The sequence below is a fragment of the Equus caballus genome, chromosome 23 (genome assembly GCF_041296265.1).
Source record: "Equus caballus isolate H_3958 breed thoroughbred chromosome 23, TB-T2T, whole genome shotgun sequence".
NCBI classification, from domain to species: domain Eukaryota; kingdom Metazoa; phylum Chordata; class Mammalia; order Perissodactyla; family Equidae; genus Equus; species Equus caballus.
Window position 1 is genome coordinate 17,984,160 of NC_091706.1, and position 72,089 is coordinate 18,056,248.

A 72,089-nucleotide genomic window follows, 5' to 3' on the forward strand; every position below is an offset into this window, starting at 1 on the left:
CACTGGCCATGAATTTGTCTCCTTCATAAGTCCTGTTTTATTTTTAAGTCTCCAGCGTATTAAAAATCAGGACTTCTTGGGTACCCATTTTGAGAGGGAGTATGGACAAGTAACTTGGCTTGATGGGAAAGGACTTTGGATGCTCAAGTTGTGGAAAAGAGCACTATCATCACAGCTTGAAAATTGGATACATTCTCTAGGGTTTGACTTGTGACCCAGGGTGTTAACACTGACAGATTCGGGGAAAATGTCATATTCCTTCAGCAGAAATCAGAATTTGGTGTTTTACTAAAGTGATGGCTGATGATTGACTCCATCTACACCTGAAGCCCTCAGTTGGGAAAGCATAAGATACCTGATAAGGACAGCTTGCAGTCTGGAAGTCACTTAGCCAACTGGGATGACATAATTTTAGTGGTGGGAGGAGCAAACACATGACCTGGTTATCGTGTTTGTCAAAAGGCAGACACAAGAATGAGTGAGATGGGAAAATGCCATTTTATCCCCATTTGAGTTAAGAAAAAACAAGCTATACAGGGTAGGGTGGGCTTTCTTCTTGTGGTGAGAACCTTCTGGGCTTGGTTCAAAAGAGGACAGGACTTAATCAGGGAGATAAGCTTTAAGTACCATCATTAGAGAGAGAAGCACTCACTGGAGGCTTCCAACAGGCAAGAACATCAGAGCTGACTGGAGACCAGCAGGTTTGGAAGATTCAAAATAGCTTTAAAGAAAGTTTTTAAGTCAAGGTGGGAGGAAAACTAGAATGTAACTATGATGTATAACTTGGCGAAATAGAAACAGTACAGGTTAGGAAAGGACAGTCTGAAGCAGACTTTTATTTCTTTTTCATGAATGCTCCAGCAGGTGTCTTGCATAGGTTTAACTATATGTTATATCCACGGAGAGTAACAGTGAGGGATGTCTCAGTCAGCTTGGGCTGCTATAAGAAAACACCCTAGACTGGGTGGCTTAAACAGGACATTTGTTTCTCACAGTTCTAGAGACTGGAAAGTCCAGGATCAAGGTGCCCACAGATTTGGTTCCTGGTGAGAATTCTCTTCCTGGCTTGCAGACAGCTGCCTTCTCTGTGTCCTCACATGGTGAAGGGAGAGACAGAGAAAGAGAGTAAGACAGAGAGAGAGAGCAAGAGAGAGAGAGAGCACACTTTGGTCTCTTTTCCTCTTCTTATGAGGACACTAATCCCATCATGGGGGCCTCACCCTCATGACATCTTTGAAATCTTATTGCCATCTAATTCCCCACCTCCAAATACCATCACATCAGGGGTTAGGGCTTCAACAGATGAATGGGGGTGGGGCACAAAAGTCAGTCCATAACAAGGAGTGAGAGTTCTAGTTATCTATTGCTGTGTAACAAGTCTCCCCAAAACTCAATTGCTTAAGACAGTACAATTTTATTATCTCTCTTGATTTTGTGATTCAGAAATTTGAGCAGGGCTGAGCTGGGTGATTCTTCTGCTCCACATGGTGTTGACTGGGTTCACCCAGTGGTATTCAGCTGGTGGCTGGACTGGTCTAGTCTAGGGAATTCAAGATGTCCTCATTCACATGCCTGCTGCCTTGATGGGGATGGCTGGAAGGTAGGACTTGGGGGTCCCTCTCCCTCTGCATGTGGTTTCAGGGCCTCTCCACATATCTGTTTAGTAGGGAGTTTGGACTTCTTACATGGCCACTTTTGGCTCCAAGTGCAGGTAGAATTACTTCCCAAATAAACTGTACAAAGAGAGTGGGTTTGCGGAGAGGTGGTAAGTTTTGGACATGTTGAGTTTGGGATGCCTGTGAGATGCTGAGGTGGAGATGTTCAGTGTATAGTTGCAAATATGGATCTGAAGCTTAATGAATAAGTTTAGGTCACAGATGGAGATTTTGGAGCCCATGAGGTCTCCACTACTTCAAAGCCTGAGAATGGATTGCAGAACTGAGGGAGAGAGTACAGAACAAGAGGAGAATCTGAAAGCTAAAGAACACTCATATTTTAAAGGATCATCCAGAAAGAGATACCAGTGAAGGAGACTGAGGAGGAACATATGGAGCAGAAAGAATGGAACGAGGAGAGGAGAGAGAGACGTTCTGGAAGCAATGGGGGTTATAGACAATAAAAGGGAATGGACCACAGTCTCAAACATCAAGGAGGAAGAAGGATTGGAGGACATTACTGCTCAAGTGCTAAGAGCATTGGCACCAGGAAGACCAGATCAAATCCTGTCCCTGCCACTTCCTGGTTGCATGACTTTGATCAGACTCCTTAACCTATGCCTCAATTTCCTTATCTGTAAAATGGGGATAGTAGTAGTACCTATACCATAGGGCTGTTGTTTAAATGAATTAGTCCACATTCTCAACAGATGCAACTGATCTTTTTACTATTCCATGATTTAAAGAGTTTGGAAAGGTCCTTAAGTCTGGTAACCAAGAGGCCTTTGACCTTACAATAGTTTGGTGATAATGTGAAATTTTTATGGCTTGACAGCAGCTGTTACCAGTGGTATATTCCATTGTAACAAGATTGAAGGAATCTCATAATTTCCCTTACAATTGCAGTTTGGTATCCTGGTGTACTTTAAAATAAACAATAAATGTTTTTATAGCCACTATTGCATTTTCAGACGACTGCTGTTTTTTCTTAGGTGAACAGTAAGGATTGTGTGGATGTAGAGCAGGGGCTGGAACACAAGGGTCAGGATTGCCCCATCTACTTCCGTAAATAAAGTTTTAGTGGAACACAGCTACGTCTATTCAGTTATGTATTGTCTGTGGCTGCTCTCATGTTCCACCAACAGAGTCAAGCAGTTCTGACAGAGACCATGTGGACCACAAAGCCTAAAATATTTACTATCTAGTCCTTTACAAAAAAGGACTACTGCTTCTGCTTTCTTAGGCTTCCTGTTGCCACTTCTTTTTCCTACAGAGTTTCTTCTCCTGGCTCTTGCTTCTATTTCGCTCATTCCTGAGAACCTAGAATGCAAAGGCAGTTACAGCTGAAGGAGGAAAAAACACTACATGGAAGCAATGAAGATTTTCTTACATAGATTGACTTCCAAAAGGACACTCACCTTTGAGTGTACCTGAACTACAGGCATTTTCATTGTTGTTGCTGTTGTGTGGTCGATTTTATTGAACCTGGAGTGGAAACCATTGTTGCTGTAGCTAAATCACTAGGCCCGGCTCTCACTTCACTGTCCAGGTCACTGTTAGGCTGCATTCATTCAGATGGCTTTCTTCCCCCTAAAAGAGGCCAAAGGGCCTAGAAATGGCATAAATTGACTACATAAAGCAGGGACTGAGTTACTCTGGGGCTTTGTCCAGGGGGGACGTGAGAATCAGGCATCTTTTCAGGGCTGTGATGGGAACTGGTCAGATTTTGGATCTCGTTACTCAGAGGGAAAAACAAGCTCCTGTTTGGGGAGGTACATTCATTCTGTTTAAAGCCCCATTGGGTATTTGACACATTTCTCTGGGCTACAGATTATTCTGCTTTAGGGCATCAAGGGTTTTGAGAGAGATAACGGAGAGGTGTGTAATTTATTCTGTAATCACAGGCTGAATCCATTTCAACAGAATCCCAACATTCAGAGATAACTAAGTGTTGTATTGCTTACATTTGGGAGACATTTTTTTGGTGTCACCAGCTACCAAATTAAAAATCAATCTACTTTGTCACAAATCACCACCTCACACCCACCCTCTTTTTCCCCAAACAAACCAAAATTAAAAAGTACCCAAAACATACACCATTTCTAGGATATGGTAGAGAAAATGATCTTCTTAGGGCTTACTGCAGCTGGGCCTAGCAAAATTACAAAGAAACAAACATCTGTTGGCAACGTTCTCGTCCTTCAGGTTCAGAGAATGTGGACCGTGAGTGCTGACTGAAGGACTCTTAGGGTCCTGGACTCTGCTGCCCCCACCCCAAGGTCCCAGGTGAGGGAATCAGGGCCTGGAGGGTTCAGGCCTCTCTCTGCTTTTCATCCTTTTGTGTAGCTCCTTCTGCTCCTCCTGTTTTTCTTCAAGCTGCTGTCAATCAAAATGCATTTGTTCTAAGAAATGACTTGAAAAGTGTTCAGGCCAGATGTCACTACTGAAAACCCTGTTCAGTTGGGCCCTCTCACAGGGGCCTTGCAGGTTCCCAGGGCTCAGGCCTAAGGCAAAAGCAACCCCAAGGGAAGGATTTGAAACACCACGGAGGGCAGTTTCTGGGGGAGACTTAAGGAGGCTGTCTCAGGTCCGGTTCTCAGGAAGCAGATCCTGAGATGAAAACTCCAGTCTTAGTAGGAAGTGTTCCCAGGAAGAGACTCACAGGAGAGGGGGTATTGGGACAGGGAGGAGAAGGAGGCCCTGCAAGTGTGTATGGCGGCACAGTCGTGCAGATGGGAACATGGGCTCAGGCCACAGAGGAGCCCTGGAGCAGTGGAGGTCATGCCTGAGAGTTGTCCCAGCCCAGGGGCAAGGGAGCAGAGACGTCGGTCCTCCCACCCTGTCAGTTGTTAGTTAAGAGCTGCCCTGCTGTGTATGGGGGAGTGGGGAGGCTCACCTGACCCTGCAGTGGACTCAGTGACCTGAGGGCAGCCTTCCTGAAAAGAGTGGGACTGCTGTGTACCTAAAGGGAAGGGCACCCAAGGGTCCTAGGCAGAGCCCTGACAGTGCCTCTGCAGACGCCTTCCTGATCCTTCACATCAGGCTGAGGGAGGCAGCCTCGGGGTCATCTTACTCCCCAAGGTCAGTCGGAGAATCAGTGGTTGAATCTTAGCTTCCTTAGCCTTTGCAATTTTTATTCTCAATGAGAGTTGAGGAAATGAAGGTTTCAGCTACAGTAAACAGCCACAGATTCAGATATTCGGTTGACAGGCTTTCCTTTCTGCCTCTCTTTGGGAGTATCAGTCTCCAGTACGGAAACAGACTTTAAAAATAGCATATATTCCAAGTAGCAATTGAAAGGAAAGTAGCAGTGCAATAAATGTTCTGAGCTTCATATCTAAGCAGCAAGTCACTACATCGTGGTTATTTTCTCACAGGCGTGTTATCCGTCTGTACCTACAGTAACAGCAGGAGCTGTTGGTGTAGAGCAGACTCAACTTCATTGCCCAACCCTAACTCTAAAAGGAAAAAGGAAAACGGGGAGGAGAACTATCTGACCATGCAGAGCAGAGGGCAGGTGGGGCGGGGAGTGAGAGAGGAAGACACCACTAGTAAGCGGCAGAGCTGGGGTTCAAACCCAGGCCTGCTGGCTCCTCACCTGGACGGCAGTGTCAGCCCTGGGTGCTCAGCTGGATTTGGCATCTGCCTGTTATGTATGAAATTCTTCCTCTTGAGTCTAAATTATGTGAAATCCACCCTTATCCTCTTAGTAGAACTTACCTTTCTTTCTTTTTTTTTAATTGAATTTTAATTATTCATGTAATGCACCAATAGATGTAAAAAGTTTGAGTTAAAACATCACAGATGAAACAACAGGAAAGTTATGGTTTCCTCTGACCAGCACCCCTGAATTCCTGTTCTCTCCCTGTTACCCACCCTCACTGGTGTCAGTTTAGTGTGTATCATTTCACATCTTTAGAAATACATTTAGATGCTTATCCTGTATTCTTTGAAAATGGAGGGTAGTGTTTTGTACTTTTTATTTAAAAAAGAAAACGTATCAATTTTATGATACCATAGTTCAGAAGCTCCCAAACTTTCTCAGTATATGGCTCCCCTAGTATCTTAGTAATTATTTCCTGGTGCCCTGGGTCAAAAGGATAATTTATAAGAGTTAGATCCAAGCAACTTAGTAAGTATTTATGTCCTAACATGGCCATTATGGCCTTAGTGGCCAGTTGAAACATTAAACACAGGAAAATAGTATTTTCAGTTCATTCTTAAACATAATTGCTTACTAACAGGAGGTGTGTGCCTGTCGGGCACCCCATGGCTTCTCAAACCCTGGGATCAGATTAGATACTGACACAGTCCTTGCCTGTTCCACATCTATTTCTGCATGCTACTTAATCACAGCAGCCACTAGAAACCCATCTTTGCGAAAAGTATGGTATCAAAGGAATATCGCATGATCTAATGTTGCAACTATGGACTTCCTCCAGCTCATGGTTCTCACGGTGTCTGACAGACGTCTAGTATCACTGTTTCCCTGGGGCACTTCAGTGCATGATTTGGGAACTAAGTGCAGCCATAATTACAAATTTTGCAGCTCACCTTTTCTACCCCACAGTGTGCCTCAGAGATCTAACCATGTCCCACATAAAGATCTACCTCATATAAAACACTGCTACAGAATCATCCAGAATAAGAACAGACCACAGTTGTTGTTTTTTTTTTTTTTACCATTTGCTTGATAATGCCATTAATGTTATTTCTAATATTTTGTAATTTTATGTAATATCACAGTGAAAATCCTTGTTATGTTCCTCTTTGTTCACATAGGCAAATTAGAGAATAAAGGAACTACTGGGCCATAGGCCAGTCAGGTTTTTAAACGTTAATACATACAACAGGTTGAGCTTCACCCTCTTTGATGAAATGATTTCCTGTAACCCCTTGAAACATGGTTACCGCTGGCTTATTTTCCTTAGGGCTCTGTACCCCATAACTGTCCCACTGGGAAGAAGAGCTGTCCTGGAGAAGTATGTCGTGATCACTCTGTGGACACAGGTAACTGAGACACACGAGGCCTGGGAGGCAAGGACAGGATGTGAACAGGCTGAGAGGAGGAAGGTCGAACGGATCACAAAGTGCGGGTGTTTCCTAGGACAACGAGGAGGCCAGTTCATTTAGGGAAAATAGTTGATTTAGGACACAGATGGTGAATACCTTGCAGGCATGCCTCAAATGTTCCCTACCCCTCCAGGCAGACACAGCCAATCCATCATGGCTCTCATTCCCACCGAGCCTTCACCCAGTCTTGGGATCCTCCTCACAGCCCTGGGAGATGGCCGCTGACTAACTAGTGTGGGCACACAAATGAATCTCACCTGTCATCCCTGGAGGCAGCGAGAAGGTGGAGAGGTAGGTTGAAGCTAGGCAGAGAAGGGCCAAGGTGTTCAAAGGGTGCCAAGCAAAGGGAATTTGGAAAATATATTTATATTTCAGACTTTATTGGCAAGATGACTGGTGATCCTCCTCTGTGAGACAATAGCAATAGGTATTGATCTCTGGCTGCTGTTATTTGTTTTCTCCCTGTAGTTCTAAATTAAGCTATTTATTTATTTCTGGAAAAGTGATTTCATCACCAGAGGCCCCTTTTATTATTCTCTTCCGTGAGTCCCATATATCGGATGATGTCTCTCCCAATTAAACTGTACTTATTAGGTAACAACAGCATCAAGAAACAAGGATTGATTATTTTTCATATGCCTGTATATAATGTTTATTAACTTTTAACATCCTCACAACAACCCTACAAGGTAGGCACTATTACTATTCCCATTCTATACTTGTGGAAATTGAGACACAGAGAGGTTAAACACGTTTCACAAGGTGATATGGCTGGTAAGTTGTGTAATCAATACGTTTTCTCCTGTTCAGTGTAAAGACCAAGCATAATTTCTGATTACAAGGAATAACAAAAAGTAGAGTAGTGGTTTCCAGGGGCCAGGAGGAAGGGGAGACTGGGGAGTTATTGTTTAATAGGTGTAGAGTTTACATTTTGCAAGATGAAAAGAGTTCTGGAGATGGATGGTGGTGATGGTGGCACACCGTTATGAATGTATTTAATACCACGCAACTTTACGCTTAAAAAGAGTTAGGATGGTGAATTTCATGTTATACGTATTTTACCACATTAAAAAAAATCGGCAAAAAAGGAGATAACCAGGGTTCCCAAAATGAGTTCATATAATTTTGGCCAGAAGCAAAAATACTTGCAATTTTAGTTTGTTTGTGCAGCATGTCAGGGGTAAATGTATGGTTTTCTGTTAGATTCTTCATGATTTTGAAATAGTTAAAAGACCTCCCTATTCTTGTTTTTGTAGACTGGATTGATCTGACACCCTGGACTGGAAACTACTGATTTGACCCCTCAACTTTTCAGTTCCTGTGGAAAGAGGCAGTGTTCATTGAGCAGAATACTGTACATTATTCTCAACCCATCCACAGGGCACATGACCAAGGTCATGAGTCTGTGTTCTGGAATCCCACTTCATGCTGGCTTCAACATTTATTTACTGGGGACCTTAGGCAAGTTGTATAACATCCTGATCCCCAGATTTCTCATCTGTAAATGGGACAGGGAAGATAGCCCATGGAAATTCCTGGAATAGCACCAGGCACTTAGTAAGCACTCAGAAAATGCTGGTTCTTATTAAACTTTATGGTTTTGTATTTACATCAAACAATGGGGATAATATAGAAACTCGAGCTTGCTGCATGACACAAATGAGACAGAGTGAAGTATTAGCACTCAACTGATGGTAAGTTCACTCCTCTTCTTTCCTCCCCAGTATCAAGAGGGCAGGGCACCCCCTAAGTGAGGGCTCTCTGACCTCTTGATGCATATCCAACAGTACCCCTCTTATGTCTTTATAAATTGAAGGTGTATAAAGTGACACTTCCTAACGTTCCCTAAGTAGCTTCAGGGACAACTTGGTTAGCAATGTCAAAAGCGGCCTGGTTCTCAGCATGTCGGAGTGACCTTCACACGTGGTGCAGAGAGAGCCAGCCACTGGGACCAGCATGGTATCTGCTTCAAACACCTGTCACTAACACAATTCTGTGCTTCCCAGGTCTTGGTGCTTCTTTGTTTTGTGACAGAGCTAATTTTTCTTCTTGATTACCTCAACCCTCTGAAATAAGATATTTAAAATCATTTCTTCCTCCTGACCATAGAGGAAGAATTTCCTGTGTGTGACAGGGCTAATGCTGGCTTGGCCCACTATTAACCTGAAGGGAGGCTGCCCAGAAGGGGAGCAGGGTGCTGATGCTGTCTTGGACTGTGACTCTTTGAGGTCATGGATGTCAAAGTCTTTAGCCATCTGTGGCTTGCCCAGAGCAATGGAGCTCAAAGAATCACCTAGGAGATTTCTGGGAAGATGGTGGTGTAGAAGGGCTCTGAACTCACCTCCTCCCATGGACACAAGACGTTTACAACTACCCTTGGAACAATTAGCCTGGAGAGAGAACTGGACATTGGATTTAAAAAAGCCCCCATAAGGACAGCACTGACTGAGCTGGAAGAGACAGAAATTCCTTTCTGGAGAGGAAAAAGCCACATTCTAAATGTGGCACTTCATGACCAGGAGCAATTTTAAGGCATGAAGCATTCCCTGGATGAGCAGGGGATCTAAGCAGCAGAGCTTTGTCACAACAAGCAGCTTTTGAACTCAGCACAGCTAAGGCAAGTGTCATAATATGTGGCTTTGCTGACTGTTAACAACAAGGGCAAATACCACCAGAAGCATCGAACATAAGGGAAAGAAAAAGCCTGCTTTTAAAGGGCCCATGTAGAAATTCACCCTTTTGCCATTCTTATTTAATGTAGTGTTGGAAGTTCCTAGCCAGAGCAATCAGGCAAGAAAAATAAATAAAAGGGATCCAAATTGGAAAGGAAGAAGTGAAACTGTCACTGTTTGCAGATGACATGATTTTATATATAGAAAACCCTAAAGAATCCACCAAAAAACTTTTAGAAATAATAGATGAATATGGTAAAGTTGCAGGATACAGAATCAACATACAAAAATCAGTTGCATTTCTGTACACTAACAGTGAAGTAGCAGAAAGAGAAATTAAGAATAAAATCCCACTTACAATTGAAACAAAAAGAATAAAATGCCTAGGAATAAATTTAACCAAAGAGGTGAAAGTCCTGTACACTGAAAACTATAAAACATTCTTGAAAGAAATCGAAGACACAAAGAAATGGAATAATATTCCGTGCTCTTGGACTGGAAGAATTAACAGTTATAATGTCCATAGTTCCTAAAGCAATCTACACATTCAATGCAACCTCTATCAAAGTTCCAACATTTTCCACAGAAGTAGAATAAAAAGTCCTAAAATTTATATGGAATAACAAAAGACCCCAAATAGCCAAAGGAATCCTCAGAAAAAAGAACAAAGCTGGAGGTATCTCACTCCCTGGTTTCAAAATATACCACAAAGCTATCGTAACAAAAGCAACATGGTACTGGCACAAGAACAGACACACAGATCGGGGCCGGCCCAGTGGCGCAGTGGTTAAGTTCTCATGTTCCACTTTGGCGGCCCAGTGTTCACCAGTTTGGATCCTGGGTGCAGACCTATGCACCACACGTCAAGGCATGCTGTGGCTGGCATCCCATATATGAAGTAGAGGAAGATAGACGTGAATGTTAACTCAGGACCAGTCTTCCTGAGCAAAAAGAGGAGGATTGGTGGCAGATGTTAGCTCAGGGCTAATCTTCCTCACAAAAAAATAAAAATAATTAAAAATTTTAAAAAAAAAACAGACACACAGATCAATGGAACACAATCAAGAGCCCAGAAATAAACTCACCTATATATGGAAAGCTAATTTTTGACAAGGGAACCAAGAACATACATCGGAGAAAGGAAAATCTCTTCAATAAATGATATTGGGAAAAGTGACAGCCACATGCAAAAGAATGAAAACAGACTACTATCTTACACGGTACACAAAAACTAACTCAAAATGGGTTAAAGACATGACTGTAAGACCTGGAACTGTAAAACTTCTGGAGAAAAACATAGGCAGTATGCTCTTTGACATCAGTCTTAGCAGCATATTTTCAAATACTATGTCTGACCAGGCAAGGGAAACAATGGAAAAAATAAACAAATGCGACTACATGAAACTAAAAAGCTTCCACACAGCAAAGGAAACCATTGACAAAATGAAAAAACAACCTAACAATTGGGAGAAGATATTTGCAAACGATTTAACTGACAGAGGGTTAATACCCAAAATATGTAAACAACTCATACATCTCAACAACAACAAAAAAAACAACCCAACTTAAAAATCAGTAAAAAATCTGAACCTTTTTTTTTTTTTTTTGAGGAAGATTATCCTTGAGCTAACATCTGCCGCCTATGCTCCTCTTTTTGCTCAGGAAGATTGGCCCTGAGCTAACATCCATGCCCATCTTCCTCTACTTTATATTTGGGATTTTTGCCACAGCATGGCTTGCTAAGCAGTGTGTAGGCCCACACTTGGGATCTGAACCAGTGAACCCCAGACCACCAAAGCGGAACATGCAAACTTAACCGCTGTGCCACCAGGCAGACCCAAAAAAATCTGAACATTTCTCAAAGAAGATATGCAAATGGTCAACAGCCACATGAAAAGATGTTCAACATCACTAATTATTAGGGAAATGAAAATCAAAACTACAATATCACCTTATGCCTATCAAAATGGCTATAATCAACATGACAAGAAATAACAAGTGTTGGAGATGATATGGAGAAAGGGAACAGTCATAGACAGCTGGTGGGAGTGCAAACCAAGACACCCACTATGGGAAACAGTATGGAGATTCCTCAAAAAATTAAAAATAGAACTACCATATGATCCAGCTATTCTACTGCTGGGTGTTTATCCAAAGAACACAAAAACACAAACGTGTAAAGATACCTGAAGCCCTTTGTTCATTGCAGCATTATTCACAATAGCCAAGACTTGGAAACAAACTGTATGCCCATCAAGAGATGTATGGATAAAGAAGATGTGGTATATATACACAATGGAATACTACTCACCAACAAAAAGATGAAATCTTGTCATTTGCGACAACATGGTGGACCTTGAGGGTATTATGTCAAACGACATAAGTCAGAGGGAGAAAGTCAAATACTGTATGATTTTGCTCATAAACAGAAGATAAAAACAACAATAACAACAACAAACAAACACATAAATAGAGAGATTAGGTTGGTGGTTACCAGAAGGGAAGCTTGGAGGGAGGAGGCTGCAAGGGGTGACTGGCGCATGTGTATGGTGATGGATGGTAATTAGTCTTCGGATGGTTAACATAATGTAATCTACACAGAAATCGAAATATAATGATGTACACCTGAAATTTATATAATGTTGTAAACCAATGTTACCTCAATTAGAAATAAAAAGAATCACCCAGGAGTCAACTGAAGCCACTAGAACCTCCCATTTCATTGTGTCATCTCCCCCCGTCCTTCTCTCCCAGCAACTGTATGACTCAAATACTCCTCTGACAGTGTTGGTTTGCTGTAATTTACACCCTCGCCTGTGGTGTTGTTATTGCCAAACTGTTCCTGTTGATCTTCAGAGGGTGGAACCCTGAGGAATATCTATGGTAATCAAGGATGTACTTTGAAAAAGGAATATCTTTCTTAAATTCCTTTTAGTAACTAGGTGTGCATCACACGGTCCAGCCATTTGATCCACAATCTTTGCTTTTTTTTTTCTCCCTAGAGCTGGCTTGACCCTAACAAGTCCATCTTCAAGCTAATGAAATACAAATGTTGATCTGTGGGTTTACTTTTGCCATGAAATGTCCAAGGATAGATACTGTTTCTTCAGTTTCCCCTGCCGGGGAAGAAATGGATGGAGTTGAAGATCTGTGGGTGGCTGGGGGTTCTCTCTCCCGTGAGAGCTATGTAACATCTCCTCTCTTATTTGCTGGCCTGGGTCCTCCTTAAAGTCATTATTCTTATAGATTCCTGTGTCTTCCCCTCCCCGTCACCTTACCCTTATATTTCAGATTCGAAGAGGGGCATTAGAATTAGATGGTTAAGTATCTGGTAACATAATCGCCAGGTTCCTGGTTTCTTTTGATGGTGAGGTTGTTATAGTAATGGTTCAGGATGGGAGGTTCAGTCTTGGGGGGATGAGTGAAGCAGATATGTTTCAAAACTGAAATCTTGCTAGTCACTTTACTGAAGAGTGCATGATTCTTTTCCACCCATCAAGTTCTCTAAAATAAATACGTTTTCTGGGTAATTGTTTTCAAGTTTTGGTGTTCTGAACTGTGTTGGGTTTTTTTGTTTTGTTTTTTTTCCTGATGAGCTCTTGGAGAAGTTAGCCTGGGAAACATCTCCCTAAAATATCTGGTCATCCCCTGGGGGCGTTGGGAGGAGGGTGTTGACTGGTGGTCCTGGGTGGCATGATGTTTTGTCTTGGTCACTGTGCCAGGCAGTAGCCACCCTGCTTTTATGTCTGTTTGGAGGAGAGCTCCTGAAACGCACCTCAAAATTCATGGCCTGCCCTGAAATCCTTCTATCCTTCATGTCAGCTTTCCCAGGGCTCTGAAATGTAGGCAACAAATGAGTTTCTCATCAGAGATCAGATTAGCACATATTAGGTCACTTTCCTTCATTCAAGGGATCTTTCTTTTCCAAATACGAGGAAATTATTTCCAGGCAGAGTTTTTAAGTGGAGAAGGAAGAAACTGAACATGTATGGCAAACTAGCGACCAACATATCTATCCTTTAACTATCTTCTTTTCCCTTCTTCCCCCCTCCATTCTCCTCTTTCCCTCCTCCCTCCTCCTCTGTCTCCCCTATTCCTCCCCCTTCCCTCACCCACCCCTCAAGAGCAGACTCTGTCTGGCCAGTGCAGGGAAGTCAGCGGCTTGTTCTGGTATAGCATACCCACGGCTGCTGTGGGCGATGGATGCTGCAGAGAAAGGGTAGGAAAGGTGTGAGATTGAAAACAGGGGCAGCATTGCACGTGGGAGGTCCAGCGAGGTCAAACTGTTGGGGAGAGGCTGGAATAGGGTTGGGACAAGCATCCGAGAAGAAGTAACAGTACAGAGGTAATCAGGAGGCTCTGTGTACAACAATGTGCTGGATAATGAGAATGAATGCGCATGCCTGAGAAAAACAGCTGTGCCCAGCTTTTACCCCTTAACTACTAAGTTTTGATATTTGTGTTTATACATTTTAAAATATTTGGACAATTTTACGGTAAACATTTATAATAAACGGTCCTTTGATGTTAGTGATTAAATATCATGAACCATTTTTTTAGGCCACACACAACTTTGAAATATAAATTTATCTCTAAAGTAAGATGTATTTCAACAATTAATAGAGTAAAAAAATTAAATTTGTGAAGAATTTGTTGCTTAAGAGCTTTGCTGCTACAATTAGTAAATCTGAACAACCAATGCAAAACTTACAATGTTTTGTAAAAGTGGTTTAAAGACTGACCTGTGACTCCTGGCCAATTTCAACCTAATGACAACTGGAATGTGAATTGGGGAAAAATGAATTGTGTTAGATTCAATCTCTAAACCAGACATGGTGACTCACCAATTGTGTGAACTGGCAAGGGTCTTACCTGTCACCTAGACCCCTGCTGTTAAGGACATGAACATGCATGAACAAAAATTATGTGATCTTCTCAAGATCACAGACCTAGTTTTGTTATTGGTGGTGATGATGTTTTTCAGTATCAAGAATTTCTGCGTTCTTTTATGCATGTCCTGGAAATGTTAACTTTAATGTAAACCACAAAAAAATTTTAAACTAGGGCTTATATATTGCTGACACAGAGAAACTCGATCCAACCCCTGGGACTCATCCGTGAATTTACCAAAAGATCTGGTTGCAGAATCCAGAAAGCTTCCTCCGTGGTACGGGGATGTCTTTTAAAGTCTGACTGCCTTTGAGTAGGCAGGGAGGGTGTCATTCTTTGGAGGAACATTTTCTTGTATTCACATCTCACTCACTGGTGATGACCAACTTTCAGGTACTTTGCCTTGAGTTTATTAAGATCTCTCTGACTATGAGTGTTTCAGGAATGGTGTTTTCCAGGGTTGGCTGAAGGTCAGCTGTCCTGATTAACAAACTCCAAACAAGGGCATTATTATGTCTTACTAGTATTTTTTAAATAGTTTTTTAGTACAGTCATGTGCTGCATAACAACGTTTTGGTAAACGATGGACCGCATATAAAACAGTGGTCCCATGAGATTAGTACCATATAGCCTAGCTGTGTGGTAGGCTATACCACCTAGGTTTGTGTAAGTACGCTCTATGATGTTCGCACAAGGACGAAATCGCCTAACGACACATTTCTCAGAATGTGTCCCTGCCATTAAGCAATGCACGAGTGTGATATCATGTTTGTAGAGTTCCCAAAAGTTTAGAAAAGTGATGAATGAAAACTAAAACTATTTGCTTTCTCCTCTACCTTGTATCTCCAAGCCCACCCCAAAGAAATAACTATTGTCAGCAATATTTTATATATCCTTCTGGGAATTTTTAGATATATTCAAACTCCCCCACCATAAATAAGGCCTTTTATAAACAAAAATGAGACCAACCTCTATATATTATTCTTTACCTGGTTATTTTTTCTTAACAATTTGAGAGATTTTTCAATATCAATGACTGATGATTGGTCTCATTTTGAAAATGGTTTCTGATAGTTAATTGTATGCATGCATATAATTTACTTATTAATGGACATCGCTTTTGTTTCTAGTATTTTGCTATTATAAATTATGCTGCATTAAGCATGCTTATATGTACATTATTGCATCTTGTGCAAGTATATCTGTACTAGAAATTCCTAGGTGTGCAGTTGTTGGATCAAAAGGTATACACATGTTACATTTCCTTAGTAATAGATATCCATGCAAACAGCTTATAGTAATTACCCCACTAATGTTACATGAGAGTGATTGTTTCCCCAAAACCTTGTTGAAAGGAGGTATAATCGACCATATTTTTATGTTGACCTAAAATTTATTAAAGAAGAGAAATATTTCATTGAGAAACTAATTACTTGGACAGTTCTGTAATTGTATATACATTTTCAAGTTGGGAAACTTCTTAAACCAAAGTCTTATTGCTCCTCTAAAGTTAGGAGTCACTTTAAATTTAATTTTTTTCATGGATATATGGTAAAATTGACTTTATTTTGGTGTATAGTTCTATGAATTTTAACACATAGACAGATTTGTATAACTACCACCACAGTAAGGATACAGACCAGATCCATCACCCCAAAAATCTCCCTCATGCTGCCCTTTTGTAGTCACAGCTTCTTCCCCTAACTACTAGGGACCACTGATCTGTTTCCATAATCAATATAGTTTTGTGTTTTGAGAATGTCATATAAATGGAATCAAATAGTATGTCATCTTTTGAGACTGGCTTCTGGAACTCAGCATTGATAACTCTTAGATTCATCAAAGTTGCTACTTTTATCAATACATGGTACAGAAACTCAACAAAAATACAAGTTGGTCTTTGAACAGATCAAGAAAATTGACGAAACTCTAGCAAGGCTGATGGAGGAAAACAACAGAAGACACAGATTACCAATATCAGGAAGGAAAGAGGGGATATCACTACAGACCCCACAGAACAACTCTAGGCACATAAGTTTGCCAGCTTAGATGAAATGGACCAATTCCTCAAAAAACCATGAATTACCAAAACTCACCCAATATGATATACATAATGAGTAGTTTTTACCTGTTAAAGAAATTAGGTTACAAACCTTCCAGAAAAGAAATCTCTGGCCCCCTGGATGTTGCTGATATTACTGCCAGAACTCCCCTTTCTGCTCCTCAAGCCTTAACTAGGAGAGTCACCAGGAGCCTTCTCTGTCCAGCTTGATGTCCTTTCAGGTGGCTCCAAGTTCTGTCCAGAGGGAAAAGCATGGTGAACTCAACACTGGTTCAGTGGTCCTTTGAATTCTTGTCTTCTTTTTCAATCTGCCTGCTACTGTTTACTTTCCAGAGTTCTAAATAGCTGCCACACATATTCTGTCCAGATTTTGTAGCTGCATTCAGTGAGAGAGACAGGATGGGGTGCAATTAGTCCATCCTACCTAGAACTGGAATCTTAAAATCAAACTTTTAATCATTCTTTGTCTACCAGGTAAAAATGCAGATATGCAGCATAATTTGCCTGGGCAGCTTTGAGGGAATGTCTTTCACATTTCCCTATTCCATCATTGCATGTCCATAGGTACAAAAGTGGACTGAGCTGGTGATCTTTGCTTTTTTCTTTTTCTTTGAAGAATACTCACATAATAGGTTGCATGTAAACAGTGTTAAATGAAGTGGCGTATTTGGAAGTTTAGTTTTCAGAGTTCTTGCTTTCTGTGTAGGAATGTTACTCTGTAAGACACAGTGATTCTTCTCACTTAAAATCTATAGCTTTTAACTTATCCCCAAAACTATGCAACATAGCCCAGTGTGTGTACACGTGGTGGCACACATCAAGAGGACAAAGATTACATGTCTGACAGGATACACATAACCACACAAATCATATTAGCATGAAAAAGTTTTAAAAACTTACACACTATGACTCAGATGTGCAGAAATGTAATATTGTTTCCCCATGACTGAATTCAACTTGCTATGAGCTTCTATTTCCTCTGAGGGCAAAAAGTTTAGTCTTGCCACTTCAGGGTAACTCAGGATCTGCCAGTTTAGAATTTGATCCCTTTCAGCAAAATCATAATTTAAGCATAGTCATTTGAATGTGCATACCCTGTATTGGGGTATTTTTCCCACATTAAGAGCTTCCCCATCCCCAGAATGGCATCCTGAGCCAGTGGAAGCTTACATACCATCATAGCAGTGAGTGGGGCATCTCTCTTGTGCACAGTCCTACCCTGGCTTGTCTTATGTGGTTTGGCCTTTGATTGCTGGCCTCTTTCTCCACTGCACCCTCTCTGAGTGTAACTGGTCTCACCTGGACATTGAGTGTGCACTGGCGCATGCTGTCACAACCTGTGGTTCCCACCATGGTCTGTCCTGCACGTCTGTAGACTCTGCCCTCTGTGGTCCCCACTCCAGGTCTCTTTCACTCATTGGTTCTCAGAACTTCTGTATTCACCACTGGGACAGGCAGAAACTGCTCAGCCTCTTCTGTGCCATGCTTCAGCCTTGGGGAAAGTTGCGTATACTCGCTACGGCTTCATCTCTGCTTGAACACACCGTGCCACCATTTCTTCAGTGTTCTCCATTCTGAACAGAACGCTTCCCCTAAACTGCTCTGAGATTTCTTTGTCTTGCCCCTACACCTCACTTCATTCAGCCAAGCCCGGGGTGCTCAGGGGTACAGGATTCCTTCTCAGAGCTCCAGATCCTGTCTTAAACCTGGTGCTGTCCTCTCTGGATCTCTCCAAGCTTTCCAACTGACCCCCTTCAAACCCCTGCCCATAACTAATAATGGGTTTTGTCCTTGGATACAGGATTAATATCTTAAAACAATAGCTTTTTATACATAAGCAGTAGCTATTTCTCAAATTTAATGGGGAAAAGTGCTATCATTTACAATATAAATAACATAAATTTCTTATAAATAAACATACAATAAATGTGTAAGATCTATAAAAATAAAACTATGAAATTGTACTGTGGAGGTACTGTAGAGTAGATTTTAAAAAGTGCTCAGTAAAGGGAGACTTTCCATGTTTCTGGCTAACATTGTTAATAAAGTCAATTCTTCACAAATTAATATATACATTCAAATCAAAATTTCAATAAGACTCTGTGACATTTAATAAATTGATTCTAAGGCTCATCTGCAGAAGAAAGTCCTCAAGACTAGTCAGTAAATATGTAAAAAAATAACTATAGGTCCTTGTTCTATTAGATAGCAAATCAAGCCCTCATGATGGGCAGACATGGTGATTAATGTGGACTCAGGAAGAGGAGAAGAGTCAGTTCGACAGAAAAAAACATCCCAAAGTGACCCATTATGTATGGGAATATGGGTTATGATAAAGATTATATATCAGAAACGGAAAGATAGATTATTCAAGGGGTAAGTTTTGGATCACTTTTCCTCTTGGAAAAAAAAGCTAAAGACATATCTCTTGTATGAAAGTACTTCTAAATTCCAGACAAATTCAAAAGCCGAATATATTTAACAATCTATAGAAATTTGGGGTAAAAATTTAGGAGTATGTTTTACCAGAATATTTGGTTTGTTCACTGCGCAGAGAAGATTCTCAGTAAATATTTGTTGAATGAATCACTCTAACATGAATTATAAACAAATTAAAATACAAGAAAAATTGTGGGAAGAACATTTGCCAAAACATAACAAGTAGTAAGATGCAGAGTATGGAAAGTAGGATGCTGCAAACCCAAAGATCAACAACTCAATGAAAAGACACATTGAAGGAATAAAAATAAGTGGTTAATAAACTTATAAACAGATGCTGAAAATCATCAGTAACAAAGAAAATACAAATTAAAACAAGATATTTTTGTAATTATACTAAGAAAATTATAAGTATTGATGATGTCCAGTTGATGAGGATGAGGGCCACACTTCTGGGGGGAGTGTATAAGCTGCTACAGCCATTTGAGAGGGTAATTTGGCTATATCTGTCAAGGTTAAAATGCCTAGATTCATAGAAATGATCTTGTTGGATCATTTCTGTGAATCTATCTAAAGCAAACTTTATTCCAGCACAGGTAGGTATTATGCAAGGATGTCCATTGCAGCATTGCAGCATAACATTGAGAAGTGGAAGCAATAAAATGCCCAGTAATTTTGGCAAGGATAAATAAACTATGTGGAATACATGCAGTCATTAAAAGGAACGAGGCAGGCATATTATTGACCCTGGAAGATTTATTGGATATATTGTAGAGTTAAAAAAAGCAAGTAAAAATACCACATATAGAATGATCCACTTATATGAAAATAAACAGATTATTTAATATGACTATCTAAGTGCACAGAAGAAAGACTGCAAAGATGTGTACTAATGTGGTTACCTCTGTGGAAGAGAGTGGGGTGGAGGGAAGTGAAGATATCCCGTTTACTTATATCTACTTACATTGTACTCAGATCTTTTACAATGAGACTATTTCATATATCACTTGGTAATAAAAATGAGTAAATAAAAGGAGAGAAAGCTTTAGGCAAGAAGGAAGGAAGGAATCAAAGCGCATTATGCACTGAGCGTGTACTGTAGAGACAGAGCCCTGGATGAAAGGAAGTCCGCTTACAAGTCTTCCACAGAGGCTCTCTGCTTCATCCTGGCTGCTGTCTGATTAGCCCAGCAGGGTAGTTAAGATCTTCTTCCTACTCTCTTTACCAGCCACTGTACTCGTCAAGCACCCTGAAGGGACGGGGTGCTTGTACATGGCTTCTGCATGCAAGTCAGGATGGGAGAAACCCCAGCCTCTGCATAAAACATGGCTGACTCATCCATAAGAGCAACCTTGAGTCAAGTTGCTGGCTGATGTCTGTAGTGCTCCCTCCCTGAGGTTACGATGGCTCTTCCTGGAAGCCTGAGATGGCATGTAATTTCTGTCTCCGATGGTGATATTTGTGAAACTCCATGTTTATGTGTCATTCCTTAGCTTTCTGGCACCCCTTGGGGCTAATCGAATGGACAGTCCCCTTGCTGCAGAATGATTTTTTCAGTGGGGAACATGTCTTCTTCTGTAGCACAGAGAGAGTACCAGGAGTGTAGATTTTGTTCTCGTGTAAGGAACAGAAGGAGAAAATGCACAGGTCCCATTCATCAGGCCAGTTTAGTGCCTGCCTCCCAGCTCTGCTCTTCCAATTACTCCCCTTGCTGAGTATATTAGTTTCCTGAGGCTGCCATAACCAACTACCCACACTGGGTGGCTTAAAACAATGGAAATTTATTTTCTCACAGTTCTGGAGGCTAGAAGCCTGAAGTCAAGGTGTCAGCAGGGCCTTGCTCCCTCTGAAGGCTCTAGGGAAGAATCCTTCCTCGCCTCTGCTAGCCCTTGGTGGTGTCCGGCCACCCTCGGCTTTCCTTCCTTGGTTTGTCTTTGCGTCACTCCAGTGTCTGCCTCCATCTTCACATCGCCTTCTCCCTGTGTGTCTCTGTGTCCAAATCTCCCTCTCCTTTCTCTTATAAAGACCTCAGTCACTGGATTCAGGGACCACCCTAACACAGTAGGACCACATCCCAACTTAATTAGTTACATCTACAAAGATCCTGTTTCCACATAGGGTCACAATCTGATGTTCCAGGTGGGCAGGAATTTCTGGGGAACACCACCCTGCCCATTGCATGAGTGGCCCCCACTTAGATTTCCCACTCTTTAGTATTTATGTTTGCTCCTCTGTGACCTTCATGCTTTTGCTTCATGGCTCATTGTCCCTCCTTTGTGTGTGTGTTCTTTTTGCCGAATTTGAGCACCTGCTTCCGACAGCAGAGCTTCACACTTTTTCCTTCTCCACACACCCATGGTGACAGTAATCCCATCTCTGACCTATTGGGGCAGCCTACCCCATTGTCCTCATTCATGTACTTGCCTAGTCAGTCCCCAGTATTTAATTTGGAAGATTTCTTCACCTGGTCCATGGCCTAAGACTAGACTATGTGTGTAATCAGTTCATAATAAATGCTTGTTGACTAGAATCGAAACACTCCTGTTAGGGAGCAACTGCCATGTTCTTTAAAAACAAATCAAGACACACAACTGAACAAAACCCATTTCATAAATCAAATAACCCTAAGTCCTCACCTGCTGTAGTTTAGTTTTGGCTGTGGAAACAAATAATAGTAAGAAAAAACCTTTAATTTTATAATGTGTAATTCTAAATGACATATGCATTTGATAAGACACAGATTTATAACTTTTAACCTTATCCTTATGGTATGGTTGGTGGTGATAGTGATGTCATTTTGATCAGGTACGATAGTGGGTATTTGTACTTCAGGGAGAACCCGACACTCCTCCTTGTGGGAAGGAGGGGATGTGGCAGGAGTAGTGGAGAAAGCAGAAGGCAAAGGAGCAGAAGCCCTTACATCACTGAGGAGGTACTTCTCAGGGCTTACTTCCTCCTTCAGGAGCGCCCACTTTGTTTCATAACGGGCCAAATTTTTGGCCCATAAAAAGAGTCATCCTTTACTTCCTCCCTTTTCCCTGTAGCTTAAGAACAAGAAGGCATGGAAGTTGGAATGGCAGAGACACTTAGCCACTTAGAGATGTGGCTCATCCCCACAAGGGGGTTTTCAACCCTGGACATGACCCAGGGAGTAAATGCCAGCTGCCTGATGGAACCTGGGAAGGCTCCTTTTTCAGCTGGTGTGAGCACATGCTAACGTTCCAAAGCAGGGCTTTTGACCCCAAACCAAGTACCAGCACATTTAGGGGTGACTTTTCCCCATCCTCTTATTTAATGACTTAAAATCTTAAATGATTGTCTTTCTCCCCTGGTTTGGTTTTCCAGAAGGTAGGAAAGAGGATTGTGCTTACCTTCATGGACTTGGTTGTAGTGGGGATGAGACAAGGAAAAGAGCTGGGTGGTCTTCTGTTACCCCTTAAATCCTTTCTGCTTTATTCTTCTACACACTTTTAGGATCTCCTAATGTCCTACATAGTTCATTTGTTTATTTTGATTTTATACTGTTTACCCATGAGAATGTGTCCTCCATGAAGACAGAATTTTTGTGTGTTTACAGCTGCTATTATTTGTACATCTAAATCTGTGCCTGGTACCTAGTAGGTGCACAATAAGTATTTGTTGATTGAATTAATTGAACCTTTCACTAGAAGTAGCTGTTCTAGCCAATCTAAGAGTCCCTGAATTTGTTCTCTATAGAACCAGAGGTTTTCAAAATATAAATCCTAGAAATTGCTGTCGTGATTCAGACTGTGGACCTTCTAGAGCAGTATTTGATGGGATGAATGTGATGGTAGGGCCTGGCTGTTCTCCTTGACATCTGCCTCAAAGGTTGAGATCATCATTCATTCATTCATTCATTCATTCAACCAGACAGGCAGAGAGTCAATCTTATCTCAGTAATTAGCTCTGAAAATAAAATGCTGAACAAGACGTAGAGGTCCATATGCTCATAAATCTTGCCATCCAGTACTAGATCAGCATTTTTGGGGGAAATTATTTATCTTTTCAACCTATTCCAATCCTGTGATGAAGCATTCCTCAGCTTTACTACTTGCTTTATAATGAAATTGTACATGCAGAGCCTTATGTGAGTTCTTCAAGGAGAAGCGCGCTGCCACAGTGGACTCTTCAGGCCCAGGTCATGGGGTCGAGCTTCTTGTCAGTGCAGGTCCCTGGTGATACCCATGGTTCACTATGTCAGAATCATGTGGTCCTTTTAACTTACAGGGAAACTGTTTTTCTTTTATTGGCAACATGGAATGATGCTGGATCAATGTGAGAGATAGACACTGTAGGGATATATATGATGGTAGAAGAAAACAGACAATTTCAGACTTGAAAAGTGCCTCCTCCGGTTTTTCTTGCTGCCAGCTCTCCTCCCTTCTCCGGTAAGCAGTACAGTGGGGAGCACATCACTAGCACCACATATTAATTTCTTCCATGCTCACATCTCAGAAGATGGAGGAGGATGTCAGGAACTTAGTGACTTTTTCTGTATGACTTAGTGACAGCACATATGAAAAGAATCCAGAGTGTTGGTCTATTGTAAACTCAGAGTGAATCAACTCTGAAATGAGGCTACTGAGGGAGAACAACAATTATGTCCAAAATGAGGTCGGTGGTGGTCCCCTCACCTGAGTGGATGTGGCAGCCCCTGGGGCCCCGTGCTGGAGGAAACACGGAGTAGACAAGAATATACCCAGGGTGAGTACACTCAAAACTGTCCCATATGAGGAGCAGTTAAAAGACCTGGGGACGTTTGTTTTATTGAAGACTCAGAAGGACCTTAAGGCTGTCTTCAAATGATGGAACGGCTTTCCGTGTGGGAGAAACATCAGAACATTCTGGAGCCTCAGGTCTTGGCACATGGATGACTGGGTGGAAAGACTTCCTACAAGCAGGTATAGTCAAAGATGGCTGCCTGGGGAGCTGCCTCTGAGCTTCACTCACTGCCTGATCCCCTAGGAAGAGTGTGAGTCCTGATCTGGACCCGATGAACTCAGATTCCTACTGAAGCCAGCCTAGGGCACGGTAAGCAGATATGCCGACCAGGTCAAAGACAAAATGACAGCTCTCATTTGGGGCCATCTTCTGTGAGCCTCCTTCCCCCAATTTGCCTTCAGTTGGCTTTTATTTTTCTGCTCCTTTTAAAACATCTTCCCATACCTATTGACCCAACAATTAAAATTTGGAAAGTCTGTGTTACAGAAATAAAAATCTAAGTGTTTAATGATATATATCTCCTTGTACATATATCATTAAATACATAGAACAGAATTACATAATTTTATGTTATACTTACATATAATAGAATTTCTGAATTGCAAAAATGTGTAAACAACCTGAATGATGATTAAAAGGGAATACGTTGTATCCATAATATGAACTATTATGCAGTTATTGTGGACATGAGTTAGCTCTCCATCTACCGTCCTAGAAGGATGGACAGAATGTAGAGTTAAGTGAGTAAAGCAAGAGAAACGTATATAGTATGATCTCATTTTGTGAGGATAAACTGTAAGAAAAAATCCCTCACACATGCAAGCGTGCTGGCGTGCATTTGTGTGAGGATGGTGAGCGGGTGGAAGAATGCAGATGGTGGTGTAACCCTGGTGGAGAGTTCAGGGCGGGGCGAGGACCTGAGGGACAGAAGGGGCAGGAATGGAGACAAAGTGAAGGACAGTGGAAGGAGATGGCTCATGCACCTGTCTGTCTGTCTATCATCTATCTATCATCTTCATTGGTTGAGCTTAAACTGTATTACTTGTGAGGACTTTAAAAAGAGATAGAAAAAGGAAAGAAAGAAGGAAAATTCTTTTTCTCTTTTGTGTGATTTCCATTTTTTGCTCTGCTGCTCCTATAAAAACTGTCTCAACCTTTCTGTTAAGGACAACCCAGACATTTTAAAGTTAAAAGCCACTAGTTTTAATCCTTTAAGGATGATGACTTAAATTAGAAGTATGGGGAATGTGTAAAGAGAAATTTTGTGTGTGTGTGAGGAAGATTGGCCCTGAGCTAACATTTGTTGCCAATCTACCACTTTTGCTTGAGGAGGATTGTCGCTGAGCTAATATCTGTGCCAGTCTTCCTCTGTTTTATGTGGGATGCCCCCACAGCATGTCTTGACGAGCAGTGCTAGGTCTGCACCTGAGATCCAAACCTGTGAACCCTGGGCCACCAAAGTGAAGCACCTGAACTTCACCACTACGCCACTGGGCCAGCCCCAAGAGAAAATACTTTGAGTCAAAACTGAATTCCTAGATATCCTGAAAGATGAAAGACTTGAGATCATCTGTATTTTTCTTTGCCGTTTCTTTGCTGTACAGGAGGGATGCATTTTCTCCTGCTGCTCCAGAAAAGTGTTTCTTTTCTTAAATCTAGGGAACACAGGGTGTGGAGAGGAGCAGCCAACTCAGTTGGGAAACTTGCTAACTCCTGGTGTGGAAGTAGTGCCTTGAGTGGAGAGTTCTGACATCTGGGTGTGTGTATGTGTGTGTGTGCGTGCATGTGTTTTTAATCAGCTTTTCTCTGCCGAGATAGCCAGCAAGATGCTGCTATGTTTTCCTGTGATTTGCGTGCTTTCTTTCAAATTGTTTCTAAGAATTGTTTTCCATGTTAAATTATCCTCATCATACATCCACATTTGATGCTGAAAGTCCCTTCTCCATAAAGAATTTGTCTACCTGCAGAACAGCCCCTGACACTGCAGAGCGGGTGGTGCTTCACCCCTGCTTGTGATGGAGGCGGATCTGGGGGAGGAGAGGATGCTGTTTCCTGTTCACATTTGGGTGTAGACTCAGAGCTGATCCTGAGTGGCCATACTGATGCAAAGGCAAAGAACGAGTGGGTGTATCAGATCTGTAGAAACAGTAATAGTAACCATCATATTTCTTTGATTTTAAGGTGCTCATTTTATATGCCAACTGAATTATGAATGCATTTTGCTACACTTGCATGCACTTGTTAGGTTAATATTGCAAGTTAACAGTGGTCTTATAATTCAAGGTGTCAAAAATCCTGGAGAATCTCCTTAGCTGGTCTTCGAGTTCTGGATATTTGATGCAATTAGAACATTCCAGAATCATGAACCTCAACCACAATTTCAGTCTGCATGGTGCTATCTTGATTCAGACAAGTTATAAAACTATTGATTTTCATACAATCAACTGCCTCATATATAGATAAACTAAAATACTACTAAAAATATACAAAGTAAGATTTGTGTATGGCTGACTCCATTTTTAAAATCTTGATTTTAGTTCAAAGGCACCATCACTTTGGGAAAACTAGTCATGTGCAGTGACGTTATTCCGCCTCACAGGCTAAAAATATTTCACTAGGCCAAAAACCTGAATGGTGCCTATGGGCAATTTATTTCTCACACGGGCTTGGGGAGAATCAGAAGGAAAAGTGTCATTTGTGACCCAGAGAGAGTGAAGAAAGGAAGGGGGCTGTGAAGTGGGAAGCTGTGCTCACTGACTAGAGAGCCTGTGTCCCTCACTGGCTCTGGGTGTCCTGTCAGCCGTTTACTTTGAGTTTTGTCCTCGCTGTTGCTTTGTTCTCTTGGGCATGACATCTGCTTCTCCTGGCAGGTCACCCTCTCCCCTGCCCCAGCCCAGGCAGTGTGTGGGCTTCATACTGACTTTCCTGTGTGTGTGTGAGTCCATGGTCTTTTGCTGCTTTTCTCATGCCTTTTCTTTATGACATTTCAGCTCATCCGCCATACACCATGTGCTTTAGAGTGAAATTCTACTCACACGAACCCTTGAAGATTACAGAAGAGCTCACCAGGTATTTCCCATTTGTTTGTGAGTTTAACGTGCCCCTCTGCCCAGCTAGGGCTTCTGAGTTTCACAGGCCAGACGAGCTCCTGCCTAGAGCTGAGCACCACAGTGAAGCAGGCATCCACTCGGCATTCGGGCTTGCAGGGTTTCTCTTGCACTTAATTGTCTTGGGATTTTTCAAACAGTTCTCATCGGGAGTGTAAATAACTGCACAAGAAAGCAGTGGTTATAAGGAGGAGGTCCTCTCTGAAAATGTGTGACAGTGGGATTGTAAAAATAAACAGAAAGTGACTCCCTAGGTTATGGGCAAATTCCTAGCTAGTGCAGCCCTAGGGCCTGTCTTTTGGGTCTAAGCTTCTCTGGGAGGGAAAACGTCCCCTGGTAGAATGGACTGTTTGTCATCTGCATTCCACTTGCTAAGTGACCGACTGTAGGAGGACCGGCTTCCCTCTACCTGTAGACTCAACTCTCAGCATTTTTCAGTCCTCGGGCCTCCTCCCTTCTCCTCTCCCTCTGCTGGGGCCACGTTCAGTCCACTTTCTGGGGGTTTTGTTTCCATGAACAGCCTCAGCCAATGCAGCTGAGCAGAGTCCTGGGAGGGCCACCGCAATGGCTGGAGAAACTTTTACTCTACCATTTTTTTTTTCCGGATGTACATCATATTTCGAATTCTGTGTACATTACATCATGTTCCCCACCCAAACACTAATTATGGTCCATCCCCTCACGTGTGAGCCTAATCACCCCTTCTGCCCTCCCCCTACCCCCTTCCCCTATGGTAACCACCAGTCCAATATCCAATGCTATGTGGGTTTTTCGGTCGTTGTTTTTATCTTCTACTTATGATTGAGATCATATAGTATTTGACTTTCTTGGCTGGAGAAGCTTCCATGTGTGCTTAGTTCTTGACGAGGCTCCGATCAGGTGACGGCAAAGATCACTGCGCATAGTCCTCTCTCAGAAAACTCTGCGTGGGTCCGAATCCCGCAGAGAAGCAAATGCAGTTTGCCCTGATCGTCACTTGCAGAGGGATGTGTTGGGTTCTGGGATATTTTGCTTTCTCGTTATCCATGAGCATCCGATAAAGCTTGACCCTAGTGGCACTGAGGTGACGTTGAAGGGAGCAGATGGTTCCCTTCTCTACTATTAATTCGCGCATGGACATTGAGTGAGGTTGGTGTGTGGGAGCGGGGGCAGGCTGTGTGTGTGGAAGGAGGGACACGTAGATGGTGGGCATCAGGAGTGGTGTTGGTATTTTGCAATCTGGCCAGCTTTCTTTTTATTTAATTGAGGTAAAATTCACATAACATAAATTAATTTCACCAATTCAAAGTGTCCAATTCAGTGACATTAAGATCATGCACAGTGTTAGGCAACCATCCCCACTATCTAGTTCCAGAACATTTTCTCATCACCCAAAAAAGACACCCCAAAGAGACTCTGGTTCTGGACATTTCATATAAATGGAGTCATACAGTATGTGGCTTTGGCCTGCTATTGCCTTGAAAAATTTATTCATTTATTTCATAAGTTCCTCGTCACTTCCTACTATCTACACAGCCCAGGGGCCGGGGGCTGTATGAGTGACAAAAAGAAAAAGAGAGAGATTCATCCTGCCCTCCAGGTGCTGACAGTGTGATTAGGAAGATCAAATCAAATCCAGACTAATGCCAGGCATTATTTTGTCAGGTCCCCAAATGGCTCACTTTTCTCATTTGTTTTCTCTAAAATCTTATCTGGAGGACAAAAGTTGAATATGTGTCACAATATAAATTAAGGATGGCTTTTTTATTGTTGGGAGAAATCTCATTTGAAAGTAAGAGTAAAAAGTTTTATTTAATCACCCTGGTTAAACGCCTCTCAACTAAATTTACTAGCACTTTCCTTCATTTGACTAAATAGCTAAGGTATGAATAGTAGAAAATTGCGGACATTTTTGTGTCCTAAGGCAATTAAGACAATGCCGTGTCCTTGCACAGGTAGAAATGGACTTTCCTTATTCAACACAGTCCTTAGAATTCAAAACGAATCTAGAATCTGTGGAACAGACCTCATACTTACGGTTTAAACCCCATCTTGAAAGTGTTTAGTTTTTCTCTTTCGTAAATTGTAATTTTATTGTAAGATTAATCTAAAATCTAAGAAGAATTTAATATATGAGAAATTAAAACCACATTCATGACCATGTTTAGGGGTAAAGACACATTGAGAAAAGGTTGGTTTAAAAGAAGAAAACAACAAAAATACATTTATCTCTCCATTTACACAGTCATCTTTACAATCCTTTAGATTTGTGGGGGGTTTGTAAATGCTATATAAATCTGAATGTAATCAAAGTATGCTGGTTTTCATTTTTTAGTAAGAACCATCTTTGAATTCAAATTAGGAGAAAAGCAAAATCATTAACAATGACACAAAGATGTAGGCCCCAGATCCTCTTGTGATTTTGTTCCTTAATCCTTTCATGCAAGAGTGATACTAAAGCAAGATGCAGAATTATTATTATTTTGGGTGGGGTGGCTATTACATTAAAAATGAGCATCTGAACATGAAGCCATTTGTAAGGCTCAGTGGATTATGCTGAATCCACAATAACCCATGGTCATCTCTAGAGACCACTGATGAGCAGGGACCCGAGCTTGGATGTTGTGAAAGCTGATTTTCTTTTCTCAGGAAGCTTTCTTCAAACTTGATTTCTGAGTTATGTGATTAGAACTCAAACTTCTTGTTCATCAGTAAATGGTTATTTGAATCTATTTTTCCCTACTAGACTCATCAAAGAGTGGAAAGGAATGCTTTTATGTTCAATGCATACATTCAGCAAGTAGAAAAGAAACCCCCTGGCCTTTGGCCTGAGTAGTTTACAATCTTTAAAAAAGGAAAGATTTGATCACTTCAAGTGTTTGTGTCACACTGATATTCTGAACGGTCTAGCACCTTGGTCCTCAAAGCAAGATCCCCAGACCCACAGCCATCAGCATCCCCTGGGAAGTTGCCCCTGCCCCAGTTCTGGGATGCAGCCCAGCAATTTGTATTTTCATATGCCCTCCAGGGAATTTTAAAGCATGTTGAAATTTGAGAACTCTAAGGCAATTTGGATTCTCCAAAGCATTAGTTTTTTCAACAGATATTACAGTGTACACTTCAGTGGGTTTAGTATGTTCCCACAGTTGTGCCACCATCACCACAATCTAATTCCACAACATTTTTATCACCCCAGTAGGAAACCCAGTGCCCAAGTGGTCATTCCCTATTCTCCCCTCCCCCAGCCCCTGGCAGCCACTAATCTACTTTCTGTCTCTATAGATTTGCTTATTCTGGACATTTCAAATAAATGGAATCATATAATATGTGGTATGTTGTGACTGGCTTCCTTTCACTTAACATTTTCAAGTGTCATGCATGTTCTAGCATCTATCAGAACTTCATTCCTCTTTATGGTGGAATAATATCCCATTGTATGGATATACCACTTTCTGTTATCCATTCATCAGTTGGACATTTGGGCTGTTTCCACCTTTTAGCTATTATGAGTAATTCTGCTGTGGACATTTGTGCACAAGTTCTTGTGAGGACCCAGATTCTGATTTATTTGGGTCTGGGGTAGGGTCCGCAGTCTTGGTATCTTTCAGAAACTCCCCCAGGTGGTTCTCATGTGCAGTGAGGGCTGAGAACCACTGGTTTAGAAGCTTATTACTCAACGCGTGGCCCATGGGCCTGCAGCACAGCATCGCCAGGGAGCTATAAATGTGGGCTCTCATGCCCACCCAGACCCACTGAACCAGAACCCACATTCTAACAAGATCTCTTCACATGCTCAGTGAACTGTGAGAGGCACTGGTTTAGAGAGCTGCTCTGGTCCTTATCTACCAAGCGTGATGTTGTTCCTCTGACAAAATTCACACCGAACTCCAGATATGAAATTTATTAGGGACAGCCTTTATCCCCTGCACACAATTCCATACAAAGTTGGGGACAGAGAGTGTCATCTGAGCCTCCACCGTGTCCCCAGTGCCCAGAACAGTACACGTGTAAAGTAGGTGAGATAGAGATTCATCAAATGGAAACTCCAGTGAGCACCTGAACCCTGCAGGATGTCCAGTGTGCTTTAAGTGAACCAGCGCCCAAAGAGGACGAGCTCCAGCGCCCTGGGGTGGCAGCGCCTATGTGATCTTAGCACGTTAATCACACTCTCTAGATGGGATTGTGCACGTGGCTCCTCACAGGCTGAGTGAAGATCAGATGATTTCAGCACTGGGGGTGGTAACTGGGACCAGTTGAGTCGTGTCCCTTCCCCAACCCAAGAACCTAGAAAGAAAAATAAGGATTGGTCTCTGAGAGTTAAACTCTCAGATAAACACAGAAGAATCTGTAGACATCTGCAAAGTGACTTTAGTCAGAAACAGGAGACCCGGGCCTGAGCCTTGACTGAGAGGATCAACCTGGCAGAGAAAGACGAGGAAATCTGAGGAGGGCTCGAGCAGTGTGGAGGACAGAAGGGGCAGTGACGGAGGAGCCAGGGGGTGCTGACTGGCCTGTCCCTCCCCTGGCTGAATCACGTATTTTTTGTTTGGTGCTACAGTGTTTTCAAAAACAGGATTTGTTGCGACATTTAAAAGTCCAAGAATTTCACTTCTAAATCCTGTCTCTGGTTTTCTGGAAAAGCTGCACGCCTTTGGCCTGCCTTTCTACAGCGATCCTGGGCTGCAGCTGCATGGGACGACCCCTTCACAGGGGCCAGTGCTCTCCATCCTGCCTCCTGACCCCCTCTGCCTGCCCATTTCACTCATTATCAGGTCTGCCTGGCTCTGTGGGCATCTGAGTTTGTGTCCCTGGAGAGGGGAGAGGACGTTAAACAGATGACAGCTCTAGCTGTGAAGACACTGACTTCTGGCCACATAACCAAGTCTTTCTGACATTGACTAGTGTGAGTCTGTCTGCCCCTAAGACTGGTCCCCATCTGACTGAGTCCCTTTCCTGACTCTCCATTTCACACAGAGCCTGGGCAGCATGTACCTGAGGTGCGGGTGGTGGTGACAGTGGCTGTGGTTGTCATCATGTGGGTGTTCCTGCCAGGGACAGTGGCTGCTGGGCCCTGTGGCTTTCCTTGGTCCTTCTCGTGTCTCTTTGGAAAGGGCCAGCCACCAGCTTTGGAAGCTGCCACAGACACTTCAGATTTTCTGGATTCCGAGGGCCCCTCTCAGGTTCCTCTGCTTGCCCTCTGAGGGGCTTGGCATGTCTCGGCCACTCCTCGGAGCTGGGTAGGGCTCTGGGGACCCAGCTGGATAGGCAGGAACAAACCTTCCTCTTCTTCCAGGCCTCAGCCAAAACTGAGGGCAACTCTTTCCCCTTTTGTATTGCAGGTACCTCCTCTTCCTGCAAATTAAAACAGACATTGTCCACAGCCAACTGCTCTGCTCCTTTTCAGATGCTGCCTCCCTGGGTGCCTGTATCGTTCAAGGTGAGTGTGGCTGCAGCTGCCCACCTCCACCATTGCACTGGACTGTAGGGCTCTGGCTGTTCAGCCTCCCTCCTGCCCGACCTGTGCCCATCCTGCCCGTGTCCATCATTTGAGGCCAGGCAGGGCTGGGGACTTAGCAACAGAGCCCTACTCACCTTCTCTCTCAAGCCAGTGGGGTCCTGGGGAAGGCTGAGCTGGGATGGTCACAGGGGCCTCTGCAAGAGCAAGGGGGCCTCAAGGCCCCGTGGTGGAGCTCAGAGTCTCTCTTTCAAATGGGATGGAATGTGTGACTTTATAAGAAGCTCTGAAGGGACATGGGGTGTTCTGTGCTCTGAGCTCCAGCCACCAGCTGTGGGCCTAATGGGTATATTGATGAGGGAAAGTATGTCCAGGGAGATGGGTGTCAAACAGGTGTCATTTCAGACATTTGAAATGAAGTGTCAAAGCATTATACATATTTACATATTCATAGGTGTAGTATGCGGACATATGTGTACATGGACGCTGTGTTTCATTCTTCAGCTTTTCTAGCCACCCGGCATGGAGAGGAGAGCACCGGGTCACAGTCTGTTGTACCTCGGTTTGAAGCTTACTTCTCATTTCCTGGTGATTTCACACCAGACAAATTATTTAAGCTCCTAAGTTTCAGTTTCTTCATATATTAAATGGAGTGATCCTACCTCCTTCACTGCCATGTGAAGATTTCGTAGGTTTATTTTCAGGGTTCAACGAGCCCCAGAGGGTGGGGCAGTGGGAAACAGCAACCACCTATGACCCAGGGTGGGCTTCTGGATGTTTCCACCTGTAAGAAAAAGCTGTTTAATGGAAAAGCCGGAGGCAGTGCATTGCCATGAGGATGGCCCATATGTAAAGTACTGTACGTGTATTTCCTTTATATTTGAATCTCCATCAAAATACCCCAAAGATGTCAGTCGATAAATATTAATATATCTCTTACCCTCAATTAGGTATTTACATTTTCAAAGATGGCTCTTTTATTTTATTTTATTTTTTTTTACAAGCCTCAATTTTTTATTAGATTTAATTAGTCTTGTCAAGTGCAATAAAATTTTCTAACCATCCTTAATTTCTATGCTTATCTTGTTGCAGATGGTAACAAAAATGTGGGAACAGGCACTGGTCCGTGGACCACACTTTGAGTAGAACTGATTTAGATTAGGCCAATAGTATTCTCTGGTTCCCAGTAATTATTTCAGGAGTGTTCTTATGACCTGAGCCGGTCCCATTCACTTGAATGTTGGGACTTTAATTGGGAAGACTGGGACAACAATTCTTTGTTTTTCCTGGCTCTCAACCAGCTTCTCTTTTGTCAGTCATCTTTGCAAAACATAGATCTGGATATGCCATTCTTCTGTTTATGAAAACCTTAGCTTCCCACTGCCAAAAGATGGCTCTTTTTAAATTAATTATTTATTTATTTATTGCAGTAACATTGGATTATAACATTATATAATTTTCAGGTGTACATCGGAACATATTTCAAATTCTGTGTAGATTACATCATGTTTACCACCCAAAGACTAATTACAATCCATCAAAGAGGGCTCTTAAAGACCAAACGGTCTTTAATGCCCAAGTAATGATTCTGTAACAGTAAAACTTGAAGCATCATGAGTAATCCAACAACTTTATTGGACAAAGGAAGCAGTTTCTTCTGAAACTAACCCTGACTATTACCTTCCCAAACACTTAAGAAACAGTCTTTGTCGATTAAGATAGTAGTGGCTTACTGGCTGTCCAGTCACCATATCAAACATGTTTCTCACCATTTTAACACAAATTGTTGCATCATTATAAGCTTATCCAGTGGATTTAGTTAACTAAGTTTCTTCTAAGTGAGTTTACACAAAGCCTCACTCTTGAGAATCTCAAATAAAACAAGAAACGCACATCTCTTGGTCACCCACTCTAGTTATTGTATGGTGCTAGATGCTGGGAACACTAAGAAATATAAGACAATAAGACATGGTTCCTGTCCTGAAGGAGTTTGCATGGTCAAAACAAAAATAAGTAGTAAAGCAAATCATCATGTGGCCAGTATAAATCTCCACAACAATGCAGTAACACACTCACCAGAATTACTGGTTTCCCACTGCATTTAGAATAAAGACAAGACTTCTTCACAGGCCCTCTGAAAACCCATATGCCCTATGTGACAGCCTTTCTCTGCCATAAGTCCACTTGCTCTCTCTGCTCCAGAGATACTACCCATCTTTCAGTCCCTTGTTCTTACCATATGCCCTCCCACCACAGGGCCTTTGAACAGGCCTTTTCCTGAGCCTAGAAGGCTCTTCATTGCCCTTTCTCTCTAGAGAATTCCTTTTCATAATCAAAACTCAGATCAGTTGTCACCTCCCACCCCCATTATATGCTTTCATTGCCCTCATATGCCTATCCTTCTTGGTATTTTTCACTGTAGCAAATCCTTTACTCATTACATAATTATTTGATTAACATATTTCTCTCTACTCAAAGCTCCATGAGGCAAGGATCATGTCTATGTTTGCTTGTCACCGAATCACTAATGCTTAGCATATAATAGGGCCTCAATAGATATTTGTCTGAATAAACAGGTGAATGAATGAATATGTGGACTTATATAAATAAGTTAATCCATATCTTTTTTATTTGATAATAATCATTTAATATATAGTTATTAAAAGTTTCAAGTTCACTCAGCAAATATTTATAAAATCCCTACCATGTCCCGGCACTCTGCTGGCGCTGAACATGGAGATGAAGACACTGTCCCTGTCCTTGCTGCCCCCTGAGAGAGACAGATGAGTAAACAAATAATTACAACACGACACACACTGTAGGTAAGAGAAATCCAGAGCACGATGAGAGCACAGAGGCAAGAATTAACTCTGCCTCAGGAAGCGGCAGAAAACAGACTTCTAAGGAGGTGGCATTTAAGCTCTTGAAGAAGAAATAGAAGTGCAATAGGCAAACTAGTGAGAGAAGCCGTTCCATGCAGAAGATGGAATGTGAAAAAAGTCAACAGTTTTGAAGAGCTTGCTACATCCTGGAAGAGCGGATAGTGAGGCACCACTGTGCCTGAGAGTGTGTGGGAAGGGAATGACTTGAAATGGGGTAGAAACTGTGGGCTGAGGTGAAGAGACGAGGACACGATAAATCTGAGGTTAGAACAACACACCCAAGTGGGACTGAAAGGCAGTTAGTGGGACGTACAGAACAGAAGTTGGGGAAGGTGATCAGAAAGAGAGAAAAGCCTTCACGGGAATGATGGGGGATGCGTGGGAATTAGGGACTCCCATCTCTGGTCTCCTTTTCAAAATCATACTTCATAGGACAGTGTTTCCCACACTTCCCTAAGGACAACAGTCACATGGCTGTTAAAATGCATATTCCAGGGACATATCCCAACCCCCCTGAATCAGCATCCCCAAAGGAGAAGCCTGGAAATCTAATGTTTAACCAACACCCCAGGTAACTCTTAGTATCAGGGAAGCTGGAGAAACATTTCCGAAGGGAACTCCCATTCCTCCCTCAGGTGAGCTCAGCATCCTTTCCCAGCTCTGTCTGTTCACCTGTCAGGGATGCGGCTGTCCAAGAAAACATCAACTTCCATTAACAACTTACAGAATGACCTTTTCCCCTAATATAATGATCAAACACAACTGTGCCACCACAGGGAAAATAAGGGGTAGACAGCATATCTTTGGAGAACTGCACATACTACTGGAGGAAAATTTCAGCCATTTATGCTCAAAAGGTAAGGAAACTGGATGCTGTGCAGAAGGAAGAATGCCTATGAGCTTCCTCCATGTGTGCAGAGGCTGTGGGTGATTTGTTAGGCCTCTACATCCATTTGCTTCTCCCCAAGTGACTAACTATCAATTAAATCACCAGTTGAGGTCCCAAGAGCTGTGTGGCCGACTACAGAGCAAATGAAATTCTTTCAGCACTTAGTTGTTGGGCTTTTCACTGACAGAGAATGCAGAAAGGATGTATACACATCACACAGCCAGTCTGAGTTTATCTCATCCCGTCTTGAGCAACTAAAGTCCTTGAGCAACTAAAGACTCGAGAAGCCAGTGTGATAGTGCGCACAAAAGGAACTGGCAAAGGCGTAGTAGACTGAACCCGGTGTCAGTTTTCCTTCATTTCTATTCTGCCAGGTTGGCAGAAGTTTATGTCAGATTAGCCATCGTTCTTTGAGACTATTTCAGCTCTGCTTCACCTGTAATTTTTCCTTTATCTTCAAGCAAGTTTAATATTAAAGGTTTGTTTCCCTTTAAATTCCAAAGCCCTTATTCTGTGTGAATGAGACAGTGAGGTTCAGCTGTGGGCATTTTAGTTTTGATCCTTTACTATGTGCGCATAACAGAAACTATAAATGTATTCATATTCAGAAGCTATGAATGTGGTGTCTTTTAATGACTGTTTGCTTTAATTCAGTTTAAATTACTCAAATGCAACAAAAGTGCTATCAGTTGAGATTATTTCTGTGGCAAGTAACAGAAAAGCTATTCAACTGGCTTAAACAATTAAAGGAATTTACTGGCTCCTGTAACTGAGAAGTCCATAGGATTTTCATGGCTTGGTCCAGGCATGGTTTGGTCCAGGCACTGGCTCAATTTTTCTGCAGTTCTCTCAGTTCTGTCTGCCTTCAGATGTTGGCTTTGTTCTTGGGCTGGCCTCATAAAATGACTGCCAGCAGCATTCATGGTGGCTCTGTATTCATATCCAAGGGCAGAGCAAAGGCCAAGGCCAGCTTGTAGAACCATCATACAAAAGTCCCAAGCCTCGCTCTGATTGGACCACTCAGATACACCCTCTGTAGCTACCGGCATGCTGTGCTCTGATTGGCTTACACCGTGTCAATCACCATGACAAGAAAATGGGATTATTCTGAGTGGTTTAGACCAAGCAGGGGCCCTCCTCTGGATCTGAAGACAAGTTTCACCCCTCCTAAACTTCACAGTTGTCACTCAAGGAAGCTGAAATGGATGTTAGAGGAACAATTTCAGTGTCTGCTACAATTAAACAATATTTTTTAGCAATTTAAATTTAGTACAGTGTTCCTAAATGCTTATTTTTCTTTTTGAAATTATCGTTTATTTCACTACATTGAACTCTTTCCAAATGCAACGTACTTTAGCATCCAAGGTCAATGATTGGCTGCGAGTCATCTAACACAAGACAAGACATTAGCAAAAACTTCAGGACACCCAGGTCAGTGGTGGTCTTATTTCTTATTCTTTCTCTCTCTCCACTTTCCCTTATTTTTCTCTCCCTCTATTTTCTTGCTAGCTTTTCCTTTGTCTCACTTCTTTCCTTCCATCTACAGTCCTCTTTTTCTTTTCTTAATATGCCTTTTAATACATGCAAACACAACAGGATGTGAGATTAGACATTTCCTCACATCTCACAATTTTAGCTAAAGACTCAAAGCCTTTGAAACAGGTGACAGTATCCTCCTAGGGAGATACTAGACACAGCCTCCCAGGAATTATTAAAAGGGGCCAAACATGGCCAGTCCCATTGCCTAGTGGTTAAATTCAGCACACTCTGCTTTGGTGGGCCGGGTTCGATTCCTGGGCACAGACCTACACCACTCATTGGCAGCCATGATGTGGTGGGGTCCCAGATACAAAATAGAGGAAGACTCGCACAGATTTTAGCTCAGGGTGAATCTCCTTCAAAAAAAAAAAAAAAAAAGGGAGGTGAGGAAGACAAAGTCCTAAAGAAAAGTTAGTCGTGGGAACATTTTTTTAAAGTTTTACCACATTTTAAGGTAAAGAAAAAAGCTATTTCCTAATTGTACCCTACTGAATTCAGTTTATGTAATAAACTTACTATGCGAATGCAAAGCATCATGTATGTATCTTCAACAGACTTTCTGTGAACACACCTAAATAGTGCATCAGTCATGTCCTCCAGGAAAAAGGGAATGTTCAAGGAGAGCGACTAAGGAGTTTACACAGATGTGGGCGGGGCTAAGGGGTAAGGAACCAAACAAAGATGGTGAATCCCTGAGCTAGCAACAACTGGGAGCCCTTAGCACCCCTATGCCTGCAGGGAGACAGGGGAGGGAGTGGCTGCCCGAGCCCAGAGAGGGATGGAGCTGAGCTTCTCTCTGATCTGCTGGCACCTCGGACATCAGGCGGCAAGGAAGGCACTGGACACAGAGCAGGATGGAGACGGGTGAAAAGCCCATTGGGGTTGGCAAGTGGCAGATGTTCAGCACATATAATATATTTCAATTTCTAAATTCTGACAAATATAATTGTAATTGTTATATAGATGACTCAAATTACATAAGACTGATGATAAAGTAGAATTTCCCCATTGAGTCTCCTGGCAAAAATGGAATTATATTCCTCAAGGAGAAAAAATTAACCTCAGGCCAATGAAATTAGCCTTAAGAGTATAAATAATGTATTTACACACAAATAGTATTCACCTAAAATGAATACAGAGAATCATATGATAAAAATTAATCACCAAAACAAATCTGCAAATAAAAATGCTGAAAATGAAAGCTGAAGACACCGTGACCCCATGTGAGCTCAGAAATGGAGGCCACAGCCTCAGCCCACCTCACCTGCATGGACACGTCTGCACAGACCATTAAAGTACCGGCTCTTTTCACATCTTTGCTAAGACAGACCCTCAATGCTGTATTTTTTGACATCTGAAGTCTAAAATCATGACAAAATCATCTATACTCCTAGGAAAACAGAAAGTTTAGTCCTTATTAATATCTCAAAGAATCACTGTTTGCATTCTTATTTTGTGAATTTAAAATGGGCCACTTAAACTTTCCATGTCTTTGTTCTTCTCACTGATGAGATAGGGAAGTGAGATTTGTTCAACTCTGTCCCCAGTGTGACCTCTCGTTAGTTCCCACATTCCAATCATCTCAGTCTCTGTCTCTTTCTAAATTCAACTCAGCACAGAGTTCTGTGTTCTGCTATTCCTCTGGAAAGTTTCTTCCCTGTCCCCACAACACACACACACACACACACGCACACACACATGCAACACACTCCCACTCCTATCATTGTCCAGGGAAATCCTTCAAGGTCTAGTTTAAATGTTAATATCTTCTCTCTACCCCTCGCTAATCTCGCCCTGTACCCCACTCCCCACCCCCAGTCTGGCCAGTACAATTGAACATCCTCTCTCCCCTGCTCACCTAGCACTCAGTCTCCAAACTGCAGAATGGTCCTCATCCCCTATCTTACAGTTAGCTGTTCTGGTGAACATCTTCCCGTTAGATTGTTAGATCTTAGAGGAAGAAATAGTGCCATTTATCTCTGTATCTCCAGCAGCAGAGGAAGAAGTTTCATAATTTATGCTGAAAGAAAGAAAAAAAATCTGAAAAGGTTTTCAAGGTGTCTTAAAGGTTTTGTAAGCAATAGAAATAACCCCCACGCCCTCCCCTCTGCTCCACTGTTATATCGGGGCCAAGCCACAAGGAGACAGATGGTGGACATCTGGGCTGCCCGCTTCGAAACCGGCTTCCTGCTTGACCCAGAAATCATGTCAAGGCCCAGAATCCCTTTAAGACAAATATAAGAGCAATGGTAATAAATTAAAACCTCTTTTTGCCACTTAATTCTTAGACAAATTCTATAGGTCAAGTTAAAATACGAAGTAGTCAGGAATACAGACACAACATTTGGTTTTTATAATGGCACAAGTAGCCCCCTGTGCTGCTGTCAAGACATCCAGTGCCATTCAGGTTTGGAGGACCGCCTTGCACATTTGGGATACTTCTAAATCAAGCAGCAAAAGGCTATACTGTGTATCATTTAACACCTTCATGGCAAATTTGTTTAGGGCTTCCATGTGCCAGATGATACTTTTGATTCCTAATTGGGGAAACAAAATTGAGGCAAGGTGATCATACCAGTGGAAGACAGAACGGGTCCAGCATTGTCATAGGTTGGGTCAGTTAGCAGGAAGAGATATAATGAGTGTAGTTCTACCTTGCATCCAGACGAAGTCTAGGGTGCATCGTCCAATCCATCCAGGTGGCAGCCAAGGCCATAAGTTGGAGGCACGAAGCCACTGAGTGCCATTAGGGGCTAACCAATGTACACTGGACCATCTATCCCAGTGAGTCCCAAACCATAGTATTTTTTTTAAGGCTATGATATAAGAACATATATAACGGGGAATTTGTCCCATAGGTTGGGTGCTATTAGGCCATGTATCACAAGTGTGATTGGTTTGTTCCCAACACAGAGTGGCCTTTTGACTCAGTTGACCACTAGTAGGAGTGAGCCAAATATATTCATCCCAAATTTGATATAATCTATCCTGTGTGTATTGGTAGGTTGGGGACTTTACCTTTGGAACTCATTGTTTATGATCCATCTGTGACAATGAGAATTTAGTTAGTATTTGGGCAGTAGAGTTGAAGGAAAAGGTTTGATTGTGGCCAGGGAGCTTCCAGGTACCAGAGACTGACAGCCACAAGGAGACATTATGATTAGTAAGAGATGAATCTTGTAGAAGAGAAGAGCTAGAATCTAATACCCATGAATGTGTACTATAGCTTCTACTGAAACATAATCTTTCTCTCTAAAATCACCCTCATTTTTACAAAAGATAGTTAAATTAAGATTAACTGGTTTGCAAAATAAGTGTAGCTTCAATAAAACTTGGTCCAATTATTTACATAAGTGCAGCAAGTATAGCAATTGATCATATAAGCTTTTTAAAATCTGCTTTGCTGGAACTTTTTATGTAATCTCAGATTGAACTTTAAAGGCCTCTCAAGGCCAGGAAAGCCCAGCCAAGGACTTGCCATCAGATTTTGCCTGCAGTACCTACAGATTTGGGTGGGTTTCTCTTTTCGAGGTCCCCCAAAATGTTTCGAGGTTCCTTGCACCTGCCAGATAAGTGAGCTTCCTTACTTACCAGGTAAGATTGCTGGAATCTCTGTAAACAAGGTGCCAGGCCAATATTTCCAAGTGGCTTTATTCCAGAAAGTCCAATCTGTGTTCCTGAAAAGCTGTCTTGTCATATCTGAGCCTGTATGTTTCTCTCAAATACGACATTCCAGTCAAAGCCTTGGTAATATAACCAATGTGTCCTGTTATAAGAAGAACAGATTCTTATTGAAGTTATGCAAATAACTATGTTGCCACAAAATAACCATCCTCACTCACAAAGTTTCCAAATTCTGGAGGGAACAGGTAGGGAGAAAAAGATAAATGTTTCAGTTCTGCTCATACAGGTATAATTTCACCAAATTGCTGTAAGTCATAGTTAGCATAAGAGAAAAGAGAAAAAGATTTCCTTAAATCTGAGAAAACAAAACATCAAAAAAATCAACAATATTTCAAGCAAAAGTCATAAAAATTATAATCATCCTCATCAGTTCATACAGTCCTGTATAATCGATTCTTGATCTTCATCTTCTGTTAGCAGTTTTATGAGGCCATCAGTTTCTCCGTCAGAATTCTGTAATTTCTTACCCAGTTCAGTTTTATGATCTGAAAGTTTATCAGAAACTTGTATTCTAGAATCCTGTGTCAGAATTCTTTCCATGAATTTCTCTGGAGATGAAACATATATGCAAAAGGAAAAAGCATCAGAGTAAAACAGCAACTATCTGCAAATGACAAAAGACTCAAAAGGGCAATTGACAAAGAAACTTGGCTACTTCTGTGACATACAACACTTCAAGACAATAATTGGAATTATGACTGCTAACCAGGACAGATCAGAACTTTAGGAATGTTATATAATTTTAAACCACCTATATCAACAGCATTCACCCACATAATGCCACCTAAGAAAAGTTATCATCACTTATTTAGCAATGCTTCCCACATAATTTAGTAGACAAAATAAGCCCAATTAGTTTAGTATTTTCCTCCTTATAGGAAGAGAGAGCAAACTTCTTTGAGAAGTCTCAGGGGCCCTCTGAAAATCCTCAGAGAAATTTTCTTCCTTCTACCAGGTCAAAAGAAAGCCTTCATTCAGGATTTGAATTTTTTTTTGAGGGAGAAGCTTCTCAAAAATATCAAAAGTTTTTAAAACATTTGTTCAAATAGGAAAAAATGCTCACTGTGAAACATGCTCAGTATATATTCAAAATGACAACAGAAACAGTCAGAAAATCTTAGAGAGAAATCAGTCCTTCTGAACATAGGAAACTATTTTAACAAAACATAGTTTTTCTGTCTTTTAGGTAGACTTAGAGGTAAAGGAAAACCTTTTATCACCTCTTTATCAAGAGCAGAGCAAAAGTTCAAGAAAATTATCCTTTTGAGAGATAAAACCAAATTTTAATTTCTGTACCAGCTTATTAAAACTCAATTACTTAATTGGATTTACTTTAATCTTAGCCAACTTGACCAGGCATAAAACTCCCTTCTGAATTTCTCTTTCACAACTTTCTTTTTACATTCAGAATTTATCCATGCTTTCTTTCTTCCCTTCCGGTACTTTAGGACAAATTTATCTTTCTTAACACAACAAACAAAAATACTTCCATTCTTTACAGCTTCTTTACTGAAAACATACATTTTACTTTCCTTCAATACAGAGCTGTTTTCCTTATTAATTTCCAGTAGCTTTAATTACATATATTAATTACAATTTTAGACTCTAGTTAAAACTAAAAGGGCAAGCAATTACAAACTTTTATATCAGCATTCTAAGCACTTTTCATAATTTCTAGAAACATGCCACTTCACAACAGTAAAACACAGGTATGTTTGCTAGTAGACCCAAACATCCTTTAGCCTCTCTAGAATAAGAAGCCAAAAATAGATAACTTAGATCCATTTAGCAATAACGTTTCAGTGTTCTATCCCATCCACAACTGACCCAGCTACTCAACAGATTTTTATCATTTCACTTAACTTGGCAAAACTCTAAAATTTTAAGTTACCAAAAAGAATTTGGAAGCTGTTTTTTCCCCAGGTATACAGACCATAAAACATATTTATTGCACCCAAAAACTCTTACGCATTTATATCTATCCAAATCATTTGTTTCCAACAATTATGTTCAGATTACCCATGAAAATTTCATGAGACATTAGACAAAATTAGCTATCATTTAAAGCTGTTATTTTTCTGATGAATTTCTAACAGACAACATGAGTTTATTTGACTCGTAAACCCAGGCTACATGTCTGCATCATATCCAAATACCCACATCTCTGAGGACAAGCCTATTTCAATCAAATCAACAAACTTAAACAAGCTTTTGTTTACCAAAGATTAATTTATATCATGGTAACTTGAAAGACATTGGGTTAATTTCTATCACATTTTGAATTTATGTAAGTGCTTACTTTAAGCCATTTAAACAGAGCTCTTAATTTTGGCCATACCATCCAGAGGTAAAATATCACACATATATAACAAACATATAGACACACATGCACAGAGTCTCCACAGCTGTTGCTTAAAAATTACTGCCAAGAATCAGATACAGTAATACAAAGCTCAGCAGTTATGAATCCAAATTTTGTTTTAAGCCTTTTTACCAATATTTGTGAAGATACTCAAGATGCTATATTTTTGGCAAGGGCACACTTATGGCCATCTTTTCCTTTTTCCCTTTTTTTCTCTCAGTCTTAGGAATTAGTGATGGGCTAGATAGTCCCCAGAGGATTTGCCAGCTCTTTGAGATAAGGGAAAGGAGTGGAACCTGAACCAGCTCTAGAGCTGCTTTTCCAGCCTTACAAGGATTTTCCAAGGACAGTTGCTCTGGATTTCTCAGAAATTAGGTTGTAATTCAGATGGCATTATAGGTTGATCTACCTGTCCAACTACATCATAAAGGCACAGAGAAACCCCTCACCCCTCAAGTTTTCTCTAAGATGGAGTTTCTGGGGCATACTCCATCCAGTTGAAAGTGTTTCCAAATAGTGAAAATGCACCCAAGGGGTGAGTCTCTGGGGATATTTGGGGCATTCCCTATGGTAGTAAAGCCGGTGTCCGACGGACAGTGCCTGGAGAAGGGTGCAGAGCCTGACTGCAGGTGTCAATATGGTTATAAGATTTAGTCAAGTCCTGCTCAACCAGGGCACTTAGTCCCTAAGCCAGCACAAGGCAAGCCAGGGAAGCAAGAGGAAAAGGCCTGGAGCTGGCTGGGGGCTGGGGCTCCCAGCGCCGGGGTTGAGAGTTAAGTCCCTGGCAAAAGATTTTCAACTTTTCGATCTTATAGAAGGTCCAGGTTCTGCTCAGGTCCAGCCTGAACTTAACCTCAACTTGGTGACAACAGAGGAAGTGATGAATGAAACAAGCAAAGAAAGGGAAAGAAGAGATCAGGCCTCTCCCTCATAGCCTCTTCTCAAGGGTTATCAAGATAAGAGTCACACAACAGTTTCATGCTGGGGCACAAAACTCCAGCAAGACAGTTCGCAGAATGAATCACAGGTTTCCTATCTGCATAAACTACTCCGTAGGTGACTAAAATACTCAAAGAGTCAGCTGCAGAGAGAGGGCACCCTACTTAGGGTCTCCCAGGTGATCAGGCCCAGAAACCAGAGGAGGGGTTCCCAGGGATGGAGCCTTTGACTCTTTTAAATATTTGTTTGTTTCTTGGTTGCAAAGCTTAAAAGGAGGCCAAAATGGCCACTGTAACTTTAAGAGAGATGAAAGAAAAGGGTCCATTATCTTGAAATCCCCCCTGAACTTAGGGCAGCATCCTACCCTTTGTTCCTCCTGTGGGGTTTCTATAGCAAGGGGTGATGGGGCATCTCCCTGCATTGCATATCTTGTGTACCTTCCCTATTATGCCTGGCAGTAATAGGTGCCTGTTGAGTCATCCCAGAGATATAAGAATAGAGAAAAACAGTGAAAATTTTCCGCCGGTCTGGGGGATATTCTACCCATTTTCATCCCGGAGCCATTCTCCCAAGAAGGGGTTTCCATACTCAACCAAAGGTTACAGTTTGGTACTTTCCTTGAACCAGAGTCCCAGTTGGGACTTTCCCGTGGTTTGGAGTGTGTTCAGGAGCCATAGGGAGGGATGCCAATCCAGCCTCAGGAAAAGAAACCTGCCACAGGAGTCTTGGAGATTGGCGACCGTCCTAATGACTTAAGTGATTGACCCATGCCCATATAAAATTTATGTATTAGAGAGAGGTTTAGGAAGGAATGGATTAATTCATTCTTCATCACCCTCAGGCTTAAGGTACTGATTCTCTTTGGGCTGAATGCCATGGTTTGCCACATACAGTAGCCTTGAGCAGCAAATGTGGATTCATACGGCTGTCTGAGAAGGTTTCCAATGAAGAAATGAATTTAGATTCATCCTTGAAAAAGAGGAAGGCACAACGAAGAAAAGGGCACTTACCAGAAGTTAAGCTCTGTGTGAGAGGCATTGTTCTAGGCCAGGACTAGCAAACAGGATTCATCTCTAACCACCTGGGAGTGACTTCTTGTAGAAAGGGTAGAGAGGTTCCTGAGATGGCTCACTGGGACTGAGTACACTCCTGGGCTCATGGTGTCTGTCATAGACAGAGGAATGGGTGACGTGCCATAAGGTGTTGCAGGAGAGCATAGCAACATTATTGCAAGGCTTTAAGCTTAGCAAGAACAAATTACAAAATGGGTGACTGAGAAATATGCAACTTGCTGATGCTCATAAATTACTGTGTTAGATTGTTTGTGCTTTGGAATCAAAGGTCAGAAGGTAGTATCTTATCAAACATGAAGGCAAGGGGCTTAAGAATGCTGGGCCCTTAAAGAAACAGAATGCCATCTGCATAACTTACCAGATTGTTTGTTCCCAGGATACTCCCTCAGAGAATGGCCTTGTGTAGGGCAGGGGTACATTGAAGGGGGGAGATTATAGCTGCTGAGCTTTGACTTGCATATTCCTGCTGGCATGAGTTCCTACTATGCTTGTACTTTTTGGCCTGCAAATAAATACGTTGCGATCAGAGGGATGTCACCTCAGTCCTAGAGGCTGATGGTCCCCTGTCCAATTAAATAATATAGAGTACGTTGGGTCTATTATATAGACGTGTTCTGTATATTAATTCCATCTGCCCCTTCAGCTGGCTGCCTAGCTGGTCTCGGGAGCAATAAGGAACAGAGATCTGCCTTCCCTCCCAGACCAGTGAGAAAAAAAGATGAGTGACATGCAGACTATGCCTCAGTCCAGAGCAGGAGGGAGCACCATCCCCTAGTATGCCTTGAGGCTGTGTGGGCCATTCATAAGAGCAGAAGGTCGGGATTCAGAACAGAACAAATGGACCAAGTGCACATCTCTACTCTGTGGCACACAGGTAACACCTTGAAAAGTTACTTAACCTTTCCTGTTCCCATTTTCTCTCCTGTAAAATAGAAAATAAATCCAACTCATAAAGTTCTGGTGGGAATGGCATGAGATAATGTGAGTGAACCGTGAAGCCCAGTATTTGACAACACATAGTAAGAACATAGTAAGTGGTAGGGAAATAAATTTATATATTACCTATTATATAGAATACATTATATTATGTGATATCATATACTTTATATATGTAACATTATATATATATATAAAGCTGAGAGAATGCCTATATATATATATGTACATTCTTTCCTCTTTCTAGGACATAGAACGGGCACAAAGGAGGAATTAAGTCTACTTGCAAGACGCAGCAGAGGTCAGAAAAGCCCTCACAGAAGAGGAGGCCCTTAAGATGATACTTGAAAGAACAGACTCACACGCCTGCCTCACCCTGTCGTTTGGAGGACTTGGTGACGTCATTTATCTAAAGCATTTAGCACAATGTTTGCAGTCCATAAACGTTAGCTGACTCTAAATGGTTTTGTTGCTGCGTTATACTCCATGTGACCCTCTGGATCAGTCAGGGTTCTTGATGGCAAACAACAGAAACTGCCTGGCTAACCTAAGCAGAAGAGAGGGTTCATAGAAGGGTCTCAGAGAGCTCAGCGACTCCACAGGGAGCCGGCTCAGAGCAGAGATGGGAACCAAGAGAGGCCGGGCAGCTGAGGACACGCCAGGGCCAGCTCCCAGGAGCAGTCTGGTCAGGTCAAAGCCGTGGACACCACTGGACACTCAGCACCGCTGCCAACACCAAGAGTGACTCTCAGTGTCCTCGGATTTTTCTACCACGCCCTCAGGATGGAACACCCTGGGTGAGAGGACCCACTGGCTGATTCCAGGTCAGACGTCCACATCTCAGCTTCAGTGGTCATCGGGAGAAGGTATTTGGCCTCTTCAACTTCCTGAGTAAGAAGCGGGACCCTTTTCCCTAGTAAGATTCACACAGCAGGGCCTATTTTAGAAGTAGAGAGGGATTTGGATGTATCCAAAAAAAGGTTCAGCTATGCCTTAAAGAACACTGTTTTGATATAACAAGGAACATTGTATCAAAAATGTAGAAAATCATCATAGACCCCAGAAATTTCTCTTCAAAATGTAAAGTATTAAAAATCAAAACTTTCAGGTCATCTTTAGGTATTTCATGCCAAACACTTGCCATATAGTAGGCACTCAATAAAAAATAGTGAAGTAAATATAGTCAGTACCTAAATGTGTGATGAATATTAGTCATAAATAATTTCTTAAAATCTTTAAAAATTGGTCTAAAACATTAATTTCTCAGTTTGAACTCATATACAGGCCATTTTGAGACGTGGGGAGATTAGTTTTGCTCTCTTTACCCCCATTATCAAATTTGAGAGATATTTTGATCTAATGTGAGTGTGAGTATCCAGAAAGTCATCAGAGGGGAATGTGGGCTTGTGAGTTGATAGCAAAAGCTGGCTTTTGAGAGTTAGTTGATAATGGAGTAGCGAGAGAGAATTCTGATGCCCCTAAGAGATCTGCTCTGAGATTTGCAGGACCTTCAGACAGAAGGCAGGAGCCAGAGAAGAGAAAAATTTCTTCAGTAGGAAAATAGCCCTCCTGCCATCAGCACTGAAACTTGCCCAGCTCTCTCCCAGACCACACAAAACCCTCCCTCCCCATCTTCCCCTGCAGGTGCTGCCCTACTCCTCCCTCCCCTTGACTGTTCTTCATACCGATTTATATTCACTTTTTCTACTTCCTCACCTCCCGCTCACTTCTCAGTCCACTGCAGTGTGGCTTCTCACTGCACCCCTCCACTGAAACATCGCTTGCCAGGGTCACCAGTGACTTCCTTACAGCTAAACCTAATGCACACTTTTCCGTCTTTGTCTCACTTGGCCTCACAGTGGCTATGGATGATGATGACTTCCTCATAGAAATACTCTCGTTACTAAACTTTCATAAGTCAGTAGTCTCATGGTTTTCCTCCTGTGTGTATTCAATTGTAAGACATTGTCTTAGATTTCACAAAGGCACCCAGACTCAATAGCCCCAGACTGAACTCGCAGTCTTTCTCTGCAGATGCTTTTCTTCCTGCTGTCCTCCTTCAAAACGAATGCCTCCCATGTGCATGGATGCGAACACTCCTTCACCTGACATAATTTCCATTTTGTGCTTGTTATTATGGTGAGAACATTAAAGCTCTACTCTCATAGCAGCTTTCAAGTATACAACACAGCATTGTTAACTACAGCCACCATGTGTACAATAGATCTCCAGAATTTATTCACCTTGTAACTGAAAGTTTGTACCCTTTGACCAGCATTTGCCCATTTCCCCCTCCTCTCAGGGCCTGACAACCACCATCTACTCTCCGTTTCTATGAGTTCAATGTCTTTAGCTTCCACATTTAACTGACATCATACAGTATTTGTCTTTCTCTGTATGACATTTCTCTTGGCATAAAGCCCTCAAGGCCCAACCATATTGTCACAAATGGTAGGATTTCCTGCTTTTTTTTATGGCTGAATAATATTCTATTTTATACTTAAATATATGATATATATATCACGAAAATTAACTTGAAATTGATTAAAAAGGTAAGACCTAAAACCATAAAACTTCTATTTAAAACATAGTGGGAAGCTCCTTGACAGCAGTCTTGGCAATGATTTTTTGGATATGACACCAAAAGTACAAGCAACAAAAGCAAAAATCAACAAGTGGGACTACATCAAACTGAAAAGCTCTGCACAAAAAAAGAAACTATGAACAGAGAGAAAGGCAACCTATGGAATGAGAGAAAATATTTGCAAAGCATATATCTGATAAGGGGTTAATATCCAAAATATATAAAGAACTCATGCAACTCAATAGTAAAAAAAACCAATCTGATTAAGAAATAAGCATAATAACTGAATAAACATTTTTCCAAACAAGACATACAAATAGCCAACAAGTACATGGAAAGGTGCTCAGTATCATTTATCATCAGGGAAATGCAAATCAAACCCACAATGAGACGTACCCTCAGATCTGTTAGAATGGCCATTATCAAAAAGAGAAGCACTAACAAATGCTGGCAAGGATGTGGAGAAGAGGGAACTCTGGTGCACTGTTTGTGGGAGTGTAAATTGGTGCAGCCACTATAGAGAACAGTATGGAGGTTCCTCAAAAAATTAAAAATAGAGCTAACATATAATCCAATACTCCTACCTCTGGGTAAATATCCAAATGAGATGAAATCACTATCTTGAGATGTATCTGCACTCCCATGTTCATTGCAGCATTTTTCACGAAAGCCGAAAGATGGAAACAACCTAAGTGTCCATCTATGGATGAACAGATAAAAAAATGGTGTGTGTGTGTGTGTGTGTGTGTGTGTGTGTGTGTGTGTGATTTTTAAGGCCTTTAATGTTTACTAAAAGCCACTGCTTGTGAGAAGCTGAGAAAAAGAAGTGAAGATTAACTGACTTCTGACAGTGGCTCTCTCTCTTCTCTCTCTCTCCAAATCCTAAGGGGTGATCCTAGTATAACTCACCCCTGAGAGGGGATGCACACTCTCCTCAGGGCCTGCCTGTACAACCTCCTTTACTGACTCCAGGCCCATCATGGGAATGAAAACCCAGCTATTCCCGGGGCAAATATTGCAAGGTCTAACCCAGAAATAAAAACACAACACACAAAAGGAGCTGGATAGGGCCAAATTTATCAATATGAGTATGCTCCCTGTGGACTCAGGAGCACCCCAAGTTGCATTTCATACCAATGAATATTTCTTTAATGGAATCCTGACAAATATGTTTTAAAACTCTCCATATTTCTGTTGTGCACTCATCTTTTGTGGTGACCTGAAGGAATCTGTGGTGGTGGCTCTTTGATCATGAAGTCTATTGAAATGAAATAGATGAGCACCCTACTAAGATACTTCTTAAGATATATATCCATATATATGAAATTCTGGGTCTCTCTGGCAGAAAACTAACACAAGTCATCATAGGGATTCAGATCCTCTTTCCCAGTCCTTGATATATCCTACTTTATAGACAGGAGGCTTCAATCGAAGTGGAGGCTGGGTCCCTTTGACAAAATTCCTCAAAACTTAGTCACAAGTATATACAATTAATCATTCCCCAGAAGTCCCCAAGGGAGATCTGTGGCCACAAACCAATCGAATCTCCTTCAAACTGAGTCCACCATGTGTGGTGGCATCATCATAAGATAAGGCTGCTGCAACTACAGTCTCACTTAGGGGTGGTTCCGAAAGATGTGGTGAAAAGAAATCTCCCCAGTGGGCAGAGTCTAAGGAGGTATATTTAGGTGTTGACTTTGTGAAGAAGAGACACATCCTGAGTTTAGATTTGTCTTGATTCATGTCCAATAGCTCAATGAGTTGACTAGTAGTAGGGAGCTAGACAAGAATAAGACTGGAAAATTGGTGACAAAAAGGTCTGGAGGAGATGTAGATGGATGGAATTGTAGGAATAGGTAGTGAATGGAGTTTACAAACGCTCAACGGAGGATAGGACATTAGAGGGATGACAACAAGTGAGATTTGGGTATTTATTCCTTTGCCTGTCTGTGCTGAGCCACGTAACGGCCATTACAACGTTTCTCTTCCTAAGGCCACAGCTCTGATAAGGGTGGCCTTTTCTGCCAGGGTCTGGTAATATCACCTACCCTCATTATAGGCCTGGAGTGATGATGACTCCCTACCGTCACTAGTTACAGGATGCCTCACTCACCCTACCCATGTTTTTATAGTCTTGTTAGTAGACTCTCCTCAAGTGTCCTAGTGTTTCTTGACAATTGACATCTGTTTCTTGAGGGGACCCTAATAGGTCCCCACAACAACCCTGATCATAAACTCCATAGGGGTAGGGAATTTAATCTCTCTTATTTGATGGTGCTATCCCAGGATCTAGAATGATGTCTGTTGCGCCGTAGGTTTTCCATAAATGTTTGTTAAACGAGCATACGTCGTGATCACTTTCTCGCCATTAGTGACCTTTATGTTAAAGTCTATTATGATTGATTCAATACAGTTTGACCAGAATTTTTGTGCTTTTATCTGTAACTCATTAAAGAATGACAAAGAATAATAAACGTCAGGACAAAGCAAGCAAACTTGTTATGTGCACGGAAATCCAAGATGATTAACATAAAAATTTGTTGAAACAATCAGAGAATTCAGCAAGAAACAGTGTTAATATTTAAAACCCAACAGGTTGGGGCCGGCCGGTGGCCCAGCCGTTAAGTTCGCATGTTTCAGTTCTCCGGCCGGAGTTTGCTGTTTCAGATCCTGAGTGCAGATATGGCACCGCCTGGCACGCCATGCTGTGGTAGGCATCCCATGTATAAAGTAGAGAAAGATGGGCACACTGTTAGCTCAGGGCCAGGCTTCCTCAGCAAAAAGAGGAGGACTGGCAGTAGTTAGCTCAGGGCTAATCTTCCTCATTAAAAAAAAAAAAAAAAGCTTTCCTATAAAAGTATGCCTAGATCCTCTCTCTCCACCCCCAGTAGAACCTCCACCCTGGGCTCCAGGGGCGCTGAGACCTGGCTCAGGGGTTGGTGAAACCGGGGCTGTAAAGGGGAGAAGTTCTAATTTTACAGCTATATAATTTCAATCCTAAATACTTCAGTCGTCATGGCTTTTTTTTTTCCCAAAATAAAATTTACTACATAACTCCAAAATTTTTTCACACTTCATCTAAGTAACGGTAATTTTAATATTTTCAATATCCCATCCATATTCAAGTTTCCTCAATTTGTCTACAACTGACTTACCAAAAAAAATGCTATTTCAATCGTGAGCCAATAGAGGACCACCCCTCGCGTTTGGCGGCAGAGCTCAGGTTTAACCCTTAACCTCTTCGGGCTCGGGTTCGGGCTCCGGCTCGGGCTCAGAGAGAACATCACTCCCCAGGTTCCTGACAAGCGGGGGCGCTGAAACAGCGACCTCAACAGTGGACGCCGAGGCCTACGGGAAACGTAGTCTTGACTCCTTCCGGCTCCCCGCGCGGCGCTCTGGGAAGGGGATTCCGGGCTCCCTCTGCGCATGTGCAGCCGTAGCCCCACCTCCTCCCTCGTCTTCTCCGGACTCCGCGGGAGCCGTTAGGTGCCCAGAGTCTCCTGAGAAAGTAGAGGGCGCGCCTGGGGTGAGAGTGACGGGGAGCGATGGGGACGGGAGTTCTCGGGTCCCCGCCGTCCCCAGCGTCGTGTGTGCGCCCGGGCGGGACCTCGGCGGGGGGCGGCCGGTGGGGGACCTCGGGCTCCCGGGGCGCAGGTGCGACGGAGCCCGTCAGGAGCGGGGACCATGTGCCCGGCTCTCCTGCAGCCCGACCCCAGAAAAGCCCACGTCCGCGGCGGGAGGCCGGTTAAAACGCGGACGGGGCCCGAGTCTGCGGGGCAGCCGAGCTCCGGAGCCGGAAAGGCCCAGTCAGTCCTGGTTCTGTCACCTGTGAGCAGGGGCGACAGAAGGGCCTGGGTCAGCGTGCTCATGTGGGCGTGAGATTGATAGCGCCGTCTCACGGCGTCGTTTTGAGGTCCGTGTCATCGTTGTACAGTATTTAGGCGAGGGCCGGGTAGGAAGCCCTGGGTAAGGGACAGCTGCTGCCATAGTTGGAAGTCAGTTTGTTGGTGTCGCTAGATGGCCTGATGTGCCCTCACGACCGCTTCCCCAGCAGCTGAGGCTCAGGTCGGTGGCCCGATGTGCTCGGTCAGGAGGTCGCAGCGCGGGATTTGGGTTCAAGGGCAGGTGGCTTCCCTTCAGCCTCAGGCTTTGTCTGATGTCACACCTGCCCAAGACTGGCACTGCGGCCTTCCCAGCTCTTAGGAACATGGCCTGTCCCCACATCCCCAGGGATGTAAGGGAAGGGATGTGGATGGAATCCCAACATGTGTCACATGTACCCTGGGGTTTCTAGTGTCTCTTCAGGTCCCTTGGGTCAGACAGAGGGGCCTGGCCCCTTCTGCACTGACGGGATGTCCTTCAAGTCTGATATTGTAGTGAATTTCAAGAGTCAGGCTTTGGCCCCTAAAGTGAATTTATTTCCCAGATCCATGTCCCAGTTTCCTTGAACAAATCAACCCTTGTGAGGCAGGAAGGAGGGGCCTCTGTGCAGGAGTCTTACCTGGAGGAGAGCACCCCTCTGACCTTAGACCTCTCTCCAGAGCTTCAGGGCAGAGACAGAAGAGCCCAGAAAGAGCAGGTCCTAGATTTGCAAGGTCAGAAGCTGTTCTGATCCCCTTGCCCAGAATGAGCCAGACTTGGTGATGACGCCACCTTCAGGAGCCGCCACACCATGTGACAGTGGGGGCTTTGTTTGTCCCTGAGAAGAGCAGGTGAGCTGGGGTGGCCCAGGGGCAGGCTGCTCAGGAAAGGCTGCTTTGTTGGGGAGCTTGTGAGGGTGAGGTCCGGGGGACAGGGACAACAGGCAGAGGGAGGAGGTTCTGGCTCTGGTCCACTTAAATGGCCCCCGCTCTTTACAGAGGCTGCGCTGCTGTCAGACGTGTCCATCACCACATGTGACATTAATGACATCATCCTGACCTCGCAGGATCCCAGAATAATGGTGCTTGAAGGATTTTCCAAAGTCATCTACTTGCAACTCTCTTGAAAACTTTAAAGACATTGGCCTGAAAGTTTCAGTGACTTGTCCAGGGAAACCCGGTTTGTGACAGAGTCAGAAGGAAAACTGCAGTTCCCTCTCAGATAAGTCACCAAAAGCATCTTATCAAAGGGGCCTTCTCAGGAATACATCCCAGCTGAAACGAACAATTAAAAATTCCTGCCTTCAAGCATCCCATCTCTTTTCTGTGAATTTTCTGTACCAAAAGGTAAATAATATTACTGAGAAAAATAGATATATGATGTATACTATTTTTCTTCCACGTTAATTTTAATGAAAGAATAGTGTCTTTTCCTTTGGTGTAGTTTAATTCAACTCATCTGTTGTTTTTCTTCCTTTCTGTTAGAAGGACACATGCATTATTAAATCAATCAAGAAAAGTTTATGTTTACTCAGTAAAAAACTGCAGATGATCATTTCAGAGTCACACAAAGACAGGTGGTGCCACCTGTCTGTGATCCTCCTCGTGGCTTTTCAAGGCCCAGAGGGCCCTCTGTCTGGGGGAGGATGATCCCCAGCTGGGGTGCTGATGTGGGGAGGTGACTCTAGGAGCTGTGGCAGGTCAAATCTCAGGACCCCTGTCTTCTTTCTGTCCCCTCAGCTGAGCCACAGTTCTCTACACTCGCCCAGGAGCCACAGAAAGTGAACATCCCTCAGGTGAGCGCTTTCTCCGTTCCCCTCTTTGTATTGTAAGGGATTTATAGGTTTAGAAGCATCCATGCATGAAATGGGAAAAGGACAAATAGAAATAGATCAAGTCAATCTTGAGGGAAAATATACCCGGTTTGACTGTTAACTGTGATGGTTGTTGTCAGCTTTTGTAGGTGACCTTGTCAGGGTAAGTAGGTTTCCTCCAGATACCAGTTTGCTGAGATTTCATGTTAGTCATGACTGTGCAATGCAGTATATTGATTCCCTTTGTGGAGCTATTGGAATAAAGCTATAGTTTTATTTCCTTCCATCTATAAATACTGTAAATGGTACAATGGATTTTCTAATATGAACTTGAATTCCTGTGTAGACGGTAGTTGCTAAGTTGCTTCTTACATATTTTCCTACAGCCTTTTGCTAATACTATATTTAGAATTTTTGTTTCTGTATCCACAGGTCAGATTAGACTGTACTTTCTAGTTTCTCTGTCCAATTATGGTATCAAGGTCATAGTCTCATAAAAGAAAATGGTCCTGCTCCTTTTCTTTTCTAATAATTTAGATAAGAAAATTGTTATGTGTAGGGGGCTGGCCCCGTGGCCGAGTGGTTAAGTTCGCGCGCTCTGCTGCAGGCGGCCCAGTGTTTCGTTGGTTCGAATCCTGGGCGCGGACATGGAGCTGCTCGTCAGACCACGCTGAGGCGGCGTCCCACATACCACAACTAGAAGAACCCACAACGAGAAATATACAACTGTGTACTGGGGGGCTTTGGGGAGAAAAAGGAAAAAAATAAAATCTTTAAAAAAAAATTAAAAAGAAAAAAAAAAAAGAAAATTGTTATGTGTAGCTTTTGTGAAACTCATCTGTAAGTTGGAGCCTTATGAAGACTTTCTGCTTGAATAGTTTGATTATCAATTTATTCATCATAAGTCTATACTAGATTTGTATTCTTTTCTTGGTATGACTTTGGTCATTAGATTTTCATAGAAAACTGTTCATTTTTATGTATGTTTTTCAGTGTATTTTCATGAATTGATTGATAGTATTCTCTTAAGATTTCAGTCTTTTGGGGCCGGCCCCGTGCCCGAGTGGTTAAGTTCTCACGCACTGCTGCGGTAGCCTAGGGTTTTGGTGGTTTGGATCCTGGGTGCGGACATTGCACCACTCGTCGGGCCACATTGAAGTGGTGTCCCACGTGCCACAACTAAAAGGACCTGCAACTAAGATATACAACTACATACCGGGGGGATTTGGGGAGATAAAGCAGCAGAAAAAAAAAAAAGATTGGCAGCAGTTGTTAGCTCAGGTGCCAATCTTTAAAAAAAAAAAAGATTTCAGTCTTTTATCCATAATTTTCTTTTTTGATCAGCTTTTAAATTCTGTTTTAGTATAAAGCTGCTAATCAGAAAAGGACAAAATGTGTTCTAGTTGGCCCAATCTGAAACCTAGAATTTCAGCTTCAGAGGGTCTTCATATTTTATGCTGGCAGCAAACTCTAAACATCGGGAGTAGAGGAATGTGCCTTTGCCATGTTTGTGTTCTCTGGCTCTGCACAGCCCCCTGTCAGCACCATTTGCTGACAAGACTATCCTTTCTCCATTGAATTACCTTGGCACCTCTGTGGGAAGTCAGCCAGCAATGTATGTATGGTCTGTTTCAGACTCTGTTCACTTCTTTTTATTTTTTAATTTTGCCATCCCTGATGGTGGCTTTGGTGCTTCTGTTGTAGAGGGCATCCTCGGCTGGTAGACTGGTCTTTTTTTTTTTTTTTTTAAATTGGCATCTGAGCTAACAACTGTTGCCAATCTTCTTCTTTTTTTTTTTTTTTTCCTTCTTCTTCTCCCTAAATACCCCCAGTACATAGTTGTATATTCCAGTTGTAGGTCCCCCTGGGTTTGCTATGTGGGACCCTGCCTCAGCATGGCCTGATGAATGCCCAGGATCCAAACCGGTAAAACCCTGGGCTGCCAAAGCTGAGTGCACGAACTTAACCACTCAGCCACAGGGCTGGCCCCTGTTCACTTCTGATGGTCTGTGTTAATCCTATTGCTAATACCACACTGTCTTGATGAGTGTCTCTTCAGTAAGTCTTGAAATCAGGTAATACAAGTCTTCCAACTTTGTTCTTTTTAAAAATTGTTTTGGATATTCTAGGTCCTTTGCTTCTTTACAGAATGTTTTAAAAATCAGCTTTCTTATCTCAAAAGTGGGCTGCGATTTTGCTTTTCATTGCACAGACTTGGAGAATTTGTAGTGTAGATCAATTTGGGGAGAAATTCCATCTTGATCATGAGTCTTCCAGTTTAGGAACACTATCTCTCTCCATTTAGTTAGGTAATACAGAAGGTTTAGGTTTTTATCCTTCTGAGTCAAAAGGAGAGTTTAAACATACAGTTTAAAAGAACAACTCTGTCTGCTGTTTGAAAGTAGACTCTAGTGGGGCAGTGGTGCAAGCAGGTACAATGTAGGAGGCCATTTCTGTAATCCTAGCAAGAAATGATGATCATAAGGCTGTTAGTTACTTTGAAGTAGTCAGGTTGTGGGTGTGATTGAGGTAGAGCCAAGAGTCTGGGGGAGTGTGTTTCCTCCCCACAACCTTGCAAATAGAGTATGCATCAAACTTTGGATTTTTACCAGTGTGACTTACAACTGAGCTCAGTTTAGTTCTGTAAGCTTTGCTCTTCTCATGAATAGGTGGGGCATCATTTTTTGTTAATAGTTCACTATAGTTCTTTGTTTTTGAACTCTTTATCCCTTATCTGTTCTCGTATTTACGTGCCGATTTTAATGACTGTATCCAGTATACCCTTATAGCCCTTTTCTGTGAAATAAATTACACAGCTTTCCTAGTTTTTTCTATTTTTGTCTTGCTCACGATTTAACAAAATTTTTTTTTATTATTATTTTTTCGGTGAGGAAAATTGGCCCTGAGCTAACATCTGTTGCTGTTCTTCCTCTTTTTGCTTGAGGAAGATTATCCCTAAACTAACACCGGTGCCAATCTTCCTCTATTTTAGATGGGATGCCACCACAGTGTGGCTTGATGAGCGGTGTGTAGGTCTGTGCCTGGGATCTGAACCCATGAACCCCAGGCCAGTGAAGTGGAGCGCATGAACTTAACCATTACACAGCCGGGCCCGCCCTGGCATTTGATTTTTATGTTGTCAAATTTAGCTTCTTTTTCTTTTCTGAATCCTGGATTTTCGGTCATAGCTGGGTATTTCCCATTCTAACATTGTAAAATCATTGTTCTGTGTAATCTTCTAGAATGTGATTTTGTTTCTTGCATTTTGATCTTGAATGCATTTTATTTTATCCTGCTGTGAGGGAGAGATCTAACTGTCTTTTCCCAGGTGGCCTCCAGCTATCCCTGTGACATTAGTGTCCAGCCTTTCCTCACTTATTTGAATGATGTCACCTGTATCCAAAGAGGAAGTTTACTCTGTTAATCGTTCTTCCCACCACACACGTTGTTCCAGGTCTTGCTCGCTTGAAGCTTGGACGTCTTTCTGGGCTCTCTTCAGTGCCTTGCTCTTTCTGCCCACTTCTCTGTTTGCATTAGATTGTGGGCTACATTGTCCTGTCTTTCTCACCTAATACGACTTTACCCTCTGTCTTCCAAAATTTGTTCAAATTTTTGGGCCTTCTTCTGGGATGTTTCTCTGTAATCCTTTTTTGTTGTACTTTTATAGTAGGTTTTGTATTTTATCGGAGTGTGTTTTTGGAGGCAGGGCTTGTAAATGTGTGTGCTCAGGCTATTCCCTTGAACTAGAAGAGTCATTTATGCTTCTAATTCTCTCTTAATGTCCAGTACTTTAATCTTTCTGCTTTCTCATTCCACCATTTAGAAATTTTTTCTCATCCTTCATGGCTTATTCAATTTCTGCTTGCGTCTTCAATTTTACTATTTCCCTGAATTCTGTATTTGGTGCCTTGTCTCTCCTCAGTTTCTATGTCCTTTCTGACCCAGGCCTTTTTGTCTGATGACTTCAGTTACCATCTAAATGACTAAAGTCTCCTAAATTCTAGTGACCCAACCTCTGACTCTTATTTATTCTTCTAGTCTCTGTGTATGGCATCAGCATCCACCCATTTGCTTGAGGAGCATCTCTGTGTAGTTGCACTAGAAAATAATGACCAGATTTTGTTTTCTATAAGAATTAGTTTCCCATTCTTTATCTTTGTTGCTTTGCCTTAATATCGTAATTTCTTAAATTAGGTCTTTTGTTTTGCTGCTTAAGACCTTGTCCACTATTCATGTAGAGCAATGGTTGCTAGCTGCAGTCAGTTTTGCTCCCCAGGAGACATTTGGCAATGTTTGGAGATAGTTTTGATTGTCACAACTGGGGATGCTGCTGACAACCAATCAGTAGAAGACAGGGATACTGAAAAAGATCGTAAAATACACAGCATAGTCTTCCACAAAAATAGCATCGTCTGGTCCACAGTGTTGGTAATGCCATGTTGAAGAAATCCTGTTCTAGAGCATTGCTCCTGAAATAAGAATCTGGTGATGTGTAATGCCTCCCTGGGCTTACATGTGTCTCTTATTGGTTTCCTATTACCGCAGCAGAGATCTCCAGGCTGGGGTGCATATACTCTGCAGAGTGCTCAGCATAATCCATTGGTGTATGGGAAATATATACAAGAATCCTATTTATAATAACTTTAACTAAAAAAATAAGGCATTAAGGTTTCTCATTAGTATATTAAGCGACAATATATGTGTATAAATAAAAATAAATCGGCATGAGAATAATTTTTTTTTACTGATATTGTACGTCTCCTCAAAGTATAAGACAGAATTAGGGCCCCGTGATTGTCATCCTTTATAGCAGTTTGTTTTAAATTGTGAACAGTAAACATAGTAAGACTTAGTTTCTAAAAGTCTTCTCTATGTCACTGCTTCTGGACCCTCACATTGATTAGAAATGTGCTGTTGCAGGTGTCAGTGTCATTCAAGCACATGCCTGTGGAGTTCCCCAGGAGGAGTGGCCGCAGGTGGAGTCTGCACAGAGGACCCTGTACAGAGACGTGGTGATGCTGGAGAACTACAGTTGCCTTGTCTGGTGGGTGAGCAGACCTTACCATGTGACTCCCTTTAGTCTGCAGATTTTGTGTTTTCTTTTTTAACTATTAACCAATTTTGTCGAGGTGTGTATAAGAAAAAATAAAACTCAGCACTTTTCAGTGTACAAGTGAGTGCGTTTTCAAAAATGATATAGTAGATGACCATCATCAGAATCATGATTTGGAATATTTCCATCATGCCAAAAACATTCTTGTACTACTTTTTGGTAAGTCCCCTCCCTCCACCGCTACCTCTCAGATGCCTGAGAGCAATCACTGGTCTGTTTTCTATTGCAGTAGTTTTGCCTTTTCTCCACTTTCATATCAATGGAATCACAGACTCTTTTTGTACATGAGAAAGATTGGCTCTGAGCTAACATCTGTTGCCAATCCTCCTCTTTTTACTTGAGGAAGATTTTAGTTGAGCTAACATCTGTGCCAGTCTTCCTCTATTTTATGTGGGATGCCACCACAGCGTGGCTTGATGAGTGGTGCTAGGTCCATGCCTGGTATCGAACCCATGAACCCCAGGCCACCAAAGCAGAGCAAACTTAACCACTATGCCACTGGGCCAGCCCCAAGTATAGACTGTCTTTTGTCTGGCTTCTTTTACTCAGCAGAATGCTTTTGAGACTCATGTATGTGTGTAAATCACTAGTTTCTTCTTTCTGTTCTGAGTAGTGTTCCCTTGTGTGCATAAACCACAGTTTGTTTTCCTTTCAGTTGATGGACACATGGGATTTTTTCCATTTGGGGCGATTATGAATAAAACTTCAATGAATATTTACATCCAGTTTTTTGTGTTGACACGTTTTCATTGCTTGTATAAGCACCTAGGAGTGGGCTTGCTGGGTCTTCTGGTAAGTTCATATGTAACTGTGTGAGACGCTACGAATGTGTCCAAGCTGGCTCTACTGTTTTTCATGCCTATAAGTAATGTCTGAGAGTTCTCATTGCTCTCTCGTTACCAACAGATGCTTTGGTAAGTCTTAATATTTTTAACCATTCTGGTTAGTGTCTGATTGTATCTTACTGAGTTTTAATTTGCGTTTCCTTGGTGAATGTGTTGAACTTCTTTTCATTTGCTTTTTAACCATTTATAATCTCCTTTAATGAAGTGTCTGATCAAATATTTAGCCCATTTTTTATTGTATTTACTTTGTTTTGGTCTTATTGTTGAGTTGAAGAAGTTCAGACCTTTATCAAATATATTTTTGCAAACCTTTTTCTCCATCTCTAGTTTGCCTTTAAGAAGAAAATGTTTTCAAGTTGTTTTTGGCTTTTAGATATACTCTTTAAATAACTTTTTATGTCACATAATTATAGATTCACAGGAATTGGCACAGTTGTATTCTTCACAGGCTTCTCCCAATGGTTATGTCTTACATAACCATAATATAGTCTCAACACCAGTAAACAGACACTGGTACAATGTGTGTGAATAGCTTAGTGCCATTTTATCACATGTGGAGATGGGTGTAACCACCACCACAATCAAGATACAGAATTCTTCTATCACCACAAAGGGTTCTCTCGTGCTGCCTCCTTATAATCATACCCGTCCTTCTCCCACACCTTCGCTAATCCTGCCCACTACTTATTAGGTCTTCAGCTCTATAATTTTTCCCTTTCAAGGACGTTATATAAATGGAATCATAGAGTATTTGATGTGAGATTGAGATCAATCCAAGTTGTAGTGTGTATCTCTTGTTTATTTCTTTTATTACTACACAGTGTTCCACTGTGTGAATGTGTTGTAGTTTGTTTAGCCATTCATCTGTTGAAGAACTTCTTGGTTCTTTCTTGTCTTGGGCTTTAATGAAGAAACCTGCTATGAACGTTCATGTTCAGGTTTTTGGGTGAACATAAATTATTATTTCTCTGGGATAAATGCCCAGGAGTGTGATTGGTGTTGTATGGCAAGTATATATTTTGTTCTTTAAGAAACTGCCAAACTATTTTTCAGAATGGCAGTACCATTTTGCACTTCCAGCAGCATTGTATGAGAAATCCAGCTGCTTCCTGTCCTTCCTAGTACTTGGTATTGCCAGTATTTTTTGTATTTGTGGTTGTAATAGGTGTATAGTGATATCTCCTCGTGGTCTTAATTTGCATTTCCTTAATGGCTAGTGATGTTAAATATCTTTTCATGTGTTCATATGCCATATATATATCCTTAGACAGTAAGATGTCTGTTCATGGCTTTTGTGCATTTTTTCCATCTTTATTGACACATAACGACAAAAATTGTATATATTTCAAGTGTACAACTTGATCTTTTGATAGAGGTATATATCATGAATTAATTGCCACCATCAAGCTAATTAACATTTCTATCACCTGACATAGTTACCTTTATTTCTTTGTGGCAAGAATACTTAAGATCTATCCTCTTGGTAAATCTCAGGAATATAGTACAGTACTGTTAGCTATAGTCACATTGCTGTACATGACATCTCCATAACTTACTTGTCTTGCCTAACTGAACTTTGTGCCCCATTTCCCATCTCTGCAGCCCCTGGAAACCACCATTCTACTTTCCGTTTCTATGAGTTTGACTCTTTTAGATTGCACAGAGATCCCACAGTATTTATCTTTCTGTGACTGGCTTATTTCCCTTAGTGTAATGGCCTCAAAGTTTATCCATGTTGGTGCAAATGTCAGGATTTCTGTCTTTTCTTTTTGGCTGAATAATATTCCATTGTGTGTATATATACCACATCTTCTTTACTCATTCATCCATCAGCAGACATTTAGATTATTTCCATATCTTGGCTGTTGTGAATAATGCTACAATGAACATGGGAGTGCAGATATCTCTTTGAGATCTTGATTTTTTTGGTCCTTTGGATATATGCCCACAAGTGGAATTGCCACCAATCATAGGGTAGTCTTATTTTTAGGTTTTTCTCCTTGATTTTTTTTTTCCTTTTTCTCCCCAAAGCCCCCCAGTACGTAGTTGTATATTCCTCATTGTGGGTCCTTCTAGTTGTGGCATGTGGGACACTGCCTCAGCATGGTTTGATGAGCAGTGCCATGTCCGCGCCCAGGATTGGAACCAACGAAACACTGGGCCTCCCACAGCAGAGCGCGTGAACTTAACCACTCAGCCACGGGGCCAGCCCCTTATTTTTAGTTTTTTGAAGAACCTTCATACTGTCTTCCAGATGGCTCTACCAATGGAGATTCCCATCAACAGTGTACAAGGGTTCCGTTTTCTCCACATCCTCCCCAATACTTGTTCTCTTTTGTCAATCACCATTCTCTAAGGTGTGAGGTGATATCTCACTGTGTTTTTGATTTGCATTTCGCTGAGGATTAGTGATGTTGAGCATATTTTCATAAACTTGTTGGCCATTTGTATAGCTTTTGAGAAATGTCAACCTAGATCCCTTGCCTACTTTTTTAATCTGGTTATTTGCTTTTTTGCTATTGGGTTGTATGATTTCCTTATGTATTTTGGATATTTACCCCTTATAATTATTATTATAATTTGCACATATTTTCTCCCGGTCTCTAAGTTGCCTTTTCACTCTGTTGATTATTTCCTTGGCTGTATAGAAGCATTTTACTTTGATGCAATCTCACTTGTTTATTTTGGCTTGTATTGCCTGTACTTTTGGTGTCATATCCACAAACCATTACCAAGACTGATATCAAGGAGGTTTTTCCCTATGTTTTCTTCTAGGAGTTGCCAAAGTCAACAATGACTTCCTTGCAGCTAAACCTAATAGACACTTTTCCATCTTTGTCTCACTTGACCTCACAGCAGCTATGGATGATGATAACATCCTCTTGGAGACACTCTCTCTACTAAACTTTGAAAACTCAGTAGTCTCCTGGTTTTTCTCCTGTGTATGTTCAGTTGTAGTACATTGTCTTGGATTTTGCAAAGGTGCCCAAAACTCAGCACTCCTCAACTAAACTCGCAGTCTTTCTCTGCAGATACTTTTTCTCCTATGTCCTCCTTCAAAATGAATGCCTCCAATTTGCATGGATGCTAAAGCTAAAGACTCAAGCAACATCTTTGAATCTTCCCTCTCCCTTAGTATGCGGTCTCATCCCACCACCAACCAGTCAGTCAGTGCCGATTATTACAGTCTCTAAATAGCTCTCAAATAGTTTCACTTTTCTGCATCCTTTCTGAAACCACCCTAGTCCTAGTAACCAGCCAAATAACTGAATTATCTTAATGACCTCATGCTTCTGAGCCTCGATATCCTGGTTCGTAAAATGGGGCAGTTAGAATGAACACCAAGTTTCTTCCTTCTCTGTATTCTGTGATTATAAGAATTTAAAGCTAAGGAGAGGCTCAGGGCAAAATCAATTCCAGTGCTTTGGGAGACGATCTCACTTTCTCCATTTATTTATGTGTTTATTCATTAATTTATGTATCCTTTCTTCCTTGCTTCCTTAATCCCTCCCTCTGTCTCAGAGCATGCAAACTTAACTACTCAGCCCTGGGGCCAGCCCCACACTTTCTCCATTTAAATTAACTCTTGGGGTGACCGAGACTGTGCCTCATATCCTCCCATAGCACTGCTTTATAGGAGAGTCTCAGGGTCTTCATGACAACTTATAATGAGACTCTGTTTCTTAAAGAGGAATCTGCTTTATGCCACGTTTTGAGCTCTAGAAAATATTTTAAAATCAGATTCTAATGTTGGTAACAACTTTACCTTGCTTTGTTAATTCATCTGAAAGCTCCTGTTGAAAATAAATGTCACATGTGAAACAAAAAAGTCCTGTGTAAAAATCTAATCCATCTTTGTTCACTCCCTCTTGAGAGTATATTAAAAAACCTGCATAACAGGAGAGTGTTGATGGAGATTAGGATGAGGGGCAGTGATGAAGGAGTTTGGTTGATTTTCAGCAGTAGTAAGGTCAAAATAAAAGCATAATAAAAGAAGAGTAAAGGATTTAGGTCAGGGCTTTGTATGAAAAAAATTAAAAACCATAAGCAGATGGAAAAAGTTGCAATACAATATGGCAGATTCCACTAATCAGTTTAATAGACAGCCATTTTAATGGCAGAGAGAGTAGAATGCAAAGTGAGAAGTTGGAAAATGTCAAGGAGGCAAGAGCCAGAAAAGTGAGGGGGTCCCTTCCTGCCCTGAGAATTCTTTTGGTTCTGAAGTGTGTGAGCCCAGCTGAGTGAAGACCTGGGGAGGATATAATAGATGCTCTAAAAGGGGCATCCATCAGCTGCAGGAAGATGTGCCGTCTGTCCCCAAAACTCATTAGCAGATTGGTCATTACTCTCATTAAGAATTCATTTTCTGATTCCAGGGATAGAACTCTCCTCTACTTGATTCGGCTTTCACACAAAAACACAGACTCACCTGGTGTGGATAAAACACAAGTAACCATTACTGCTGCCTCCCATCTTCCCAGGACCCAGTGGGAAGGAAAAGGGAGGTTCTCTAGCCAAGAGTGGAGGTAAGGGTGGAGTTTTCCAGCTCTCCAAGCTGGGTGCAGGTCCCACGAATAGGGGAGAAGTGCAATGCCATCTTTTTTTTGGTTTTTTTTGAGGAAGATTAGCCCTGAGCTAACATCTGCCACCAATCCTCTTTTTGCTGAGGAAGACTGGCCCTGAGCTAACATCCACCCATCTTCCTCTACTTTATATGTGGGACGCCTGCCACAGCATGGTTTGCTGAGCAGTGCCATGTCCGCACCCGGGATCTGAACCGGAGAACCCTGGGCTGGCGAAGCAGAACGTGTGCACTTAACGGCTGCGCCACCGGGCGGGCCCCACCATCTTGCTGGCAGCCTGAGACCTTGGGCAAACTGGGTCCTTCTGATCTGGTTAGGGAAGACACAGTACTTCCAAGCCACTGCAGTAGGGCAACAGCAGCATCACAGATGAGATGAGGATCCTGTACCTCAGGGCCTCCCAAGGAGAGAGCATTTGGGCTCCTACCATTTCTTGGGCTAACTGGTGCCTGGCCCTTTGGAAAATGCCCAGTCATCCCAGGGCTAGACTTCTAAGGAAAAGTAACTTGCCATTCCCCTTAAAATATGTAACTAAAAGCTATCTACACTTTTATGTTTTAAATATACTGTTGGGACTTCATTTCAAACTGGTATACTGTAAAACTGTTTCAGATAGCTTTAAATCCAAGGCAGGGGCTTTCAAACTCTTTTGACAACAGCTCACAAAAAAAATATGAAATAATTTTTATATAAAGCAGTATACACACACACCTGCACGAAGCTAACACAAAAGTTTTATGAAACTTTACTTCCCTTTATTACATGTGATGCACTCTAATATTATTTATTCCATTTTATTTCATTGTTTATTAAGTGCTTGTCACAGTCCAGTCATGGGTCAGGACCTGCAGTTTGAAAAACACTCCTCTGAAATTATGGGTTGGATTCATATCTCTGTGTGGGGAGGCTCAGCTGTGAAGACAACTGAAGTCTCTGACAGCATTGGGATGTTTCATTCCAGAAAGGAGAAAATGCAATGCTCATCTCCCCCTTTCTCCCTCCCCACTTCCTTGTGCCCTTCCGAGGTGGGGCTGCTCAGTCCTTCCCCCAGGGAGGCTTACCAAGGCCAAGCGGGCCAGAGGGGGCTGCTGCCAGAGATGCTGCTGATCCGGCTCCTTCTCACCCCGCTTCCCCTCTGCCAGGCTTTTCTTGACAGCACCTCTTCTCTGTAGCAGAGGACACGTGCAGCAGCAAGCATCCAGTTGATTCACTAGTTACCCTCTGCCTGTGCTGGGCTGTGATGTGCCATTATCTTCCTGCTCCCATTTTACACTTCACACACCAGCTTTCTCTCCAGTTAGTTGATCACGAACCACTTTGAATATCAGGACCATCGGCTCATTTATTTTTTCTATTTTAAAGGATGGTGCTGGTGTGCACAGGGAGCAGTCATGTTAATTTCCACACTTGCTGAGGCATCTAAGTGTGATCTGCCTATCACGGTGCTGACTTTAATGAGAGGTTCTTATTATGATCATTAGTCAGCATTTATGTAGCTCCTCATGACAACCCATTATTCCTCAGAGTACCTGTCACAGTGATCAGTATGAGCAACCCCCATTGTAGAGGCAATAATTCAGGGGTCCTAGAGAGGTTTTAGCAATATCTCCAAAGAACACAAAGTGAATAACCACAGAACTGTGCCTGGCCTGCACCCCCCTGTGGCTGGCCTGGAGCCCCCTCCCTCTAGCATACTTGGTGAGTTCACTCATTCCATTATCTGGTTAGCAGACCTCCACAGGGTGGGCTCCTCTTGCAGGTTGCACCTCAGATACTCTGAGATGCCTCTCTGGGCGACCTTGTCTACAACAGCATCCTCTCCCCAAGGCTCTATCACATTCCTGTGTTTATGGACTTCACAGAGCTTAGTGCTACCTGAAGTTATCTTGTTTATGTGTTTATGTTCTTGTTTGTTGCTTGTCTGCACCGTTCAGGAAGGTCATCTACATGAGAGTAGCAGTCTTGCCTGGGTTTTCATTGCTGTAGCCATCCTCTTTGTTGAAAGTACCTGGCATACAGTAGGTGCTCAGTGATGTTTGTTGAGAGAATGACAGTGACAGGCCCTGTAAATACTGTTACTCACATGTCATTTCCTTTGCCTTTTCATCTCTTTCTGGACTTTCTGGCCATAGTCACACAGTCAGTTATTCTCAGTTATCCTGGAGCTAATGATCTAATTTGTGGATGGCCCAGGTCCTTGGCTTCCTTCCCTCCTTGGCTTTGTCTCTGGAGATTTCTCCAGATCTTTCAGTCATTTCTGCCTTTAGTTGAGTGGGGTCAAGAAAAGAGTAGGGCGATGAAAGTACTATTAGACAGTTTTACTATTTCTAGTAACTTTAGAAAGGTACAAAGTTGAAATTATTGATTTCTAAGATTTCTTTTTAACTTTATTTGTGGATTTCAAAAAATTCATGTTTTTTATACACAATATAGTGAAAAGTGCATTGAAGAAGTTAAAATCACTGTATAAATGTAAGATATAATTATGTGTGCGTGTAGTCCCATTAACCTTGGTGATTGAGAGCTGGTTATACATTTAATGTTTAATTAGTTTTCATAGAACAGTAGCTCACGTTGCTCTAATGGATAGGGCCAGATAAGGGCTTAGAAAATGTGCCTTTGGTTGATTTTCTTTTTCAACCATCAAACCAAGATTAGGCTTGAAAGCCCTTCAAAGCCTAATGTACACCTGAAATTACACAATGTTATAAAGCAACATGGCATCAATAAAATAATCATATTAAAAAAAGGTTGAAGTAAGAATACACAAAAGTTAAAGTAAGAATAGACTAGTGGCCCTAAACATTTGAATTTTCTTGCTTCAAATTTTGGATGATTAGAATACAATTTCCCCTGCAAAATCTTAGACTTATTTTGGAAGAAAGACCCTCTGGATAATCTAAAAATGAAGTTTTCTATGTAAAAGTTGTTTTTAATGTTCCTTAGAGCCCTGTGTGCAACCAGATAATGGGGTTGCCTTTCTGTTTTAAACATCAGGAATCAATGCCTTATATTTGATAACATGTGCTGTTGCATTTGGTCCTCCCTACAACTCTGCCCACGGATGTTATTGTTGCCACTTTATAGATGGAAGAATGGAAGCAAAGCTGTTAAGTGCCTTTGCCAAGGTCTTAGAAGAAGTCAGCAAGAAGATGGTCTGGCTCAAGTCTCCTGACTCCAGTTTACTATTCCCCACAATAATGTTGGAAAACCGCTTTGGGAAGGGAAGACTCATTCCTAGTACTGTTGTCACACCACCAAGCTTCAGAAGTCAGGCAGATATTTTACTTTATGGTTAAATTGGTCACGTTTACTCCATGTGTACCTACATTCTGGGCCCTGTGCTTTGCCCTGGGAGAATTCAGAGAAAGTAAAAGACTTAGACTTCCCTGGCTCTTACCACCCAGTGGGTGTGGGAGACACACACATACAAATGTGGCTGTAATACAAGGGTAGGGAGGTTGGACATGCATTAAGAGATACAAGATGGACTTGGCATGAATAAGATTTAACTGAGGTGAGACTGAGAAGAGTTGAGGGGAATGGGGTGTCAACCAAATTTTATCCACCTACAATTTTAGTGTTCAAATTTTATCTACCGTGGCAAGCCGTTAGTAGATAATGTTTTAAAATTACTTTTAAGTAGAAGTATTCGCCTATTAGTTATATAAGTAGAAGTAAATGCAAGAAGAACTACAATAGAAATTGCTAAAGTGGATTCTGTGGGGAAAGGAACTGGGGGGATAGGAAGGATTGGGGTTGTGAGGTGGGAGAGGGCCTGTTGTGGCTCTTTGTAAACCCTTCAGTACTATTTGATTTTGAAGGCACAGGTATGAATTACTTAGATAAATATTATTATGGGGGACTGGAATTGGCCACCCCAAGATATGTCTCTTGGCATGAGGATTATTTTGGCCTGGTTACGTTTAAAAACTGCAGACAGGAAAGAAACTCTGAAAAGTAGAATTTACTTACCCTTTGTTAAGAGACATTTACATTGTAAAGGAAATCTCCATCTGTAAAGGTGTCTCCCTCTCTGTACCAGGAAGGAGGGATGATCTTATCTCTAGAAACTCTTAGCAATGTGGAAGGCAAGGACTCAAGTCTGCATAATAACCTGACTCTTGTTTACTGTACTTGTGTGGTAATCTCCCATGATCAACTCCCCCCACCCCCAACATCCTCCTTTGTCTTTAGCTGAAGATGATATTTAAGGTGGTGGCTTCAGCCATTTTGGCGAGTTGCTCAGGTTCCCTGAGCCTCTCCCGTGTATACATGTTATAAAGCTTTGTTTAATTTTCTCCTGTTATTCTGTCTCATGTGAATTTAATTCATTCTCCAGCCAGAAGAACCCAGAGCGGGTAGAGGAAATGTCTTCCTCACCTACATTATTAAGTGGGCTTTAAAGAATGAGTAAGGTTTCTACAAGGAGAGGGAGGAGAGGGGGCATTCCTAGCAGAGGACCCAACGTTAACACAGAAGCAGCAGGAGAGCAGAGGGAGGAGCAGGTAACCCATGAGGATGACAGTGTGGAACACACCTCCTGGGGTAGGGACACATGAGCTGGTGCTCGACTGCAGAGGGGCTTGGATAGAAGGACATGCACACACGCTCATGTGGTTGTTGGCAGGAAGGCAGTCAAGGGTGTTGGGCAAAGGGGTGATATGTTCAGCACTGAGCTCTATGTACAGCAGTGGTTCTCGCCTTGGAGGTTACCTGCTTGTTGAAACAAAATTACTGGGCCCCACCCCACAGCCAGAGTTCCTTCCTGAGTAGGTCCAGGGTGAGGGCCAAGGATTTCCATTTCTGATGAGTTCCAGGCAATACTAATGCTGTTGGTCTGGGAACCACAACTTGACAACTGGTAACAGAGTAATCTAGCAACAAGGAGAAGTTGAGACTAGAATAGTGCAAGAATGGAGGTCAAGGGACTGTTCCACCAGGACAGAGCAGAAGGAATGGGGCCCTGATGGGGAGCTGGTGGGAAAGTACAGAATAGTGATCAAGAGAACAGACCAACTGCTTAAAGGACAGGGGACCGTAGAACCATTGTTCTGGGTCATGTCAAATCAGAAACCACCACTAAATCCCCAGTGCTTGTGCCAGGTACAGGAGAAGCACCCAAAATTCATTTTTTAAATCGCAGTCCTGTCTAGAAATTAAGCTGTGAGTTTTATCTTACCTTCCCTTCCTCTCACATCAATAACCTCAGTCTAGTGCAATTTAGGTGGCAAAGGCATCTTCCAGGGAGAGCATCAATATGTGCACCTAGTCAGAAAGTATATCTATCTGTACATGTAAAATCATGCTAAAACTGATTTCCTTATTATTTCATTTTATTACATCCTCATAGCTAAATACTGTTTAAAATAAATACAGAGTACAGGAAGCATCCATCTCTACCAAGTGGGGCAAAAAATGATTAACTCTCTATACCATAGAAATACTCCATGAAAACATAGAGGAATCCTTGAACCAACCAACATTCACTGAGCATCTACCACCTGAAGAGCACCGTGGATGTGCTTGGATACAAAGATGAATAAAACGTGGGTTCCATTCCAGTTCAACATCTAGCCATGTTTCTCCTGTGCTCTTAAATCTGCCTTGGATTTTGTTCATAACAGAAATTCTAAAGCAGGCCAGAAGAAGATAGTTAGCTTTTCTGAATGGACCACCTGTGTCGTCTAATTATTCCACTGAGGAGAACACTTGCTCCTGGATTATTTCACTGAGCTGACACACACAGACAGTCTGGGGAGCATCCAGCCCCTGTTTACTCCCCGGTCTTTAAGTCTAGTGAGCATTTTATCGCTTACACCTTTTGATGCCAGAGAGTGCAACCTGGGGTTTTGGAAATACCGTTTCCTTTACTACCTCCTCCAATAACAGGGTCACTTCAGGACCAGTGAGTGGTTGGCACTAGGACGTGTTTCCCAGAAGTACTAATAATTCTGGAGAGGAGAAAGAATTTTCACAGCTGCAGCTCTGGGTGCCGAACTTTCTACTGTCAGTGAGAATCATGTCCCACTGAAACTATAGAAGTGGAACTGACCCTCAAAGGGATAAGGTGACAGGGAGTGGTGTTTACTTGAGTCAGAGAGCAACCAAAATTGACTTCTGCAGCTGGAAAAAACAAAGACAAGGGTTAAAGATCAACTTCCTCTTTGATTTTGGCTAATCAGCAGCCTGAGTGGTCTTTCTCAAATGTTTCGGGTCTGCTGACTCTTGCAACTCTATAAAAGACCCCATATGTTGTATGAACCTAGACCTCCTGGGCACTGGAGGGAAACAAAAGGAAAAATGTTCCATCTCAGAATTAATGAAGTCATCCATGGCACCCAGCTCTCCCTGCCCCATCCTCAACCTCATCCATCTCCAAATGTTAGGAATTTTGTTAAATACCACTCCCATCCATCCTCATCACTCCACCTCGGCCCCCACCAGCATATTCTATGCTGATGTCGTCTCTCTCGTAGATCACTGCAGTAGCCTTCTCACTGGCCTCTCCCATCCTATTTATCCCCCTCCAAACCATTCTTCACCTTAAATCATAGTAACTCATTAATTCACAGTATTTATTCATGGTAATTCACTCACGGTAATCTTTTGGAAACTCAAATAATACTACTAAAATTGAAATACCCTACACACACACATAAATCCTAACTTAAAATTTTCCCCTGGCCTTCCCATTGCTCCAAAGACTTAACTAGTTGATTTGCCCCAGAGAGATCTGCGTAATCTGTGCCCCCTGTGCTTTTCCCTCTTGTTGCCTCACATTCCTCCCTCCTCACTGTCTGCTCCCATCACCCAGATTCCCCTGCCCGGAGCACTCCTCCCTCCCTGCTTTGCCGAGTTGTCTCCTACTCACCTTTTACCTCTTAACCTTTATCAGCTCCTGAGAGACG

At 42.1% G+C, this 72,089-nt stretch overlaps 1 long non-coding RNA gene across 5 annotated transcripts; it reads right to left on the reverse strand.

Annotated features, from left to right (window-relative positions):
• Positions 1-28,821: 28,821 nt before the first annotated feature.
• On the reverse strand, positions 28,822-52,360 carry LOC106782459 (uncharacterized). Of its 5 annotated transcripts, none has more exons than XR_011431428.1 (10): positions 52,119-52,330; positions 45,802-45,945; positions 45,381-45,534; positions 40,977-41,151; positions 39,244-39,405; positions 38,650-38,775; positions 34,780-34,845; positions 32,738-32,859; positions 31,613-31,972; positions 28,822-30,904 (listed from the first exon to the last, which is right to left on the reverse strand). It is a non-coding gene; the product is annotated as an uncharacterized lncRNA (long non-coding RNA). The 5 variants fall into 5 exon arrangements; XR_011431431.1 differs by lacking the exon at positions 45,381-45,534 and adding an exon at positions 32,213-32,272 and having other exon boundaries at positions 30,507-30,904; positions 52,119-52,340; XR_011431429.1 differs by lacking the exon at positions 38,650-38,775 and adding an exon at positions 32,213-32,272 and having other exon boundaries at positions 30,507-30,904; positions 52,119-52,315.
• Positions 52,361-72,089: the final 19,729 nt, after the last annotated feature.